Source organism: Suncus etruscus, chromosome 17 (assembly GCF_024139225.1).
Source record: "Suncus etruscus isolate mSunEtr1 chromosome 17, mSunEtr1.pri.cur, whole genome shotgun sequence".
Classification (NCBI taxonomy): domain Eukaryota; kingdom Metazoa; phylum Chordata; class Mammalia; order Eulipotyphla; family Soricidae; genus Suncus; species Suncus etruscus.
The window spans coordinates 68411681-68482824 of record NC_064864.1 but is presented as its reverse complement, the minus strand read 5'-3'; the positions used below and the strand labels follow the sequence as shown (position 1 = coordinate 68482824).

The 71144-nt window shown below is 47.8% G+C and overlaps 1 protein-coding gene across 1 annotated transcript; it reads left to right on the top strand.

Moving 5' to 3' along the window:
• The first annotated feature begins 12620 nt into the window (after nt 1-12620).
• Nucleotides 12621-62640, top strand: CPXM2 (carboxypeptidase X, M14 family member 2). The gene is made up of 14 exons (XM_049764439.1): nt 12621-12974; nt 21102-21203; nt 25733-25842; nt 33439-33578; nt 42201-42285; nt 42669-42819; nt 45379-45467; nt 49524-49647; nt 51259-51455; nt 52973-53152; nt 56208-56505; nt 57158-57297; nt 58258-58357; nt 61742-62640. The coding sequence occupies exons 1-14, from the start codon at nt 12668-12670 to the stop codon at nt 62026-62028; spliced, it is 2310 nt and encodes a 769-aa protein (XP_049620396.1). The 5' UTR covers nt 12621-12667; the 3' UTR covers nt 62029-62640.
• Nucleotides 62641-71144: the final 8504 nt, after the last annotated feature.

The window sequence follows — 71144 nt, the reverse complement described above, 5'->3', positions numbered from 1 at the left end:
GCCCACGGTTCTGAGGTGAAACGGCGGGTAAACAGCTCGCAGACAATCAGGCTCGTGGAAATATTTGCTTTATTCGGATGGACAAAACTGAAGTCCAAAGACTCCGATTCAGTTCCAGCCAGCAAAAAGCCTCTCGCCTTCCACAGACCCTTGCTCTTATAGTCCAGAGTCAGGTCCCACCCAATGGTGGGATCAGATACCAACCAATGGTGGAAGCAGAATCAGGTCCTACCCTAGGGTGGGGGCAGAATGCCAGGTCACACCCTAGGGTAGGGCACAATCACCTAATCAGATTAGGGTGAGCAACATAGTAATCCCCCAAAATATTTACATACACAACAATTCCCCCTTTTGTTTTTAGTAAACAAACTTAATTGTTTACAATTAAACTTATTGTCTACAATTATTAAAAGAAAAATTAGTCAATAATAAAAGAGTGGCTGTTTGCATAAGCGCATCACAGGAAAATGTAAAGAAAAACTTCTAACCTAAGCACAGGGTGTCTAAAACCAGAAACATGTATCAAGGAATCAACTACAAGCTCCTGAGAAGATAAATCTAAAACGTACATAGATCTTTCAAAGAGACACCAGAAAGGTTGTGTAGCAGGCAAGAAGAAGCACCTTTTCTTTATTTGTTGTTGTTGTAGGTGGTGGTGGTGGTGTTTTTGGGTCACACCTGGCAGTGCTCAGGAGTTACTCCTGACTCCACGTTCAGAAATTGCTCCTGGCAGATACCGGCATTTGAACCAATGACCTTCTGCATGAAAGGCCAACGCCTCGCCTCCATGCTATCTCTCCAGCTCCATTTTCATTCAAGTTCAGGTAGACCAGAAAGCCCATCTTTGAGGGCATTGAACTAGGCCTTTATTTCGGAAGAAGTGGCACATACACCCTCTGCACAGTGGGGAGCCACTGCAATGATGATCAATAGGTATCTGAACTTAGTCCAAGTTCTTAATCCGGTCTGAAGTCCATAAGATGTCTGAAATTGATGTCGACTATTTATAGATGGGAGCTTAAGTCACAAACCAAAACAAAATGTTTAAGGCAGAGACCCTCCCTGTGTAAATAAACAACTTGAGGGCCCATCCAAAATGGATGGAACCTTCTATAAACCTAGTATTTTGCCTATGATGCGCCCACGCAAAAAACCCTGAGAACAGACAAAAATATCATTTGGGAAATTATAGACAATAATATATAACTCACAAACCTAAAGTCAAGAAAGCAAAACCTTAATGTAATACAACATCGATTCCTAATATTAAAAACTAAAATAGAAAAACATTAATTACGATAGTCAAAAGAAGCGTAGTACCAAACATAACTTCAAAGGATTACAGTTATAGGAAAAACAACAGATGTAATTTCTACAGAGTTCAATACCAATCTGTAAATATGAGGGGTCTGGAACTCCAAAAAGACCGGCAGAAGACACTTGATGGGTCTGGAAAAGCCGGTTGAAGCCTTGTACAGGAGATAACATCAAGCTGAATGAAGAAGGAAGGCCAGTACAGTCATCCATGTGTTGGGGCATCCCCAAGCGTTACATCATTACATCATAAGTTGGTTGGGCTTCTGTATTTCCTTTGGGATCGGTGCAATCTTGGGGTAGCCATTGTAGAAACGGTCAACAATAGCATTTTGTATGTGGATGGAAAACCAGAAATTCAGATAGCACAGTTTAACTGGGATCCAGAGACTGTGGGTCTTGTCCATGGATCTTTTCTCTGGTGTTACATTGTGATACAAATCCCAGGTGGCTTCATTTCCAACAAGTTTGCAGCATATATGGTGTAAAACTCCAACAGTCATGGATTTCTTCTTCCCGCCGAGATCAGGAAGCTTGTAGTTGTGGGTGAAGGAGATGGGTTGCACATGTGAAATCCTGAAAATTAAAATGTTAAGGACTAGGAAGAGAGAAGGAAGGATAAGGAAGACTAATTTGGGGAAGATAAAGTTAGGAAAAAGGAAACTATATACAAAATATGTAGAACAGACAGACACTAAACAAGACATACACACACAGACTTCACAAAAAATATGGCCATAACACTCACTCATACTAAAAAATATTTGTTGGAAAGGATCCAAAATAGAGCAAAAGAAAAGAGAATTCAGCTGAATCAATTAAAAGCTCCTTAAAATGTAATAGCCGGCAATTGTTTAGATAAATCATTTCAAATTCACAAAAAAATTTTTTTTTTTATGGTTTTGCCTAGCAGATCTGAAAGAGAATTTCATGCATAATACAAACATGGACAACTCTACTATACGTGTATATCAGTATATATACAAAGTTATTGTATAACAGTAACTTTATGATAATCAATCATAGGCAAGAAGCACTGTGAAGAAAGTCCACCTAAAATTATCATTATGTAAGCGTCTTAAAACCTAAATTGAGGGAAATAAAGCAATGATGTTAAAATAAAAAGAGTGAAAGTCGTTAAATGAGTATACCTAGAAAGAAAAACAACATTAATATGATGAGAAATTTCTCTTTCAGGTGAACCTTGACTAAATTAATTTGTAAAATTTCATGATTAACTGAGACCTAGAGCAATAATGAAATTAAGACATAAATCCATCCTACAAGGAAACACATTGGGGATTCATGATTTTCAATCTATATTCATTGATCATGCCTGTGGAAAGAATCCTAGAGCATTAATAGCAACTGATAAGGAAGTAAAATGATTATCTGGTGTTTATTGTAGATCTCTAAGAAGTATAAAACAGGATGTATGCTGCTGTGGATTTCACCAATGTATTAGGGACTTTTTTGATCTTCTTGTCATCAAAATTTATCCAGTGTTGTTTTGCAGCAATTTTACAGTATGAAGTACAGTGTCCATAGTGAACTTTACCATAATGGTTTGACACCGATGATAAGTTGTATTTCTTAATCTTGCTTTTATTCTCTGAAGTGAATTCCTCTAAATTGAGGTCTTCTAAAGGAAAATCTACGTAAGTATGCAATTTTTTTATTTGTTTGCCATCAAAAGCAAAACGTTTCAAGTGTATTATAAGTACTGGTGGCAGTTTCCATAAGTACGTTTTCTTTGAAAAATCCCTTCTATTTTTGCAACTGTTGCACAGAACTTTGTTGTCATTTCTTAATTCTTCTTCTTTAAAAAATTCAGAGAGGCATTCCTGTAATGTACATTTATCTGTAGATGTAACAGCCAAAGACAAATGAACAAATGTCTCATAAACCTCAGACTTTTGGTGGCAAGTGAGACACTGGAGTATAGATTTGAATTGTCCTTGAAAGAGATCATAAATAATAGATTTATGAGCCTTTTGGTGTTCTGGACTAAATTGTTCATAATTTTCATTTCCCATGAGATGTGTAGTTTTGTCTGTCATTAGATTTACAGTAAGCAAGTCCTGATGTAATCCCTCTATTAGGAACATCAGTAGTTCGTGAGGATCCTGCTGATTGTGTCCAGCAAACTGGTCATTAAGTAAACCAATTGTTACTTTGAAGCTTTCAGGGTTAATATATCTATGAAATCCATTTCCCATGGTTTTGATGAGCCGACCAAATTCTTCGGCTAATTTACCTTCATGCCCCATCGGATTTTTCTTGTTAATATCCTTTTTATAATGATCTTTATAAAAATACTGAGTTAAGTCTGAAATATTATACAAGCATTGCAATATTGAGTTCATGTAGCAAGAGTTTCCTATATTTTGGAGCCCAGTTAAGACAGGTTCCTGTCTTTCCTTTTGCATCTCGGAGTGTAAGGGTTTATCACTACCATCAGTCTCACTCATTGTATGGTGTGTGACAGCTAAATCGTTCCCTGCCCCAGAGACCTTAGTAATATTACTGCTGTTAGTGTCTGAAGTATTCTGTTTTTTCTCTGAAGGGGAGTTTGTAGTCTGAACCTGATCATTTGTGCTAGCCCGATTTCTAACAAGACGTAATGGAACCCAAAATTTCTTGGGAGGGTCATCATTTATAGAAACATAGGCATAACCCCTTCCTCTTAGGAGAAGATAGCCAGCTATCCATTTTTCATCCTCCTTGATCCAAATAGGTTTATGGGTTGTTTCTTGTCTCTGAATATCTTCTTTAAAATGTCTTTCCGCTGCAGTGTAGCTTTCCCCTTGGGGTAAGTTAAAGTAATTTAGTGTGATAAGAGTCAAAGACAGCAAATCCGTTGGTGGTAAACCTCTTTTTCTATTTTTTTGTAATTGAGTTTTTAAGGTTCTGTGAGTCCTTTCTACAATGGCCTGTCCCCTACGATTGTAAGGAATTCCTCTGAGATGTCTTATCTGCCATTCCTTACAAAAAAATTCAAAAGTTTTGCTAACATAGGCTGGCCCATTATCAGTTTTTATAGAATATGGAATACCCATCACAGAGAAACATTGTAAAAGAAAACTACAAGCAGCCTTAGATTTTTGAGAAGACATGGGAATTGCCCACATAAACCGAGAATAAGTGTCCACCACAACATGAAGATAAGGTTTCCTTGGAAATAAATCTGTTTGAGTTATATCCATTTGCCAAAGTTCGTTAGACTGTAAGCCTCTTGGGTTTGCTCCTGCTATGTGAGTCTTTTTTGTTAACGGTGCACATACGTTGCAGTTTTCTACGATTTCTCTAGCTTGCCTCCATGGAATTTGGTAATTCACATGTAAACGGCGAGCATTTGTGTGTAGGGCTGAATGTTCCTCTACAGGTGATTTAAATATAGGCATTGCTAGCAAGTCAGCAGTTTTATTTCCTTGAGCCATAGGTCCTGGAAGACCTGAGTGGGCTCTAATATGTGTGATGAAGATGGGCTCAGTTCGTTTTTGAAGAAGCTGCTGTAATTGTTTAAGTAAGTCCTGTATGATCGGGTTATTAGCATTAAGGGATGCAGTGGCTATCACATGACATAAATTTACCACATACAAAGAATCAGAAACTATATTCATGGCTTCAGATACATTTTCTAATAGGTAAATTAACATTGCTAATTCAACTTTCTGTGCAGATTTATATTTGGTATCTATGGTCATATTAATGTTGTCTCCAGTTATTCCTCCTTTTCCATTTTGGGATCCATCAATGTAAAAAACCTTGGCATTGGGAATAGGGGAATCCCGAACAATTGAAGAAATAACAAACTGAGTTTTCTTTAAAAAGTCCCAAATTTTTCCTGCTGGATAATGGGAGGATATTTCTCCTGTGAAATCTGAGAGGGCCCTTTGTAGAGATTCATTAATTGGCAATATTGACTCAATTTCCTTTTTTGGTACTGGCAAAACTATTATATCTGGATCAAAACCTAGTAAAGATATAGATCTGAGTCTTGCCTTGATAATAATCTCTGAAATCAGTTGTAAGTAGGGGACAACTGAGCGAGGTTGTTTGTTATGTAAATACACCCATTCCAAAGGTCCTGACTGTTGCATCAAGGCCCCTGTGGGGGTTTCTATTGTAGGAAAGATTAACAGTAATACCTTTTCTCCTGGGATGAATCTTGAGAGAAACGATTTTTGTAATCTGCTCAAGAAGATGTCCAATTCATTTTTTGCAGCTGTTGTTAAATTTCTCGGGCTATCTAAAGCAGGATCACCCTCCAACGTTTTAAACAGATTAGATAACTCTGCATTTGGGATTCCTAGTGCAGGGCGGAGCCAATTTACGTCACCTAAAAGTCTCTGAAAATCATTAAGCGTTCTGAGGTTTTCTTTTTTTTTTTTTTTGTTTTTTTTTTTGTTTTTGGGCCACACCCGGTAACGCTCAGGGGTTACTCCTGGCTATGTGCTCAGAAGTCGCTCCTGGCTTGGGGGGCCATATGGGACACCGGGGGATCGAACCGCGGTCCGTCCAAGGCTAGCGCAGGCAAGGCAGGCACCTTACCTTTAGCGCCACCGCCCGGCCCAGGTTTTCTTTTTTGATAGAAAATTTTTGTGGACGTATAGACGTCCGGTCCAAAATAAAACCCAAATATTGATACGGTGGCATTATCTGTATTTTTTCTAAAGCTATTTTCAGTCCTGATGTTTGTAAACAGTCAGTAACATAAGAGTATAATTCCTGTAAATCTGTTTCGTTGTTCATTGTGAGCAAGATATCATCTGTATAATGAAATATCATGGCTTGAGGAAATTTTTCACGAGCAGGGCTCAAAACCTTATCTACAAAAAACTGACACATGGTTGGGGAATTCAGCATGCCTTGGGGGAGAACAGTCCATTGGAAACGTCTGCAGGGATGGGTATTATTGAGAGAAGGAACTGAGAATGCAAAACGTTTTTTATCATCTGGGTGGATAGGAATATGGTAGAAGCAGTCTTTCAGATCAATTATAATTAGTGGCCATTCCTTTGGAATAACTACAGGTGATGGTAAACCAGTCTGCAATTTGCCCATAGGTATCATGGATAAATTTATAGCTCTAAGATCCATCAAAAGTCTCCATTTACCGGATTTCTTTTTTATAGTGAATATAGGTGAATTCCATTGAGAAAAAGATGGTTCAATATGTCCTAAACTTAGCTGTTCCTCCACTAATTCTGTCAGCACCTTTAATTTATCAGTTTTAAGGGGCCACTGACCTGTCCAAATTGGTTCATCAGATTTCCATTTTATTTTTATTGGTGCTGGTGTTTTTACGGTAGTGGCCCCCACTAAAAATTTTGGGTTTTTAAATCAAAAGAAGGTTCGGGCTCTTCTGGAGCTAATGGGATGTGGAATTCTGCTTTCCACTGTTTGTGTAGGTCACGGCCCCACAGGGATGGTGAAAATGGGCCCACGTGAGGTCTGATTATTGCTTTTTGATTTTCTGGGCCGTAAAATAGTATAGTCCTCGTACTCAACAGACAGGAACTCAGGCCTCCTATTCCTTCTAGGGAATACGGGATTTCCTGAAGAGGCCAATTTTCTGGCCATTCTTTATCAGAAATTACGGTAACCTGAGCACCCGTATCTATCATTCCATCAAAGGGTTTGCCTTCCAAGTGAAGTTTGATCATTGGGTGTTCATCTTTACATTTAGTAACCAGAGCCACGATTGGGTTTTGAGCAGCACCCGGATCTGTGCTTCCAAAACCTCCAATTCTAGTCTTATCTGAAGTCCCAAATTTGACATAAGGCACTATTACTATCTGGGCAATCGCTTCTCCTTTTTTAAAGGTCCATGTAACTGGTACAGTAATAACTACAATGATTTCTCCCATGGAATCTGAGTCAATGACACCAGTGATTACTGATATACCCTTTATGTTGAGGGAACTTCTGCCAAGAATCAAACCCATGGTATCTGGGGGTGGCGGGCCTACAATGCCAGTTTCTAACATGTAAGGGCATGCTCCTGGGTAAATTGTAATGTCCTCTGGGCATAATATGTCTAATCCGGCACTCCCTGAAGTAGAGTGGATTAATTCCCTTATCGTGATGAATTTTCTTGGGCTGGGCTTGGAAGGATTATTGTCTGTGAACTTTGCCCCTGATTTGGAAGGGCCTGGGGGGAGGCCCTGTGGGCGTTTCCCTGCATCTTGTATGTGTGTTCTTGGGGAGCTGAATTTATAAGGAGACGACAATTTCTTTTGATATGTCCCTGTTTTCCACAATGGTAGCAGGTGATTTGCCTCCTGGGGACTGTGTTAAAACCTCTACTTAGGTTATTATTAATGAGGTTTCTGGATCTGCAATCTTTCGCCCAGTGGCGACCCCTTTTGCATTTTGGGCAAAGACCTGGTTTCCGGAAAGTGTTCTGTCCCCGAGGGGAGTAAGACATTGTTCCCTTGGTAACTGGGAAGGTTTGTACTGAGTCTGAGTGGGGTGGGGGTTGGGGTTCCACATAGACATTCCGGCAGGCATAAAGGTAATCATTCAGATCTGACTTTTCATTTAATGTATTCAATACTAATCTACAGGCTGAATTTGCATTATGATAGGCCACAGATTTTACTAGGAAGTTTCTAATCTCCTCATCTTCCACCTGTAACTTCAGAGCATCTTTAATCTTACCTACAAACTCTGCAAATGACTCATAAGGGCCTTGGGTAATTTTTAAAAAGTTTCCTCTACCAATGCTGTTAGAATCAATTTTTTCCCATGCTGACAATGCAATCTCCCTGATTAAATTTAAGATTTCCTTAGGTAAAGCTGCTTGTGTCTGAATATTTGCAAATTGATTTTCTGCCATCAATAATTCATACGATAGAGTAACACCTGCCACTTGCTTTTTCATACCATCCGGACTATATAATTTAGCTTTTACGCCTTCTGAATAGTACATTTCCCATTCAGTTCGCTGTTTAGACGACAGGCATATTTCAGCGATTCTTTTAAAATCATACAAAGTCCAAGATGAGTTATGACTCCAAAGTCTTAATAACTCCACACTGTATGGCGATTTTGGCCCATTTTCTTTACATGATCTTTTAAACCGATCTAATTCTTCCATCTGATAGGGTACATAGTTAGAAACATTTACCCCGTCTATAGGGGATAAGGCCTGATTAGCAAAATTACTCTGAATAGAGCTCTGAGACTGAGCATGTGGTTCATTTTTTGAATCTGCTCTGCTCTGCGATTCAATTTTGTGACTAGAAGGAGGCATACTTCGTGGAGTTAGCACTGGAGGTAGATCATTATCTGAGTCACTACTGTCAAGCAATTCACTAGAATCAGGCTTAACATTCTGAGTTGTTTTTCTTCCAGCAAAAATTTCTATATTGTTGATGGTGGGGCTGGATTCGTCAGCCTGCACCTTGGTCTGAGTTTTCGTCAGATAAATTTCCTTATTATCTATACTGGTTTTAGCCTCACCATTTCTACACTTTCTATTTCCTAAATAGAAATAACAGCAAATAACTATGCTCATAATAATAACGTTAGTCAACACAGAAATTCCACAAACTATGATGGCTAGAGACACTACACTTTTCATTTGAAATATAGACCACAACCATCCAACTGCAGTGATTGTCCTTAGATCAAAACCAATTAGTTTTAAACAAAATGGAATGATCCACTTGTATACTAGAGCACCAATGCGTAAGACTAAGGGTGGTAAAATCCACATGACTAACCACAGAAACCATTTGATGGTCAGCATAGGAAATTTCCAATGAAATATTTCACTTACAGTTCTGAGGGTCCAGGGTTCAGGTCCCTGTCCGGGCGTCATTATGTAGCAGGACAGCCCCTGAAGAGGTTGACTGATGGAAGGATGGAGAATGAGGCCCTTTTCTTCCAGCTCGGAGCACGTGTCTGCCACCCTGTCTAGCCCACGGTTCTGAGGTGAAACGGCGGGTAAACAGCTCGCAGACAATCAGGCTCGTGGAAATATTTGCTTTATTCGGATGGACAAAACTGAAGTCCAAAGACTCCGATTCAGTTCCAGCCAGCAAAAAGCCTCTCGCCTTCCACAGACCCTTGCTCTTATAGTCCAGAGTCAGGTCCCACCCAATGGTGGGATCAGATACCAACCAATGGTGGAAGCAGAATCAGGTCCTACCCTAGGGTGGGGGCAGAATGCCAGGTCACACCCTAGGGTAGGGCACAATCACCTAATCAGATTAGGGTGAGCAACATAGTAATCCCCCAAAATATTTACATACACAACAAGTTCCAAAGCCAAAATCCATGTCGGGGGCTCAGGTCATCATCCGAATGTCAGTCCACCATCAATAAAGTCTTTTTTCTTGTCCTTTTCTGATCAGTGGCTTCTATAAGTGTCTGCAAATCGAGCAATCGAAGTCCTTGGAAAAAAGGACTTTTTGCAGAAAAGTTGCAGTTCTAAGCCTTCAGCTCCCCTTCTTCACCCACCGCCTCTTCTGCCTCCAGGAGGGGTCGATGCCATTTTTAGATCAGACGCCACATGGCCCAATATTTTGGGTTCTCCAGTCTTACTCCAACTGAAAAGAGCCAAGAATAACCACAAGACCAGGAATCTCACCATCATCTGTGGTCTTCTTGGGTCCAAGGTTCAAATCCATGTTTGAGCACCAATTTGTTGTATTAAATATTAATTATAAGGTCCTGGGTGGTGCATGAAGTGGGTGGATGGATCTGGCCTAGTAGGTCTGTACGTTCAGGAAAAAGATGAGGAAACGACCCACAGTCAGTCAGTAAAAGTCAGGAGACATGAAGCTTTATTATAAGGCCCTAACCACCATGTGCATACCTTACATGACTTCTAAGCTAAGCAGTCTCTCTGCACCCAACCTGTCTCTCATTTTCCCAAGCTTTCTTCTCCCCTCCTCAACCCCTCAGGCAACCCCTTTGTTACCAACTATAGCGTCCTCCCAGATGTGGGCTTGTCTGACCATCAGGTAAGATAGACAGGAAGTTGGGGGGAGGAATAACAGTGTTTTTTATAGGGGCCTTGGGGTCTGCATCATTATTGTTGGGATAAAAACTTAGCTTTGTTAGCATTAAATGGAAACTTAACTTTGAGTTGACAAAATGGAGTCCTTTCTGCTCTAGGCTTCACAATACCAGAGACTCAGGATCCTGCGGGGTTGGGAGGAAGAGAACCCAGATAGGGTGTGGGAGAGGCAAAGAGAAAAGCCAGCTCAAAGTGTGGAAGCAATTTCTTCTGGAAAGTGTCTCGCAGGGGAGCTAGAGATGTAGTTCTCAGGGTGCTGAGCCTCCACTGGCTGGCCTGTGAATGCACCGTTTATTGCAGCATCTTCTTCTTCATACAAGGGACTGTCACCAATCCTAGGGAGCTGCCCAGGCCCTGCTGAGACATGGCTCATAGGCTGCAAATCCATAGGGCAGGGTGGGAAGAACAAACCATCTGAAGATTCCAGTTGAAATGGGTAATTACGTAGTCCTGAGGCTGAGGACATGATAAAGGATGTTGCCATTTAAACCTCTGTCGTCACCACAGAATCATGAGTGGGGGGAAATTCCCTCAGCTTTGTGATTCTAATCAGAGTTGCCATAACAACTTGCTTTCTCCTGCTGGGTCCATTGATCCTGTGACCGTATTTTTAGCCCTGATGATGTCTGTGTTTTTCCCCCCCTCTTTATAGAGCAGCTAATTTTTCAAGTTACCGATCTTTGGGGAAAAAAATTCCCCCATTTTCATGCTCTCAGTGAGTCAGAGTTTCAGGAATAATGACTGGGAAGAGCAGGTGTGAAAGTCCTCAATGAATATGTTCTAGAAGCATCCGTCTCTTGACAACATTCATCTCTGTGGAAAGCTCTTTGGTCCTGTACTCACTATTGTTTCCTGTCAAGCCAGTGGAACATAAATCTCCTCCTGGCGGCTCATAAATATTTGAAAAATGATTAGCTTTGGAAGGTGTTTGCGGATTATTTGACAAGTATAGATTTATGTTGTAGAACAGAAACGGGCTTAGGCGAAGCCAGAGTCTCAGGGATGCATCAATGGCGCCTTCCCCTTGCTTAATCAAAATGCACCTTGTTCCTGGCCAAGGCTCACCTGGGATTGACTTACAGAGCTGAAGTGGGATACTTGGGCATGAGGAAGGCTTTGGCCATGTCAGTGTGTTTCCCTTTTGGCCATTACCCATGGGGTGGGCAAGAAAGTTAGCCCTTCACCTGGAGCACTGAACGTCCTGGAGTCAAAGTCCTTTGTGAGATGCCAGTTCAATAAACACAGCAGAGGAAAAGAACAAGGTCCCAGGGACATTCTACCCAGGCCAGATAAGTCACAGTTTAAGAACTGGGCTGATAATGGTCTGGTTCTTTGCTGCCTGATCTCTTGGAGGAAGTAAGGGGATTTTATAGGTAGTTTCCAGAGAGGTTGGAGATTGTGCGAGGTGGGAGATAGCCTGTGTACCTCTGTGGGAGAACATCATCGTGGATGAGGACTTGATGGGGCTCCCAGGACGCTTCCTGTTCATCCCAGAACAGTCCTAGAACTTGGTCCGAAGCATCAGGAGAGCAGGGCTGGGCCAAGGCTCCCACAGGTGCTCTAAGCTGAGGAGAGACAGGCCAAGATTTCTTGGGGAGTTAAGAAGTGAGGCTCCTCCGCAGCAGGGAGTTAGGTTAAGAAAATGAGATCTGCTTTGACTTCATTTCCCTAAAATCCTGCTTTCGGGCTATGCCCTGCAAATCCTAGACTGTCAGTTTTGGGGAGTGGACATCCAGATGAAGACACCAGAAGCCACACAATGAGCTGTCAGGAGAGGGGACATCTGTGAAAAACCATTATTTTGGGGGAGGGATTGTCCGTGCAGGTGGGAACGGGTGGGGGCAAGGATAGACTGGCCCCCTTGGACTGGAGGGCCAAGGCAGGGTGGGCTATGCTGGGGCCTCTCTGATTGGATCGGACTTTGGACCAGCTTCTCTCACCTGGGGATGGAAGCTACCCAGGGGTGCAGATTCCTTTTGGCTAGAACATTCTTTAAGTTTCTGGGAAGTGGCGTCCCGAAGGGCAGGTTGGGGTGCTGGCGTGGCAGAGAGGGCCAAAGGGGCAGCAGGGATGAAGGGGACCCCCACACCTGATGGGGTGTCTCAGGGAGAGAGGAGAGAGGAAAGGCGGGGCGGTCCCCTTACGCCCGCCCTTGGCCCAGCCCAGCCCGGCCCAACCCAGCCGCCCCAGCCCGTCCCAGCCCCGCCGGCCCGGCTGGCACACTTTTGTCCGCCGGCGCCCCTGGTCCCAGTCCCTGCCCGCCGCCCTCCCGCGCTCCCGGCGTCCGGGACCCTGCCCAGGGCGCGGGGTGCAGCGGGCATGGCCCGCCCGGGGGCCGCCGCGCTGGCGCTGGCCCTGTCGCTCCTGGAGGTGACCCTTCTGGTGGCCGGAGCCCTGGACGCAGCCGTCGACGACCTCGACTGCTTGGTGCAGGAGACCTGGAGCCGCGAGCCCGACTACGCGCCCCTGGAACCCGAGCCCGAGACTTTGCAGCGGCCGCTGCCCGCGGGGCCGGGGGAAGTGGAGAGGCAGCCGCGCCCCCGGGAGCCCAGGCCGCCCAAGAAGACGTCTCCGCCCAAGAAAGCCCCCAGGAGGGAGAAGCTGGCCCCCGAGCCTCCTGCCGAGGGTGAGTGTGTGGAACTCTGCGTGGTACCTCCTGGCTGTGCGCCCCTCCCAGAGGTGGGGACCCCGGCCCCTGAGGAGGGTGAGAGCCCTTGCCTCTGCCCGCCCAGACTCTGCACTGCACCCTAATAAGCCTCAGGTGTTCCCTAGCTTGCAGTTCTGGAAGTTGCTCCAACTTTGAACCGTCCAGGACGCTTCTCTGCCCACTTCTGTCCGTCGGCTTTTCCTGGCAGGCGAGAATTTCCGAGCTGGCCTTGTGCACAGCTGGCAGGATTTGGCTGCTGGAGGGAAAACTCAGACACATCAGCACCTGCCTGGTGTCCCCTCTCAGCTCCCTCCCTACAGCTTCCTTAGGGCGCAAGGAGGTGCACAGAGCCTTGTGCCCAAGGAGAGGGTGTGGGTGAGAATGGGGAATGCTGGAAAGGCCCAGGGTGTGATGCCAGCTCTGAGGGAGGGCATAGCTGAGCTCTGTAGTCCTTCCCTCCCCATTGCTGCCAGTGAGTGCTGAGCACTGCGCAAGGAGTACGGAGGACTGTGTACAGAGCATCAACTCGGGGAAGCTCTCTCATCACCTTTCTCCACAATATGTGACCTGGGCTCCTTCTTCCATATCCACAGTGGTTTTTTGTTTGGTGTGCTGAGGTCTAATGTTTCAGGACCCGGGAGGGTGGTGGCTAGAATCTCGGGCTCTGGTAATCCTTGAGAAGTGGACAGGTGGCATCTCGAGCTCCTGTCTCAGTGCCATCACCTGGGTTTGGGGAAGTTGCCCAGGAAATCCAGTGTCCAGGCAGTGGGGCTGGTCAGGGATTCCAGACACAGAGCTCAGAGTGCCCCCATTCCTCTGCAGCCCCTTTGCCTATGGGTAGGAGCTGTGAGGGGGGCCGAGGGGATGGGGTGACCTATGGGATGACTTGGGATTCTGAACACAACCAGCAGAATTCTTGTACTGCGAGGTGTGAAGGGCTGTGAGCAGGCCGCGTTCCTCGCAGGCCAGGACAGGGACCCACAGCTGTCTGCTGCTCTCATGACCATTTCCCCTCCATGGTCAGGAGCTGCTGAAGGTCAGCTATCCACTGGGGGATAGGTCTGTTTCAGCCTCTCTCCAGAGCCTGAAAAGTTATGTATTGTTCAACTCAAAGCCTTTTTGGGCTCAAGCAAATTTGTGTGTGGTCAGCCAAAAGCTTGGTGTCCTGGGGGAGGGCAGGGTGGGCAGGGGACACGGTCACTGTTTCCTGGGGGAACTATAGGGGATCAGGTGGTCTGAATATGCCCCTCCCAGCCACCTTGGTTGGTCTGCAGTGGGGAGGGCCATGCTGCTCGGTACACTCAATGTCACTGTGAGTCCTCAACTTCCCCATCATTACCTGTTTGTGCAGTCTTCAGAGAGCTGCTGGGCTCTGGCTGCTGGGGAGCTGCTGGGGTTTGGGGAGAGCAAGACCTGCCGGTGGACTCAGAAAGTTGGAGGGACTTATTTTGTGAAGCATCCACTGGTGTGCTCCCCTTACTGAAGCCAGGTCCTTGGAGTCCACAGTTTTGAGGACCCCAGGGGAGTGAATCTTAGGTGGGTTTGTAGAGTACCTCAAACTACGGCAAGCCAAGAGAGACATTTAGCGTAAGTAATCAACCCTTTCTCCTCCTCCCTGCTCTTTTTCCTCCTCCTCCTCCTCCTCTTCTCCCATCTTTTTCTCCTTCTCTTCCTTCTTTATCAGTGGAACCTTCCACCCTCCACACTTACCCCCGCAAGACTAAGTTCAGAATGGCCCCCAATTGGGGGGTGACAATGATAGTTCTGAGCTGTAAACTCTCCTAAGAGAAAATGACCCTTTCTTACTCTTGATTGATAGCTGGATGGTTGGGCTGGCTGATGCAATGGAAGCAGCCCTGCCCTGGGTCCTACCAGGCTGTCCACTGCCTTGACTGGAGAGTCTGTTGATTTAGAGGGCCTAGATAGTGTTTCCCCTGGTGCCTCACTGAATGCTCACAGAGGTGCCCTTTCCCATTGTTCCATGGGAGGAGGCAGCTGGATAAGACCACAGTCTTTACAGGTCCTATATTTTTTTTGTTCTCCACAGATGTGCAAATCTCATGTGTCCCAGTTGCACAGGGTTCTGAGTATTACTGCAGACATCATATAATACTGATCTTCTTGGTTAAAAGTAAAAGTGTTACTTGTCGGGCCCGGAGAGATAGCACAGCAGCGTTTGCCTTGCAAGCAGCCGATCCATGACCAAAGGTGGTTGGTTCGAATCCTGGTGTCCCATATGGTCCCCCGTGCCTGCCAGGAGCTATTTCTGAGCAGATAGCCAGGAGTAACCCCTGAGCACCGCCGGGTGTGGGCCCCCCCCCCCCAAAAAAAAGTGTTACTTGTCAACAATTTGCCAGTTCTAGAGCCTAGTGGCTATGTTCTAGGTCCTGGGAAAGTGCTGATGGGCTGCGCCCTTGGTGTTCTGGAGCCAATAAGCAGCTTGTTTCCTGAGAAAGAGCCAATGATTTGCATATGTGTTGGGAATGTGTTGACGGGTCACATCTGGAGACTGGCTTGTCCAAGGTGTAGATGGTGGAGATGGCTCTAGGCTTCAGCACCTCTGCAAAGCTCTGATTTTGCTGATTTTGGACATGAAACTTGCTGAGGCAGAGGCATGATTCCTGTGAGTGGGTATAGGTACCACCCTTGAAACAAAGCTTCAAGGAGTAAAACATTTATGGAAAACTCCAGGAGAAATTCCCCTACATTGGACATATTGTATGTCAACTTCTGAAAGAGGCAGTGAGGTTGGAATGCAGCGAGCACTGCTGTAGAAAGCACTGCTATGGGGTGCTGCTATGAGGGTGCTGCTATAAGGAGTGCTGCTTTGGGGGAATCACTGTGAGGTCTATTGTCCAGATACTGCTGTGCTGCAGAAAATTTTCACCTGCCCTTGCCCTACTGCTCCTACGCTGAACTTGGCATAGGGATACTTGGGCCGAGTGTGGGGGATGGTACCCCTGCTTCTGACCCACAAGCACTTTATCCTGATTGTCAGAGAAGCTGAATATCTTGCCAGATGTTGTCTGTGGTTGAGAACACTGCCACATAAAATGTCACTGCTGGGAAGTGATGTGGATACAGTACTAGGGAGCAGGGTCAGAGAAGTTCAGGGGTCAAAGTTGCCTTGCATGCAGCTGGCCCCACTTTGCAAGAGCACTGACTTTTGTGACCCCGAGACCCTGGTGTTGCGAGACTGGAACACCCCCGAATCCTTGGGCCCTGTAGTCAACATGCCAACCCTAAACTTTATCCAGAGGTAAAAAAAAGATATCAACTTCCAACTAGAGGACAGATCCTATATACTTTTCTAGTTCTTACTGTGTTAGTGTGTGGCTGAATGTATGTGTCAGTGTGTAAATGAATGTGAGTGTATGTCCATATATGAATGGTGTGAATATGTATTTAATACATGTATCCATGTGTATGTGAATGTACATGAATGGTGTACATGTGTGTATATGTGCAATTCTCGAGATCCAAGCTTATCACATGTCCATGGGGCAACTCCCACTGCCATAAGTTCCTAAAACTCTTTTCAAGGTGAGGTGGCCGTTAGATACTGTGCCCTCTCTCCTGTGGGCCACACAGTTGACCTTAGCACTGGTAGGTGAGCAGATTTGTTCTTTTCTTCAGAGTAGGGAAGACATTTATCTTCATACCTATCACCAGGCTGCCCTGAGCCACAGTCCCGGGGTGTGGCACCACATAGGTGGCCAGAGTCATGCCTTTTGGGGGGTGGTGGAGAGGGTCTACTCTATACCCCTGTGCCCCAAACTGACAAGTTTGCATTTTCTTCTGTGTTGTGCCTCAGCTTGGGGAGATAGTAAGTTGTTATTTGAGCAGCTTTAGCTGAGGACAAAGCCCTTTCTGTAGTGAGCCTGCAAGCCAGTTGCTAGAAAGATCTTTCTTTCCAGCTTTGTTTTCTCTCTCTTCAGGGAACCATGCAGAGTTTGGCCTTTTAAGGGAAATGCCTGATCTTGGGCAGAGCTGAGGCATGAGGAGTGTGGAAGGGCTTGGTCAATATTTTTATGCATGCTGTAAAAACCAGCCATGGCACCCACCGAAGCACACAGGGGATCTCAGTGCCGCCCTTCAGCAAATGGCAAGCTCCATCTGAAGAGACACTGCCCAGAGCTCACACCCAGGCTGTGCTAGAGAAAAAGCAGGTTTTACGAGTATGCACGGTAGCTTCCTTAGACACCATCTATCCCAAAGTGCTTCCCAGATTTGTCTTTGTTGGTCTGACCCCTGCCTGTGTCCTGGTTCCCAAAACTAGGGTTTGTACATGAAAAATGATGGTGAAGTAAGGACCCCATTCAGGGATCTGGGTGTTTGTACCTAGGTGGGGCTGCAGCCATTTTCTGGGAACCAAGTCCCTAAAATCTAAACATCGGGTCTCCTCTGGATGTCCCTGAGGGGCAGGGAGCCTCAACTTTCAGATTTGACAATTCCAGCAAGGTCCCTGGCCTCCTTGAGCTCTCCAGGCCTTGCTCCATCTCTGTGCTCCAGGTTAGTAAAATGCAACAAATCTTCATGGCCAGGGAAATTGCTTGGCTCTTCACTGCTTGGCAGCCATGTGCCTCCCAGATCTGGGTGTTGCCAAGCTTGTTTAAAGGCACAGTGCTGATCTGTTGTTGATTTAAGACTTCAATGCCATAGAATTTTCTGGAACCATCCATCAACCATTTACTGAAATAGGCCAGGGATTCAGAAAACTTGGGAATGAGGATTTGTGAGTCTGATGGAGCTTGGGGGTCAGATTCTGCTGGTTGCTAGTGGGTGTAGATTTTGGGTGCTAGCATCAGACCCACGGGCTATGTAGGGAAGGCCCTGGTGCATGATGGGAGGGACACATGTGCTTCTGCCCATCTGCCTGTGTTGTCATGGGCTGCAAATCATGCCAAACAATGCCATATGGCATTTTCTGGCCTGAGAGAGTTAGAGGCCCCTTCTGAGTCAGGCCCAGCAGCACTGCCCAGTCTTGTTTCCTTACTTCTTTGTCTCCCCTCCAACCCATACTGCCTCCCATGGTGGGTATGCCTTTCTATTGGAGTTTCAGGTAGTGTCTTATGAAAGACCATGGAATCCCACCAGACTTCTGAGGAAGGAAAGTACTAGCAGCCCTTCAGGTTACATGCGGGGATATTAAGGTGCAGTGAAGTCATATGTCTGTGGACTTGTTCTGTACTTGTGCAAAATGGATGACAGCCCTATGATCAGACGTGAGGTTGGCTCTTCCTGCCCTTAGATGTAGGTCTGGAGAGAAGAATGGTGGTTCAATAATGTGCCTGTCTTTTGGGGAGCTCAGATTAGGGTCCTCTTAAATTATTGTTTTATTTGTTGAAAAAATACTTTTTTTTTTTGTCAACTGGGCTGAAACGTGTTTCTAGGTCTCTGTTTGAGTGCTTTATGAGTACTTCCAGGTTCTCCCTAGCAAACTGGTGTTTTGATGGTGTTTGATGCAAAGCATCAAAAACAGTTTTGCCAATAAAGATCCAGAGTAAAAGGTGAATTTTGGGAAGAACTCTGAGAGATATTTCTTGCAGAGTCAGATAGTTGTTTCGGCCTTGCCTGTGAGGACCTCTTTTAGCAGGAAATAGCTGGATCTAGGGCAACACCATTTCTTCGTTTCTTCTGAGCAACTCAGAAAGGATGCTAAAAGAACCACCTTGCAGAGCAACACCCTTTAACCCCCAACCTGCAGGTGTGGAAAGGTTGATGCCCATTTGTCTCCCTGTTGCTTGTGATTGCTGGCCAGAGGACACCTGGGAAGGACAGGTGCCAGCCCACTGGTTCAGGTAGGTGAGGGTTCAATTCTAGAGAACAGCTTTTAGAATCCTCAGGAAAAGCTGAATCAAGGTAATTTTGGCAAGCAGCAGCCTGTTTTGATTCAAGGCTCTAACTTCCATAGAAACACAAGAACTGACAATAGATGAAACAAGACCAAATTAAACCAGAAAATGTTTTTGCCCCAAAGCCAAGAGATTAGAACAGTCTGTCCTCAGTTTACCTTCACCTCACCCTTCCTTTATTCAGGCTTATGGATAGGTTGAAGCTGCAGCAGATGTTTGCCCTGTGATATTTTCACCCATGGGTGCACAGTTCCACCTTTCTCCCCAGTTCTGTCCTTTTAAACCAGCTTATGGTGGTGTAGACAAGATGGAGGCTTTGAGGAATAAGGCACCATCTTCCAGCCTATGATGTCTTCAAATAAAACTGATTCTCTAACTGTCAAAAACAAATTCGCAAATACATCAGGGCTCCTTGGCTACTACTGACAGGTGCAGGCCACTGTGCCCTGTACTTCAGGGCCCCTGCTAAGGCCCCGGCTTCTGTGGCTTAGGTGGACTCAAAGAAAAGTATAGATGTCCGAGCAGATACAGTGAGATGGGAAGGGGTGAGAATGGTTGAGTCTAATTGTTCTTGATTTTGGTTCCATCCTCTGTGGAAAGGACTTGGCAAGTGGCACTGGTGCCCTCTTGGGCAGTCTAAAGCAGGCACCATGCCATGTACCACTCAGCCAGCCCCCAGGAATCATTGCCCCACTCTCCCCCACAGCCCCCATTCCTGTTGCACCAGGATCTTTACAAGCTTGGAACCAATGGGAATGGGGCTGAGCCTCCACCCTCGGGACCTTACTTGATGCCATCCATGTGCTCTGGAGTGTGTCACACGTCTGTTTAGATTTTTCTCATTCAGAGTCCAGGTTTCTGTAGATGTTTCTGGAAGCTGATGTGAGTGTCCTGTGCCCACCAGGCTGCATTTCTGCAGAGCTCCCAATAACTTGCTTTTTCCTACTTTCACAAGAGGTAGGCAGGATGTCTAGAGTCCTGGAGGTATTTGCAGATACAGGAGTGGGAGTCTGGATACAGAGGGTCCTTTGAGGGGAGAGGAGTCATCGGCAGAGCCCTCATGTCTCTGGAGGAGGGAGAGCCGCTACTGTGGGCACATGTGTGCGGGGGGTGGGGGGGGGGCAGAGAAATAGTTTCCGTGCGAGAAATGTTCTGCTTCTCCCCATCCACCAGAAGAGAACATGTGGCCACACTGGTGGGGAGCCTGCTGCTTTGAAGGAATCCACTTCTGTCACGCAGCCCAGACGGAGCTGTCTGACCAGCTCCTCTCACACCATATGTTAGCTTTTCCTGAGGGTGAGGGGGTCCTGGGTGGAGAGGGGGGCAGAGTCAGAGAGGGCTGCAGTGTCCCGCCCTCTGAGCCTGTGTGCCCATGTGCGAAAGGCCTTGCATGGTGGGCAGTATGGACATTTGGGGTGAGCAAAGAGTGGTGTGCCATGGTGGGGCTGTCATCACCCTCCTGACTAAGGAGGGCTGCGAGCTTGGGTGGGAGGGCCTCACCCCTACGTGCTTAACCAGAAAGTTTGTGTTTTTCCCTTAAGTTCTGCTTCATTTTCGTCATCTCCTCACCTCCTCATTTCTGGTGCCTCTTTGTGTCACTGCTGGGGTGGAGCTAAGCAAGGTGGTGGTAACTCAGGGGTTCACTTGGCAGTAGAACAAGGAGAGACTGGGGTGGGGCTGCAGGGAGGTGGACTGGGGGATGCCTGCCTGCTGTCTTTGCTTCTTCCTCAGGGGTCTCCTGAGGACTCAGAACCCCGTGGGAGCACATGTGCCCTACAGCTGGTGGCCAAGGCTCCCCAGGACTGAGGGGATGAGATGGGTGTGACAAGGGCTCTGGAGGAGGATCAGCACATGCTGAGTTGGGGTGGAGGGAGGTGAGCTGTGAGGGAACCGAGAGCGGCCTTGGCTCCATGAAGAGCCCCCACATTTGGGGGGAATGTACTCTTTCATCTTGCCAGAGCAGACCAGTAGGGGTGAGGAGCCAGCACAAGTCTGTCATGAGTTTTGCCTCATACGCTGCTCACAGTAGCAGGCATCCCCTCACCTCCACATCCTGGGGTATATGGTGACTTTGTTAGGAGATGTAGGGTGATGATCACCTTGGTGGCAGTAAAGCCATAAAGACATTTTTCTCTCTTCTCTCTCCTTTCTTCTTTTCTCTCTCTTCTCTTACTACTCTTTTTCTTTCTCTCTTATTCCTCTTTCTCCTCTCCTCTCTTCTCTTTCTCTCTTCACTCCTTTCTCTCCCTAGGTAGAATTAGCAGCAGAAAAGGTGTGAGATCCAAGAGCTCCGAGAAGATGACCGTTGAAGCTGCCAGTGTTCTCATGGCCCATGAGGCGGACATCAAGGAAAGTGAGTGGAGCCTCTCACCCCATCCTGTTGCCCCAGGAGGACATGGCTGTGATCAGCTCCTGACCCAGCCCCTGCATCTGAAGCTGTAGCCTGGCTGCCTGCAGTGACTCACTGCCGCTCCCATCATGTGGCAACATGCAGCCAGGCACTCACTTCTGCTTCCACCTCACTAACTCTCTGCCTGGCTCTGGCTTCTGCTCCTATTCACCAAAATGGTCATTCATCTTCAGGACAGTGAGGTTCGGCCATACTGTCCCAACATTCTGTCACCTCCAGTCTTGTCTGAATGTCTCCGAGTGCTTGATGGCCACCCTACTCATTCCTGCTTACTTCCCAAAGACAACATTTCCTTTCCTGGGGGAGTCTTCAGAGCTGCCTGCAGCCTTGGTATAATTTCTGGTCTCCCAGCCAGGCCTGAGGACAGGGCAGTGGACAAATATTTTGCTCACTGTGTGCAGCAGGCCCCAACTTCTTACCTGTGAAACATGGTTTCTCTCACTGCCTCCAGGCTATCAGTCTTCTGTGCATTATCCGGGCTTTCTCTATCACCATCCCACCAGGAACTGTGCCTGAGACCTTGACTGACCTTACTCCAAACTGTATACAGAGAGCATACGGCCCCTTGAGGGGCCCTGGATATTTCAAGAAGCCCACAGGTGAAACTGGGGTTGTTTCTAACCAGGATCTCCAGCAATGGATTGATCCTACAGAGGACAGGACTTCCACTGGAACCAGCAGCTTCACTTGGCCAATGCAAAGAATCATCTCTCTCAGGGGGCTCTAGTCTGGTCACCTCAGGACATGGGCTTGGGCCCTTCCAGGTGCCTCTGGGGCTCCTGCTCTTAGGGGTATTGAAACTCCACTGTAGATGGTTCTTGAACATGGGCTTCTTGTCTTCTTATGAAAGGGGCTACAAGTGCTGTCCTACACACACAAACACACATACATACCCCAACATATACAGAACTTATGTATCCATATACTCATACACACATATGCACACACACACACACACACACAAGCACACATTGGGCTCCATCTTCGACTCCATCTGGCCTAGAGGTGCTTCACTATCTTGTTAATGCCTTTCTATTATTTTTTTGAGGAAGAAGCTGACCTTTTCCACATTGAATTTCTGATTCTGCAACGCTTAGGCAGTCTTTATCGGGCATCGAATGTCTTCTGAAATGCAAATTCTATTTACAAAGAAACCACTGGAGGACACTTAATATATTTTCTGCCCTTCTAAATATGCTCTGGTATAAATTCAGATGGGAAGCTTCTCCTCTGGTCAAAGGAAAAGAACTTGACATTAATGGGGGGAAACTGCATTAGTTTTGCCTCCACCTGGACACCCTCTTTTCCTTTGTCTTTGTTTGTGGATTTATAAGGACGCTACTGACTTGGCACAAAGTGCTGAAATTCCTTCCTCAGACTTGTTCAGCTCCAATACATCTTGTTAATTCTGAAGTGCTTGGAAACACATTTTTAAATGCTTTGTCCATATATATATATACATATTCATATATATATATATACATACATACACCCCCCACATATTATAGAACTAGAATTAGGAGTTGTTAAAATTTTATGAGGCATTCTTGGAGAGATTTCCCCCCAACCCAGATCCATTTCTCTTCTTGAGTCTTATGAGCATATATGGCCACACACAGTGGCACGCTCACACTTGCTCATAGGTTCTGCATCTAGGAATACACCCTTATGCTCCATCACACACTGTCAACTGAGCCTGCTTTTCTGACATACATACAAGTCCTTATCACAGCAGACCACTCCAACCACCCTTTGGCCTTGGGTTTAAGCTCTTCAGGACTGGTGGGTCCCTGATCTTTCCTGCAGTCCTTCACTGTTCTCACTCCTAAGTGCTCAGGACCTGGGAAAGTTCTTAGCTTTGCTTTTCTGTTCAGAAGAACTTAATAAATAAAGGACAATCTTGGGTAGAGAGGCAGCTATGGAAAATATGGGTGGGCAGGAGGAGTGCATGGAAATAGGGGGTGTCAGGCCTGGTCTTGGGAAGGGGTTATGAACAAGGCCACAGTGGTGCAGGCAGGCTCCCCTCTATTCAGTTCCTCCAGGTCAAAGCTGGTTGCTTGCTGGTGATGTGGCTGGAAAAAGGGGGGCCTAGTGGTGGTTGTAGAATAGACAGCCCCCCTTTGAATTCAAGTAGCTGTTTCTAGTTCACTAGGATCTAAAGTGGTGAGCAACCAATGTTGGAAAACTGGGAGTTAAACATGAAGAACAGAATAAAGCAACTTTAGAACATTAGCTCCATAGCTAGCCTTAGCCAGAATCTTGGAGCCTGTCTGTCTGGTGTGTGTATTGTGTGTGGCTTGTGACTAGAACAAAATTCCTTGCTTGTGGGTAGATCAGATAGACAGTCTTTGCCGATTACAGCTTATCCTGTTGTGTCAGCTTTTGTTCTTTTGGAATTTTGATCAGAGCTAAATTAATTCCACATATCTGTTGATCTGATTTACAATGTTGTCTTCAATTCCATCAATCTCTCTATTGATTAGTATGAAAATCTCCCAATAAATCAATCATTGGTAGGTTGATTCTCAGATTCTGGTTCTTCTGGGATACTTTTAATCCAAGTGTGCAAATGTGTGAGTTTTTTTTTGTTTGTTTGTTTATTGAATAGATATCCAGCCACCCTGCCAAGCTTTTTTTTCATGATACTTATGACTAATTCTAATAGAATTATTCATGGACTTCTTTTGGGGTACAGACCCATCATATACAATAAAAGGACAATTTTAGAAATACTTTCCTCCCTCCCTTTCCTTCTCTGCTTGATGGTGCTGTGCTTTCTGTGGCGACCTGGTGATCCGCACACACTTGGGTTCTTATGGCTGTGGTTTTCATTGGGGATCAGACACTTGGATCTGTGGTGTTTGTGCACATGTGGTTGCACACATGGTTTGGGTCAGCTGCTGGCTGGCCTTGTGCCGAGGTGTCAAGGATCACGGTCTGGCACTGCCCAGCTGGAAGATTCTGGACTGAATTTGTGGCCTGGTGTGAAAGGCAGGCACTTTGCCCTGTTTACTGTCAGGGTGAGTACCTGATTTTTTCCTCTAATTGTCCTCTTGAGCAGCTTTTGCCAAGGTGTTGTGGATAGATAATGTGCTGTTATTTTCAGGAACTTATCATTCACAAAATAACTGAACCACGGTTGATTTATTCACTTTCCTGCTGATGGATACTTGGATTGTTCTCAGTTTGGGGCTGTGAGGAAAAGCTTCACTGCCAGGGCTTCCCTGTGCTTAGGCCCCAGGGGATACATTGTGATCCACTGGATAGCAGTCTGGTTGGCTGGATATCAATTTGATTGGCTGGTTATCAGTCTGGTGGCTGGATATCAGTTTGGTTGGCTAGATATCAGGAATAGAAGGGCTGGGCATGACTATTGATTTAGGAGATCTTTTGGAGAGCTTCACAAGTTAGTGGGACTATTTACCATCCCATAGGTAGGGTTGTTTGGCTTCAGCACCTGCATTTGGTAACATCTGTTTTCATTGAATTCTGTGAGTGACTGTGTCCTGGGGACCCTGTGGTCTCCTTTTGCATTTCATGGCAGACTAAAGACAAAAGCTTTTTCCTATTAGGACAGAATTTTCTTGTAAATACCTATTTAGGTTGTACATTGCTATCTGTTTTTTTTTTTTAATATTGAATTAAAGATCTGGGATTTGCAAGTTATTGAAAGATGAGTCTTAGGCATATTTTTTTTACTTGTTTTTGGGACACATCTAGAAATGCCCAGGTAATACTGCAGGGCTCCGCACTCAGGAACCCCTCCTGGTGCTTATGGAAACTTATGGGATGCTGGAGACTGAACTGGGGTCAGCCTTGAGCAAGGCAAGCTGCCTCCCTGTATACTATTGGCTCTGACATCCAGAATACACTCTTTTGACACCAATTCTACCACTAATGTCAACTTCCATCCACCCGTGTTTCTATGTTGCCACCTGCTCTGCATCTGCCATCTTGCCAGACATTTCGAAGTCTACTAGTTGCTTAGATCTCATGTTTAAGCATAGTTTCAAGCTCATGTTTTTAGCATTATTGAGTCTGACTTTGGCTAGACAGTCTTTCAGCAGCCTCTTGATAGGGCAGAAAGCATGGTGCTCTCTGAGGACTTTTGAGCTCAAAAGACAAACATACAAGAAATGAGGGAGAGGAGGGGAAGTGGAGACTGGAGAAGCCTCTTGATGTGGGCAGCCAGGGATGGTGCTGGGGGCAGCAGGGTCTGTACTCACCCTCTGCATGGCAGGAGCTCCTGTGCCTGCACCTGAGAGCTAACTTCTGGCTGACTCATGGCTAATGACTAACTTCTGGCTAACTCCTGGCTAACAACTAACTTCTTGCTAACTCCTGACAAGCTCATGGCTAACTCCTACCTATCTCAGGCACAGACATGAACCAGAGCTCAGGCCTGAGGTGCATGGAGCATTTGTAAATTTTGGAAAGTGAGTGGCTCGTTTCTCCTGACATCTGTCCTACAGGTTGCCCACCGCTGGGTCTAGAAACCTTAAAAATCACAGACTTTCAGCTCCACGCATCGACTGCAAAGCGCTATGGGTTGGGCGCACATCGCGGGAGACTCAACATCCAGGTACAGCCTGGTGGTGGTGATGGTGGTGGTGGGGAAACTGCTCTGCTGTAGGAAGGTAGGGCTTGGTGTATTTTTCTCAGGCAGCTGTGGGGAGATGGCTTTAGGGCACAGGAGCCCACCAACACTCAGTGAGGTGACATTTTGTAGACTCAGTGCACGATCCAAGAGCCCAAATCCCACTGAACGAATGGCCCTAGAAGTCTGTCCATGGAGGTGGCTCCAGAGTTCAGGAGTTCACGCTCTCTGTTTTGGGGTACTGCTTACTCGATTCCATTACACCCATAACACCGTAGCATCTTCACTCCGGTCACCCCTTCTCTCACCTGCTGACTCTGTGTTTAGTTGATGAGAAGCCCAGTGATTCTGGTGGCACCAGGCTTTGCTCTCTAGCACATAAACAGTGCTGACTTGATTGCTGCCATGTCTAGCATGTGACTGTTTACTGTGCAGTTTTTAGGTCATAGGTACAGCTTAACAGATATTTTGGAATGTTTTGGCTACAGCCTCATTTCCCTCCAAATGCCCCCATGAACTTTTAGCCCTGTGAGACTTTGCAGGCTTTGAGCTTTTACTGGATCCCCATTGCCATGTTGGAGCAGAAACCTTGACTCCTCTGCAGTTCCTTGGAGCGGCTCCTCCAGTCCTCCACACCCTCTCATCCCTGATGGCTCTGGGAAGGACATAGTCCAGGCACTGCAGGGGCAGTTCAGTTTTGGGGAGTGGCCCATGGGCTTCATCTTCTTATGTGGACTCATTGACAAGGGGAAGGCAGGCTCTCTGGCATCTCTTGATCAGGGCACTAATCCCAGTCTTGAGGGCCCCAACCTGCTCAAGGTCTGATACTCTCTCCCTAGGGGTTAGATTTCAACCCTGGAACCTCAGGTTTAAACCTTCCTTCAGTGGTACTAGGACTTAGAAATGATAAAAGTCTTTTCTTTCCTTCCTTCCTTCCTTCCTTCCTTCCTTCCTTCCTTCCTTCCTTCCTTCCTTCCTTCCTTCCTTCCTTCCTTCCTTCCTTCCTTTCCCTTCCTTCTTCCTTCCTTCCTTCCTTCATTCCTTCCTTCCTTTCCTTCCTTCCTTCCTTCCTTCCTTCCTTCCTTCCTTTCTTTCTTTCTTTCTTCTCTTCTTTCTTTCTCTCCTTTCTTTCTTTCTTTCATTCTTTTCTTTCCTTCTTTCTTTCTTTCCTTCTTTCTCTTTCTTCCTTCCTTCCTTCCTTCCTTCCTTCCTTCCTTCCTTCCTTCCTTCCTTCCTTCCTTCCTTTCTCTTCCTTCCTTCCTTCCCTTCCCTTCCTTCCTTCCTTCCTTCCTTCCTTCCTTCCTTCCTTCCTTCCTTCCTTCCTTCCTTCCTTCCTTCCTTCCTTCCTTCCTTTCTTCTTTTTCTTTCTTCTTTTTCTTTCTCTCTTTCTCTTTCTTTCTTTTTCTCTCTTTCTCTTTCTTTCTCTCTCTCTTTCTTTCTTTTTTTTTTTTTTTTTGTGGTTTTTGGGTCACACCCGGCATTGCTCAGGGGTTTTTCCTGGCTCCGTGCTCAGAAATTGCTCCTAGCATGCACGGGGGACCATATGGGACGCCGGGATTCGAACCGATGACCTTCTGCATGAAAGGTAAATGCCTTACCTCCATGCTATCTCTCCGGCCCCTCTTTCTCTCTTTCTTTCTTTTTCTCTTTTTCTCTCTTTCTTTCTTTTTCTCTCTCTCTTTCTTTCTTTCTTCTTTCTTTCTTCTTTCTTTTTCTTTCTTTCTTTTTCTTCTTTCTTTCTTCTTTCTTTCTTTCTTTCTTTTCTTTCTTTCTTTTTTCTTCTTTCTTTCTTCTTCTCTTTCTTTTTTCTTTCTTTCTTTCTCTCTCTCTCTTTCTTTCTTTCTTTCTTTCTCTCTCTCTTTCTTTCTTTTTTCTTCTTTCTTTCTTTCTCTTTCTTTCTTTCTTTCTTTCTTCTTCTTTCTTTCTTTTTCTTTCTTCCTTTCTTTGTTGTTTGTTTCTTTCTTTTTCTCTTTCTTTATTTTTCTCTTTCTTTCATTCTTTCTTTCTTTCTCTCTCTTTCTTTCTTCTATCTATTCTTTTTCTTTCTTTCTTTCTCTCTCTCTCTTTCTTTCTTTCCTTCTTTTTTCTTTCCTTCTTTCTTTCTTCCTTTCCTTCATTCTCTTTCTTTCTTTTCTTTCTTCTTTTTTTCTTTTCTTTCTTTTTTCTTTCTTTCCTTCTCTCTTTCTTTTTTTGTTTCCTTCCTTCTCTCTTTCTTTCTTTTCTTTCTTTCTTTCTTCTCTTTCTCTCTCTTTCTCTCTCTTTCTTCTTTCTCTTTCTTTCCTCTTTCTTTCTCTCTTTCTTTCTTCTTCTTTCTTTCTTTCTTCTTTCTTTCTTTCTTCTTCTTTCTTTCTTTCTTTTCTTTCTCTTTCTTTCTTCTTCTTTCTTTCTTTCTTTTTCTCTTTCTTTTTCTTTCTTTCTTTTCTTCTTCTTTCTTTCTTTCTTTCTTTCTTTCTTCTTCTTTCTTTCTTTCTTCTTCTTTCTTTCTTTCTTTCTTTCTTTCTTTCTTTCTTTTCTTTCTTTCCTCTCCTTTCTTTCCATTCTTCCTTCTTTCTTTTTCTTCCTTCCTTTTCTTTTTCTTTCTTTTCTCTTTCTCTTTCTGTTTCTTTCCTTTCTTCCTTTTTCCCTTTTTGCCTAATTTCCTCCTTTTCCTTCCCTTCCTCCTTTATTCTTTCTCTTTCTCCTCCCTCCCTCTCTCCTTTCCTCCCTCCCTCTCTCCTTCCCTCCCTCCTTCCCTTTCTTTCTTCCCTTCCTTTTTTCTCTTTTCCTTTCTGTTCCTTTCCTTTATTCCTTCCTTTTTACCTCACTTTCTTCTTTTCTTCCCTTCCTCCTTCATTCTTTCTTCTTTCTCTTCCTCCTTTCCTTCCTTCCTTCCCTCTCTCCCTCTCCCTCCCTCTCTCCTTCTCTTTCTCCCCCTCCCTCCCCTTCATCCTTCCCTCCCTCCCTCCTTTCCCCTCCCTCCCTCCCTCCCTCCTTTCTCCCCCTCCCTCACCTTCCCTTCCTCCCCCTCCCTCTCTCCCTTCCCCCTCCCCATCCCTCCCTCTCTCCCATCACTTTACTATTAGCATTCACTGAGGAGTCCCACATTCTCATTTCATTATGATATTGGTAAAAGAGTCTCCAAGAATTTGAAATCCCGAATGTTTGTCCCAAATGTTTGTCTTGTATGCTTGTTCCATCCATTCTGGAAGGTTCTCCTGGAGTCCTGTACTATCCTGAGGCTGTGTTTTCATTCTGAAACTGACACTAGCTTCTTTTGCTCCTGGGTCAGTCACAGCCAACTGGGAAGTGAATCTTGTGGGTGACCTAGAGAACATGGGTAGTGACCACTTCAGTCACCCCACTTTCCTTTGTCTTTTGTGGGTTTGAGAAGCTGGGCCTGGTTAAGGGCTGTCTCCTCACGTATCACAGGACATCTCTTGTCCTCATAATTCGCTGAGGAAGCCAAGATACTTTTCACAGATGGTGCACTGTGCTGTGGAGTCATGGAAGACAGTGAGTGGGTGCCTGGGTGAGGTGTGGCCCTACTGCTGGTGGGGAAGACCCTAGCATCTGCCTTGATGAGAAGGGCTGAGACCTCCTTAGCTCTGGGCTTAGAGCAGGCTTGCACCTGTGAGCAGAAGCAGGGACCTGTGGGCTTGCTTAGAACTCAGCTGCCCATAAAAAAAAAGATAATAGCATGGTCACAGATAAACAGGGTGCAGCCAGCCTCGATGTGGGGCCCTCATGGCTGATGTCCAAGGGAGCCTATCATGTCCTCTGCGGGAAATGCCTCCTCCTTGGGGAAGTCCATGTGGCTCCTCTTGATTTTTCTTCTCTTCAGAGAACCCTGAGCCCCTGCTCCCCCATTAGATTTCCCATGGAGGTGACTATGGCATGGGGGACCCCACACTCATGTCCTGATCATCTCTGCACCTGCAGTGAGGAGCAGCCTGGGGCAGCAATGCCCGGGGTGCCAGACAAGGTCGTGAGGAGACATGGGTCAGTTCCAGAGCAGTGAGCCCACCTTTATCCCCAGTGTTTACATGGGGCACTCCCACTCATCAGAGGGACTCATTTCTGTCCCCTCGGTCCCTGATGGACCTAGTGTTCACCTGGCCAAAATGTGGCAAGTATACTTAATCCTGCTAGGATGGATGGGGCCCAAGAAACATACTTTTTTGAGGTGTCACCAGGCATGGCCCACTGATACTCGGCCCGACGGTTGTCTGAAGTGAGTCTTCTTACCTGGAGCCCCAAATATCCTCCAGATCAGCCTTCAGTCTGCTTCTCACTGCACCAAAGCACTGTAACCCAAGTCCTTTAGAGGGGACTTGTGATGGGTCCTGTGATAGGGCCTTGTATTGGGCTCTATGACTCTGATGGGGCCCTATGGCATGACTCTGTAACATGTCACTATGATGGGGCTAGATGACATGATCCTTACGATGGGGCTCTATGACATGACTCTATGACATGTCTCTGATGGGGCTCAATGACATGAGTCTTAAAATGGGATCTCTAGTGTGGCTCCATGATGGGGCTAAATGATGGGACCATGAAACGAGGGCTTTAACCTGGGGCTCTAAAACTGGGTCCTTTGCTTAGAATTCTCTCACATGATCTCTACCCTAGGGGTGTTCTTTGTGGCAGGGGAGGGCAGCAAGAAGAAGAAACAGAAGTTGGTAGGTTTGTTAGGGTCTAGAAATTGAAGGACGAGGCCACACAAATTGGAGTAAAGTTTAAACTTTATTCAGCTTGCCAACAGCTCCTAACTGACCGGTCAGGGTTCTCTCCCATGAGGGATGAAAGAACCCCACCCAAAGTTGCAAATGGGATTATATAGGATAGGATATAGGGAGGTTCTAACTTTCTGATGATCCTTAAAATAATTGGCTCTTGTCATGGTACCTTTCTACCGCTCCCTTGTCCTTCCCTAATAGGCTATTTGGTAGTCTGAGGCAAGGTCTATGGAAATAGGCTTCTGAAGTGCCAGTATGTAGCTCACACCATGTGGTCCTTACAAAATGGTGTTTCTCCTTGCTCAGAACCTAAGAAGCCTGCCACATGGCTTTTACAAAATGGCGCCCCTCCTTATTCAGAATTCAGGTCCCAACAGGTTTTATTTCAAAAGTCACCAATGATATCTATATTCTTCCTGATAAAGGGATTTGGCTGTCTGTGGCTTCAAGAAAACAGTCTGGGAGACAGTGTTTACTTGCCAAAATGCAGGAATTTTGAATTGCTAGTTATTTTCTTGGAAAAAATGGGCTGAATATTTTAAGTCCTGACTCTCTTAGGCTTTCCCACAATGTGGGTACTGTGCCACCATGCTTATTCTTAACAGGCTGGTACCATAAACTCATAGGGGTTATGGCCCAGGAGGAGAGCAGTCAACCATAGCAAAGGGGACTCAAGAATAGCAAGAAATCTTCACCTGTGAACCCCAGATGTTAGAGGCCACAGGACTTGGAGGAGAGGGGTCCTGTGATCTACTGTGCTGTTAAATTTCATGGAAACCACATTCCAACTTCTCCTCATTCTGCTCTGGGCAACTCCGGGTTGTGACTAGGATGATGACATCAGAGGGGGCTCAGGGTCATGGTGCCCGATGTGAGGACCTTCTGCCCTGCCTTTATTTCTCAGTACCCCACAGAGGCTCTGTGGGCTCCCTATCATGCCTTTTTACTCATGTCTCTAGTCTGGCTTGAGCACCCCAACTACTCATGTGCTGGCAGGGCCTGGAGAGGCTGAGGGGTGTCAGTACCCCAGTATCTCCAGTGGTGGAGTGGGAGGGACCCTATGAGGTGGCTTCCCCACCAGGGCGGCCTATGGGGCATGTGGGGGCACTTTAGCATCAGGCACCACATGCCACTGAGGACCAGAAACTTTCACCTATCCTTGATGATTCTAGAAGGCAGAACCTCGGAGCCCTTGGAGGTCAGTAAACAATGCAGGCACCCCAGATGCTGTCAGACCCTGAGGTTGGTGGAGAGTGGGGGCTGAGGGAGGGAGCTGGATGAAGATTCTCATTCCTGCCCAGTGCTTGTGGGGCACTCCCAAGTGGGCTGAAAGGGAAAGCTGAGAGGGGAGCAGATTAAACTAGCCATGACACAAGGCCGAGGTGAGCTGAGGGGTGGTGACTGGTGTCCTGAAGCTGCAGATTTGCTGAGATGGGGAGAGCCTTGGGCCCCTTTATCATTGTGCCAATCCCCACACTGCATTGGTATTTGTGTACTACTTATGGGGAACCAGAACTAATGGGCAAAGAGTCTCAGGAAGCTTCATTTGGGGATTCTATGTTGGTAAAAAGTGGACAATTTCAGAGATGAAACATCAGTTCAACTCCAAGACTAGAGCCGACAACAAACAGTACCCACCAAGCCAGATAGCTCACAGGGTCATAAGTTCGGGGTCTCCCTGACAAGCCTGTGGGTCCATTCACCTCCTACTCAGCTCTCCCTTTGCCTGGGGTGCTTCATAGCCCAGTGCCTCAGTTGGAAGTGGCTGTGTTGTCCTCAGATGCTTCCATCTTCCTGAAATAGCACCTGCCACAGGACGCTCTCCTGAGATTTTTCCGGGCTGCTTCCACCTTTGCTGGCACCTGGTGCATGTGGGCCGCTGCGTGGGAGAGAGATGGAAGAGCTCATTAAATTCTATCTCCTGCACTCGGGGAGCTGAGGTGGAGTCCACAGAATTTGCCGGCTTGTTAGTGAGCATCTCCCTTTTGTGTCGGAACCAGTTTAGGGCATGGATTTCCTCCCTTTATCTCCTTCCTTGTCATCTTCTTTCTCTCTCTGATTTTTGGGCCACACCAGGCAGTGCTCAGGGGTCACTCTTGGCTCTGTGCTCAGAGGTCATTTTTGACAGTGCTCGGAGGACCCTATGGGATGCTAGGGATTGAACCCATGTTGGCAGTTTGCAAGGCTAGGACCCTTCTGCTGTGCTATCACTCCGCCCACTTATGGTTTCTGAGTCACACCCAGTGGTGCTCTGTAGATTAAAAATATAAATATAAAGTCATATGTTGGGTGAGTTCTCCCCAGCACGGTGCCGCTAGCCCCTTTGGCCAGGTCTGATGACGCAGGGTAACAGCAAAAAATAATTCACAAGCAGTCAGTTAAAGTTTCATCGGAGTCAGCTTGCTTTTATTCCATGGCCCTGCCCGCCATGTGCTCAATTTTGCCAAGCTCCCTCTATGTTGCCTATCCAATCTGTCTTTTGCTCCTTATTTTCTTGCCTCCCTCAGCCAGACTTTGTTTTTTCTTTATCTAAACAGCCCACCCTTCCCAGGTGTGGGTGGGTCTGATCATTCAGGTGGGATTAACATCTCAAAAGAAAGCTTAGGTAAAAGGACCTTGGGGAAAGGTTGCAGTATACAGCACTTATTTCTGGCTCTGTGCTCAGGAATGAGTTCTGTACTTAGGGGACCCTATGGGATGTCAGGAATCAAATCCAGGTCAGTTGCATGCAAGGGCAGCACCCTCTCCGCTGTACTATAGCTCTGGAGCCCTTGTCATCTTCTCTCCCACCTCTCTTGCTCCCGATGTCATCAACAATTGCGCTCACCATCTCTTCCTGTCCTCTCTTGTCTTGTCTCTGCAGGCGGGGATCCATGAGAATGATCTATATGATGGGGCATGGTGCGCCGGCAGGAAGGATTTGCACCAGTGGCTGGAAGTGGATGCCAGACGATTGACACGGTTCACGGGGGTCATCACGCAAGGGCGAAACTCATTGTGGCTGTGAGTGTGGCCAGCCTGCCATTTTGTGGGTTTGGACTCTGAGGCCCCAGGGAGACAGCAGAGACAGGCAGGCAGTCATCCAGGCTCCTCTGTAGTGTAGATGGGGGCATCTCCAGCCTTCCTTCTCTTGTCATCAGAATCCCTCCCCCAGTGGCTGCCATGTTGGCCCCCACTTCTGTCCTTCCAGGACAAACAGGAAGCCGCTGGAGAGATGATAGTTTCTAAGACCCTTTCACCCTTAAGGACAGTGGGAAAGAGGGTGTTTTGAGAAGATCCCTTCCTGGTTCCAGAAGAAAGCAGTTTTCTTGGGCTCATTGACAGGAAATCCATTGCCCACTTCACTTGTTTGGTTTTCCAGGGGACTAAAGTGTGGTTCTTGGAAGGCAAAATAATTTCTGAAAGGAAAACAGTATGTACACCTTCAACTGGGTTTTGCACTCCTGTGTGACTCCTCACAAAATCCTTCTGGAGTCTCTGGGTACACCTTGACTTATCATTTCTGAGAGTACCTTGACTTCTTGTCATTTCTAGGGCAGCACTGCCTCACTTGCTTAGGCCCCATGCTTTTAGTGCATGACCTTTCTCAGCTTCTGACCTCAGGACATCTGGTCTAGAAGCTTCTCTGTTCCTTGAAAACAGGCAGCTGGCCCTGCCCCTGAGCCTTTGCATGTTCCTCCCCCATCTAAAAGCTCTATTCCTGCAGCTTTACCCCCTACCCCCTACAACCCTTCTCAGGGCCCATCTTCCCATGATCTCATCATGGTGGTTGTCACTTGGGGCCTATCAGCATCACCAACTCTGGGCAGCTGAGTCCTCTCTGGCCACAGGACTGCACTGCCTCTACCAGCCCAGAACCCATGAAGGACTTGGGGGCCAAATGGGGGCATCATGTGCCTGAATCCTCTGGGTCTCCTGAGTTCCTTCACTGTTCCTCCTGGTTCCACCCAGACCTGAGCACATGACTCCAGACCTTTCTGTGCCTCCCTCTGTCTCATAGGGTCAGCCTGGTCCCAACCCAGGTCCATCACTGGGGGCATCGAGCATCTGTAGAATAGGTAGGATGGGGCAGCCTTTGTGCAGATGAGAGAAGCGCTGCTAACTTAGACCCTCCTGCCTTTGCTGATCACCCCTTTCATCTTTCTTCTCTCACCTTTCCTGGGAGTGCTCAGGCCCTCTGCTACTGAGCAATTACACAGATCAGCCAGGAGGGGACGCTGCTGGGGTGGTGTGAGGGGAGGAAGCCAGGTGAGGGGGGCAGGTGAAGGAAGGGAGCTAGGTGAGGGGGCAAAAGTGGGGAGTATACCAGTATACTTGAATGGGGGTCAAGTGAGGTGAGGGTACCCAGGTGTCTTCTCACACCACCACCCCGCCTCAGTTTCCTGTCAGTTCACAGAGGAGCTGCCTGCTCTCTCAACCTGCCTTTAGAAAGCGACAGAATATTCTAGACTTCTGGCACATTCTGAATGGTTCATGGCCGATGTAATTACTAAAGTGTTCCTGCCCCACCCTGACCCTCCCTGCCCATGCTCGCTCCCTGCCCTGCAGTGCCCCCTGCCCCAGCAAAGGCCCTAGACGAGCCTTCTGCTACTGGGTAGACACCGCCTGAAGTCAAAGCCACATGGATGAAGCCAACAGGCCTCCTTCCATCTGGGTACTGAATACTCATCAGTAGCCCTTTGGACTCCCCTGTGTCCCCAAACTGGGCACTCCACTGAGGTAGAGGTGTGGATTCAGCAGTAGATTCAAACCTCGCTGTGCCAGGGCTGGCAGGAGGCTAGAGCTCCCCTCTCTTGATCTGGGATTTCTAGAAGCCCCTCTCCCCACTTTCCTCTGGGCTTCACAGGCAGACCGTTCTTTCAGATCCAGGGCTGCAGGTTAGAAGTTCTCCACGCTGGGACTTCTCCACCACAAACTTGCCTCCCTCGCCCCAGATTTATTGGACTTGGCCCCTGGAGTGGCATTTCTTCCGCCCCCACTTTCCTGTCGACATTTTTCATGGGAGGTCATGGAAAATGGGAGCTGCTGCTTGGGGGTTTATGACTTTCCCTGCCCCACCTTCCCTGACAGCCCTGGCTGCCAACCCAAAGAGGAAAATCGAATAAATCAATGGGCCGGGGGTTCACTGCGTTCAGTGTCTGTGCCGAGAATGTGGCAGAACCCATGAACTCTGGTTTTTCAGCTTGAGGAGGAGAGAGGGAGGGAGAGGGAGGGGTGAGAGACAGAGAGAAAGAAAAAAGGCTGGGATAGAGAGGAGAGTGGGCTGGAGAGCGAGTCAGGGAAAGCAGAGGGATCAAAGCAGCATTAGCTGCTTGTGGGGCAAATGCCCAAACCACAGCTCTGTCTACTAGCCTGAGACTTAGACTGGACTCAGCCTAGACTCTAGGAATCCCTGGCCCTAGAGTGACCCCACAGTGAGTCTGTGGTGTTGGGTCACATGGCAGGTGGGTCAGGGAACTCCATCTTATCCCTGAATTCCCGCCCCTGTCCCTGTTCCATCCTCATCCCTCTTGGACCTATGCTGGTGCTGGTGGGAGGCTTTTGCATGATGGAGTCCAACTTTTTTGGAGGAGGAGTCATACCCAGCAGTGCTCAGGGGCTACTCCCAACTCTGTGCTGTATGGGGGACCATGCAAACTCGGGGCCTCCTGTAACATAGCATAGTTTCTGTCTACTGAGCTCTCTCTCTCTCTCTCTCTCTCTCTCTCTCTCTCTCTCTCTCTCCCCTCCCCCTCTCCCTCTTCTCCCTGGCCCACATGATCAAATCTTTTAGTTTTTTGTTTTTTTGGGTCACACCTGGCAGCGCTCAGGGGTTACTCCTGGCTCTATGCTCAGAAATCGCTCCTGGCAGGCTCAGGGGACCATATGGAATGCCTTGATTCGAACCATCGACCTTCTGCATGCAAGGCAAATGCCTTGCCTCCATGCTATCTCTCCTGCCCCCTTTTTTTGGTTTGTTTTCTGGGCATGCCTGGTGGTGCTCAGGATTTATTCCTGGTTCTGTGCTCCTGTGCTTGAGGTCATTTCTGGTGGGACTTGGGCATCATGGGTAAATTCCAGGTCCACCCTGTGCAAGGCAGGCAACTTAACCATGGTCCTTCCTCCCCATTCCAATAACCATTCTATTTTTCTTTTTCTTTTCTTTTCTTTTTTTTTTTAAATTTGGGTCATACCCACTGTGATCAGGGCTTACTCCTGGCACTATACTCAGGGATCATTTCTGGCTGGCTCAGAGGACTATATGTGGTGTCAGGGATAGAACCCGGGTCAGTCATGTGCAAGGCCAGTCTTCTACCTGTTGTAAATCCCTCAGGTCTCACAAGAGCCATTTTTTAATCCCAGTGGAGACAATGTGTGGGTCCAGAAGGGAAACGCTTTCCCCTTTTTAATCCTTGTCCCAGAAACTTTTGGATCTGGAATTTCTGGGACCTGTCCAGCAATCTGAGCAGAAATTTCCAATCCATGTTTGGTTGTTTCTGCTTAAACCAAGGAAACTTTCTGATGAGGGGAGGAGGTGCAGCCTGTGCTGGCAGGTGACAGTGCCTTGTGGCACAGCCCGCTTGCCAAGGGCCACTCAGGCCTGGAGATGACAAAGCAGGATTGGTTGAGGCCAAGTACTGAACTGTGTTGAGTCAACGTCAGTAAGAAGTATATTGGGTATAAACTCGGGATTGTTTTTTTTTGTTTGTTTGTTTTTGAGCAACACCCTGTGGGGTTCAGGGGTTACTTTCTGGTTTTGCACTCAGGAATCATTCCTGGCAGGTTTGGGGTACCATATGGGATGCTGGGGATTAAACCCAGGTCAGTTGCACACAAGGCAAACTCCTTCCTACTGTGATATCATTCCAGTCCCTTTTGTACTTTTTTTTTTTTTGGTTTGGGGTCCACACTTGGAGGTGCTCAGGGGTTACTCCTGGGTCTGTGCTTAGGAATTACTCCTGGTGGTGCTCAGGAGCATATATGGGATGCTGGGGATCAAACCCAGTCAGCCACATGCAAGGAAAAAGCCCTCCCTGATGTGCTATCACTTCAGCCCTTCAGTTGTTAATTTATATATATATATATATATATATATATATATATATATATATATATATATATATTTGTAGTCTTTATATATAAATATAAATATAAAATAAAATATAAATTTAAAAAATAAAATATAAATATAATAACTATAGATTATTCCGTATATAAATATGTATTTTTTGGGCCACACCCATTTGACGCTCAGGGGTTGCTCCTGGCTATGCGCTCAGAAGTCGCTCCTGGCTTGGGGGACCATATGGGACGCCAGGGGATCGAACTGCGGTCCGTTCTAGGCTAGCGCAGGCAAGGCAGGCACCTTACCTCTAGTGCCACCGCCCGGCCCCATATAAATATGTATTAATATACCTACATATTAAACCTGATAACTATATTAACATATTTTATTAATATATCTATATATTAATATAGAAATGTAAAATAAAATATAAGATGCATATATAAAAATTATATATAGAGAGAGACTTTGGGCCACACTTTGCAATGCTCAGGGCTGTCCCCTGGCTCTGTGCTCAAGGGACCATATGTGGTTCCAGGGATTTGAACTAGGAAGTTTCTCCTCCATATATGTTGTATATATACATACTTTTGGGGCCACATCCAGAAATGTTTAGGAGTTACTCCTGGCTCTGCATTTAGAAATCACTGCTGGTAATGCTTAAAGGACCATATGAGATGCCAGGCATCAACCCAAGTCGGCTGCATGCAAGGCAAATGCTATACTCACTGTATTGCTCTGGCCCCCAAAACCCTTTATATTTTACCCTCCAAGACCCTCTTGGGGAAAAAAAAAAGTGGAAACTTTCCTACCAGCTTCAGCCCAACATCAGGGAGTAGAGTCGATTTTTCTAAGCTGTTTTTAGTTTGTTTTGTTTTTGAGTCACACTCAGCAGTGTTCAGGGATTACTTCTGTGCTCAGGAATCACTCCTGGTTGTGCTTGGGGACCTATGAATGTGTTGAGATTGAACCCAGGCTGGCTACTTGCAAGGCTCTACCATCTGTTCTATAATTCTGGCCCCTCTGAGCATTTTTAAGTGTCAGAAATCTTTGCTGCCCCTTGAGAAGATGCTATTTTTCTTTTTCCTTTTTTTTTTTTTGTGGTTTTTGGGTCACACCCGGCAGTGCTCAGGGGTTACTCCTGGCTCCATGCTCAGAAATTGCTCCTGGCAGGCACGGGGGACCATATGGGACGCCGGGATTCGAACCGATGACCTTCTGCATGAAAGGCAAACGCCTTACCTCCATGCTATCTCTCCGGCCCCTTTCTTTTTCCTTTTGAACAATCTTGTGACAGTCCATTTTCCTTTCAAGTCCATCTGGAAAGTTGCCCTGGCCGACCAAGGATCCTATTCTTATCACCCCTCAGTTTTCGGATGGTTTTCCTCAAGGAAAGGTTCGGTTTTTTTGTAGCCCCTGCACTGCTCTAAAAGCCACTTTAAGTTCTGCTGTTGGCTTGTTTGCCCTTGATGTGACCTTGGACTAGAGAAGAACATATTTCCCAGTTATGAAGAATTCCATCATCATCATCATCATCATCATCATCATCATCATCCCTATTCCTTTTTCTCCTGCCAACTCTTCCTTGCTGGATCTTTTCTCTTTCTGGCTTAAAACTGAAAAGCCAACTTATCCTCATCTGCTCTGCCCTGTGCAACCCCTACCCCAATCTCAGCTCTAAAGCCACCTGTGCAGAGACCTCTGTCTCCCTATCTGAGATCAAGGACCTCCCTGCTCACAGCTTTAAACTCCAAGTTTCTCCTCTTTTTTGGGGGTGGGGTTGGGGGACACACCTGGTGGCACTCAGGAATCACTCCTGGCAGGCTTGGGATCAAACCTGGGTTGGCTGCATGCAAGGCAAACACCCACCCAGCTGTGATATCGCTCCAGCCTCATACCTTAGCTTTCTTGATCTCAAAGCCTGAGATTGGAATCAAAACAACACCTTGCAGTGTACAAGTAACTGTCTGTTGCCCTGTCTGTTAGTCACTGCTGTAATGTGGGTGATGGCCCAAGTCATCTGTGCAGGAGCCTGCATGCCAGCTCAGCACATTGAGGGTCAGCACATGTTTCTCCATTCACTTGTCCTCTTACTATGCAGCCAGCCACTGAATGCCACAATGGGAATTCCAAATGCTGGTGTGTCTGTTGTAAAGAAAACATTGCTTCCGGAAGCCAAGAAAATGAAATGTTAATGCACCCAAAGAAAGTGAATGTCAACTTAGATTTTCCCTGAAAAAAAAATCCCTCAAAAATGAGGATGATGTGGGGCCCGGAAAGATAGCACAGCGGCGTTTGCCTTGCAAGCAGTCGATCCAGGACCAAAGGTGGTTGGTTCGAATCTCGGTGTCCCATATGGTCCCCCGTGCCTGCTAGGAGTAACCCCTGAACACCACCAGGTGTGACCCAAAAACCAAAAAAAAAAAAAAAATGAGGATGAAGTAAAGCCATAGTAAGACACAAAAAAGGTGGGAGTTATTGATTGCCTAGAGACCCGCTATGAAAGAAATAGCAAAGGGAATTCCTCAAGCAGAAAGAAAAATCCTATATGGAAATGCAAAAATAAATAAAGGCTACTAAAAGGGCCAGAGGTAACTATAAATATTAACTGTATCAGGACTGTTGAGATAGAACAGTGGGTAAAGTGCTTGCCTTGCATACCATTGACCCAGATTCAATCCCCAGCATTCCATATGGTGTCCCTGATCCTGTAGAACAAGGAGAAAGCTGTGAACACAGCTGGGTGTGACACCCCAACATAAAACAATAAATAGTAATTGTGTCAAAATATCTCTGAGCTCAGAAATCAGTTCTAGTAGGGATCTGGGAACTTATGAAGTGCTAGGGATCAAAACCAAGTCGGCTGTGTGCAAGGCAAGCACCCTCTCTCTCTCCAGCCCCGTCGTTCAGAGTTGTATGTATGGACAGTTGTCAATATTTCTTTATGGTGATTAGGTCAAGAAAAGTCTGAATGTCTCACCAGACTGAATTCCACAGTATTTATAAAGGCTAATTTCAGGAAGATGAAATTATGTTAGTGGCGAGTTGGCCACCAACATAACCAATCGCTCAGTATGACTCACTACATACATAAAACTAAAAATCTCAAAGGAATCACAAGATTCTCCGACAGACTCAGAAGAGGCTGTTGGATTGGAGAAGAATCTGTGATGATTTGTGTTGGAAAGAGCTAAAGAATTGGAAGAGAGAAAGAGAGAGAGAGAGAGAGAGAGAGAGAGAAAGAGAGAAAGAGAGAGAGAACACAGACTTTGCACATGCTAACTTCTATCTTCCATCAATAGATCTCGTGGCCCCTGAACAGAGCTAGGGCACCCCCAAATGTAAGAAAACAAGAAACTTCTCTTTATATTGGAATAAAGAATATCTTTCTTAATCTGAAGAAAATTATGATAAAATTATAGATGAAAAGAGTCTATCTGGGCCACTTATAGGGTGGGCCCCTCCAAGATACACACCACAGAGGTTTCTGGGCTCCTGCAGGGACCTCTCAACTTTGTCCTGTGTCAGTTGAAGAAGTAAAAGTTTCTGTGAGGCTGGTGGGAAGAACATGGGAGCCATTGCTTTCACAGTGTAAGAGATGAGCATGAGAGAACCTTCAAGACTTGGTTTGCTCTTTGGTAGTTCATTCCAGCTCACAGATCTCACCATGGGTCTTTGGGGGAGATTTTAACCAAGCAGGTGGGTAGGGAAAGGAGGGAAGGAGGCTCAAGGTGAAGCATTATTACCTATATAAGTAATAATTTTCCTACCAAGTGAATCTCACATGAGCCTGAGTGATTAGAAGCAGCTGCTCTTTCTACACAAACTCACCCAAGTGTCATCCCAGCAGCACCTGGTTGGAATCCATCTGAGGTCTGGGTTCGAGGACATTCTCCCAAGCCAAGAATTCCATGCACCTCGGTGGTGGAATGTTCTGAGATGTATAACTCACTCCTTCATTCTGACAGCCTAACAATCATGAAGGACTTTCCAATGTTGCTTAATAGTTTGATAAAAATAGGTTGAAATAAAGGCCCAAGCAGGAAGCGATGAGTCTCCTGGGAGGGTTTTGCTCCATGTTTCTAGTTTTCTCCATGCCGGTCCTATGGGCACACTACTGGGGGTTTCTCAGCTGGTTCTGTTCAGGGGGATGAAGATGTGCCTGGCTGAAATGCAGTGGCCATTATAGTGACTGATGAGAAGGAGGTAGCAGTATTGAAAGAAAATGGGTATTTCTCAGAGCCCCAAGCTGTTCTTCAGGGGTTGGGGGAGCCTCTGTTCCTCTGTCCAATTTGGGATTCTAGCTGGTGGCCTGGTGCTGCCTCTGAGCTGCCTTGATGCATCTGTCTGTGATCAAACATGCTCCCCTGTGTCTCTCCCTACTTGTGCAGCCCCTGTCCTTGGGGTGCAGGATGCTGGAGCAGAGCTGGCTCCTGGCACCTCCATTTGGTGGGTTCTGAAGTTGCCCATGGTGGAAGGTTGGGGGCCAGGTAGGACAGTGCCCTGGTGGGCACCTCTGCTACCTGCTCCTTCGTGGCCCCTGCTGAAGCTTGTGACCCCAATGACATCTCTTCCCCCAGGAGTGACTGGGTCACCTCCTACAAGGTCCTGGTGAGCAATGACAGCCACACTTGGGTGCCTGTTAGGAACAGCTCTGGGGACATGGTGAGCGCCACTTCTGGTCTCTTGCTGTGCCAGCGGCCAGGTTCTGCATGTGGGATGCCCATGGTGGGGTCCCCATGTGGGGTGCATGTGGTAAGGGTCTGCATGTAGGGTGTCTGTGGTGGGGTCCCCATGTGGGGTGCCCCTGCATCCTTGAAATGTTTCCTGTTGGGGTTCTGGGCCTGGTGACCTACTAGCAATGCTCAGTCCAAAGATACTGGGCTGCTGTGGGCCACATTGGCCTGACTATGCTGTGCTCTGTCCCGGACTGGCAATGGGGCTCAGTAGGGCCATGAGATGCCCAGATAGGCCATGGAGGGACTCCATGTATGTCAGGCCATGTTCTTCCCAACTCTGACAGGGAGTGCTTTCTTCCCTGCACCCAGATATTTGAGGGGAACAGCGAGAAGGAGATCCCTGTTCTCAACGAGCTGCCTGTGCCCATGGTGGCCCGGTACCTCCGTGTCAACCCACAGTCGTGGTTCGAGCATGGGAGCATCTGTCTGAGGCTTGAGGTGCTGGGCTGCCCCTTGCCAGGTGAGTTGCCTACAAGACGGAATGGGCATGAGGGCGGGTGCTGGGGGCAGCAGAGTCGACCTTTGCTCATGAGAAAACAGAAACTAGGTCTAGGGTAGAATATTGGGGAAACCTATGTAAACCCAGAGGGAAATTGGTTGGGGGTGTCCCGTGATCCTTCTTGAAAGCCTGAGAAAGCTGGGGTACTCAGGAGGGCTCAGGGGCCTCCTGGAAGACTGGAGCATCGCCCTGTTTCTGGGCTGCTTGAGAGGTTCCTGATAAAACCTTATCCCTTCAAAGTATGTGGAGCTGTGACTTACATTAGAATACATGGAGTAGTGACCCATGTTTGAATACATTGAGCGGTGACCTATGATTGGATACATGGAACAATGATTCATGTTTGACTATGTGGAGCAGTGGCCCATGTTTGACTATGTGGAGCAGTGGCCCGTGTTTGAATATATGCAGTAATGACCCATGTTTATTCACTGACCCTGCAGGCTGTGAAAAATGTTTCATGTGTGTCTGGGATTCTGCTCTGGTCTGGTACCTATATCCTTGGGCACGTTGGTTTGTGTCCAGGAAGAAAGAATGCAGCCCAACAGTGCTCTTTTGTACTGAGTTCTGAGGTTTGTTTCAGTCCTTTCAAAGACCCTTGAAGGCCTGACTTGTGTTCCTGGACAAAGGAGGCACCTGGGGCTAAGGGATGTTGAATTGCTCTTAGAAAATAGCAAGTGGGCAGATTGAGTACAAAAGGCTCCAGCTTTGCTTGACTTTGCTGGGAACATGCTGGTTTGCAATTGCAAGGGTTTTGCTTAGTCCCCAGGAACTAAAGGAGAGTCCTTGCAATGGAACAGGGTAGGGGGCATTTCACACACACCCCAATTGCTTGTGCTACTTTTCCGGAACACAATATCACTCTCATTCTATCCTTTTGGCCTCTCCTGCCAGAAGTTTGTGCCTAAAAAACCATGGCTCTGGGGAAGGTGAAAGCCCATCTGTAGAGTTGGGGGTTGGACTTGGAGTCCCCTTCTCCAGGCAGGTGCTGCTCACCACACATAGTCCCACAGGCTGGGGTCTGGCAGATGGCTTCGGAGCCACACTTACGTACTGAGCATCTAGACTGAGCTTGGTACTAGCACTTGGTACATCTTAAGCTTTTTTTTTTTTTTTTTAGTTTTTGGGGCATACCCGGCAGTGCTCAGGGGTTACTCCTGGCTGTCTGCTCAGAAATAGCTCCTGGCAGGCACGGGGGACCATATGGGACACCGGGATTCGAACCAACCACCTTTGGTCCTGGATCGGCTGCTTGCAAGGCAAACGCTGCTGTGCTATCGCTCCGGGCCCACATCTTAAGCTTTTGACCATTTTAGCCCAGCTGGAATGTGGGTTAGTGGTGATGAAGACCAATAGGACTAGAGCTTGAAATGGGCTCGACTGTACTGTCTCCACTGGCCAGGACTGGCCAACCAGGGCCCAAGGGTCCTCATCAATGAACCTTGAGGTTTGCTTTGGCCCTCAGAGTCAGTCAGAACTAAGAATGCACTCAGCAGCCTCTATTAGGGAGCATTTGTCACACTCCAAACTACAAGATCAGGCCAGTCTCTTTTAGCTTTTCCTAACCCCAGAGAGTTCTGCTTTTCAGGAGGGAAAAGATGGAGCATCATTTCAAAAGGCTTTGCTGTTCTCTACCATCTGGATCAGTAAGGGTGACCATGGAGTATTGTATTCTGACTGGCTGAGGCTGTCATATTGGACTCTGGACTCAGGGCTTGAGGTCTGTGTAGGAGGGAAAGAGGTGGACACTAGATAGCAGAGAGATTCTGTTAGGTAGGATGAAGTGCCTGAATGCTGGCTAATTTCTTCACCCTTTCCACCACATTTTTTTTTTTTTTTTTTTTTTTTTTTTTGGTTTTTGGGCCACACCCGTTTGACGCTCAGGGGTTACTCCTGGCTATGTGCTCAGAAATCGCCCCTGGCTTGGGGGGACCATATGGGACGCCGGGGGATCGAACCGCGGTCCTTCCTTGGCTAGCGCTTGCAAGGCAGACACCTTACCTTCAGCGCCACCTACCCGGCCCCTCCACCACATTTTCAGACTCTCCATTCATAGTATTATGATATCCACCATCCATCCATCTATCATCCATCCATCCATTCATCCATCACTTCCTCTCTACATCCAACCACCCATACACCAATATACCATCCATCCTTCTATCCATCCACTTAGTGTTAATAGTTTGCAAGACACACTGATCATACAATCTCATACTGACACTGAATCAATGAAGGTAGTGGTGCTCTTTTCCCTGCTAGGGGTATAAAACTAAGTGGGAGACAAGACCAGGGACTTCTCCAGAGTCTCATCACACAGAAGAAGGGTCACTTGAACTCAGGTGTGCTGGCATATGAGTCCTGCTCCCTAGCACAGATGCCATGGAAAGTTGCCCCACCCTGGCCTTCATGAGTTCATGAATCTGGCACTTAGAATATCCCACATCAATCAGGCACCTTAACTGAGATGCCATTTGAGTCTTAGACCTGGCATAATTTCAGACTCGTTTCTGTGCCCAGATCCCAACAACTATTATCACCGGCGGAATGAAATGACAACCACAGACGACCTGGACTTCAAGCACCACAACTACAAGGAAATGCGCCAGGTAAGTAAGACACAACCTGGGCTAGGAGCCATTTGGCCATACCTAGGAGCACAGGGGCTGGCTGGTTATGTTTCTGTCCTCTGGCCATCAGAGTAATGAGTTGATGGGCCTATCTTGGGAGTGCCGGGGCTGAGGTCACAGGGCCAGTGGACAAGGGCTTGTTGAGACTTGGCTCCCTGATCACGACTAAAGTAGAATCTGAATCCCCTTTCTGTTTTCCTGCTAATTCCTGAGCATCACTGCACCTCTGAGCCCCTGACCTGACCCAGGGATCCCAGTCACTGCAGAGTCAATGGGTCATGGGAACTCGGACACAGCAGCTGCATTTATTTTCCTACATCAGCAGTGCTCTGCGTTGTTCTGGGCACCAGGAGTGGGGACATCCATCATCCCCAAGTGATGGGGAGATCCAATAGGACACTGCTACTCTCTACTTTGCTCTGACTTTACCTCTCCATCTTGCTTTATATTAGAGTCTAGAGGGGAGACTTGAAGAGGTTCCTGTCTGTGCTCTGCTAAGGAAAGAAGCATCTTTAGAAAGACGCTCCTGTGCCTGGTGGGATAGCCCAGGACTCCGTCCGTACCTTGGTGTAGCTGAAGGAAAAAGACCTGCCCAGACAAGATTTCCCCAGAATTAATAATAGATGCTGAGTTCCACTCTATGATTCCCACCTCTACATATGGGGTGCGGGAGGAGTGGGGAGCCATATCTATAAGCATTGCTTTTTTTTTGTTTATTTTTTGGGCCACACCCGGCAGCACTCAGGGCTTCTTCCCGACTCTGTGCTCAGGATCACTCCTAGCAGCTTGGGGGACCCTATAGGATGCCAGGGATTGAACCTGGGTTGACCACGTGCAAGGCAAACAAACACCCTCCTGCTGTGTTACCACTCTGGCCCCAATAAATATCCGCTTATTCGCTCATGGCCTCTTCTGTGGGAGCCTCTCCAACATGTACCCCAGCATTAGGCTGGAACCAGCAGGCATGTGTTGATGAAAGGCGATGAATCTGAAATGATGAAACTGAGGAATGTCATCAGAGATGTGTTTCCCGAAAAAGAATCCCCAAGGCCAGTTTAGGGCAATGCAAATGGAGGGGTCACATATTGGTCATGCAGTACCAAGGCAGGAACCTGCCTGAGGTTAAGGAAGTTAAGTTGAGCCAAGAGAGCTGTGCCTGTCCTGGCACTTTGCCTGCCTGCTCTGTGTCAGAGTTGAACCTGATACACACTATTGCACCTTCCAGGTGCCCCTGGCACAGGCCTCTGTCTCACTCTGTAGAACTCAGGACACTGCTTTGGACTCAAAGTCCCTGGCTTGTCTGCTGCTCCATCTCTCCTGCCCACTGTTCCCTTCTGTTCCACAGCGTGGAGCTGTCAGCTCAGCTCAAGGGCATCCTGGGACTTCCTGAGCTTAGAAATGAGGTGGATGTGGGGTGGTGACTGTCAGAGGTGGTCAGTGGGGTGACTTGGTCCTAGACTTCAGGTTACTGGTATCTGTGGTGGCTCTGGGGAAGAGAACTGGGGGTCCTCCTAGCTACAGGGCACTAAGGAGTGCTAAGGGGTGATAAGGAGCACTAGGAGGCTCTACTGGGAAGTGCCCAGGTTCCTTGGGTGGCAGCGATCATGGTCACTTCACGAGACTGAGAAGGTTCTTTGGATGGTAAATACTTACCTTTGGGGGACACTGTGTCCCCCTCAAAGTCTGCAGCAGGGGCAGCCCAACTCTTTAGTGGGGAGGGAGTCCTCCTGGTCTCTCTCTCTCCTCCTCCCTTCCTCTCCCTCAACTTTTCTTCTCCCTTCCTCCTCCTGCCCTCTTCCTCCTCCTCCTCCTCCACATATACGCTCTCCTACTGTTCTATCTCCCTCCTCCTCCTCTCCCTCACATCTCCCCTTCCTTTTCTTCTCCTCCTTCCCTACCATCTCCCCATCTCCCTGTCTCTCCTCCTCATCCTCTCCTTCCTCTACCATTTCCCCATCCTCCCTGTCTCTCTTTCTTTGAGTACTCTCCATCCTCCCTCTGACAGTCCTTTACCCTTGCACTATTCAAAGACAAATACATAGAGCTGGTGGAGAATTTTCCCAACTCTCCTCCTTTAATATATTTTTAAATTATGCAAAAAGTATTATGGCAACTTTCACAGCAGTCCAGAAGTCTGAGTTTAATCCTATCCCTCTAGAATGGGAGGTTTTTACATGCCCCCCCCCCCTTGCTTTCTGGCATTTGAATTGCTCCATTCCCCACCTTCAGCCAGATCTCTCAGTCGCAGGGACTTTGCACTGATTTCTCCAGCAGCTGTTTGCTGGTGGCTTGTTCCCCACTTTCCTGTTTGTCCCCATCATTGTAACTACAGACTGCAGAGTGGTCCCACAAATGGGCACCTCTGGTTTTTTGCCTATGTCATCCTGGGTGGCCAGACACAGCCCGATGAGTGAGTGTATGCTTGGCTGGCCGACACAGTCATACTGATGACACCACACGTATAGAAAGGCTGCTTCTTTGGCTGGGGCCAAAACAGGCAAACACACACAAAAAAGAAATGCTCTTTCTTATAAACTGTTTGATAACAGCTTAGTAGAGCCACTAGCTTGGCTGTGTCCTTCAGGAGACAAGACAGAGTGAGTGGAACCAGGTCTCTCTCACCTCTGATGGATAGTGGATTCATCTATGTCCGGGTCTTACAAAGCTCTGAACCCATGCTGGGACCATCTCTTGACCCTGAAGCACTTTTTTCTCTTTGTGGGTCAAGGGGAAGAGTTTTGGCCACACTTGCCACTGCTCAGGGCTTACTCCTGGTTCTGTGCTCAGGAATCTCTCCTGGCAGGTTCAGGAGGACCATATTAGGGATCTGGGATGAAACCAGGTTAACTGCATGCAAGGCAAGTGCCCTTCCCTCTGCAATACACTCCAGCCCTAGATATTTTTCTTTTCTTTTCTTTTTTGTTTTGGTCACATCTGGCGGCACTCAGGAGTTACTCCTGGCTGTGTGCTCAGAAGTTGCTCCTGGCAGGGTAGGGGGACCATATGGGATGCCAGGAATCGAACCAGAGTCTGTCCAGGGTTGGCTTCATGCAAAGCAAATGCCCTACAGCTGTGCTATCCCTCCAGCCCCTAGATATTTTTCTTGACTCTTCCCCATCCATTATATAAATCCTCAAGAATAAGCTTTTATCTTGAGGTTGATCTTTGGAGCCATACCTCATCAGGAGATCTTGGACTCTGGGTGCCACCAACTGTTTCTGCTTCCTTGGCTCCCACGTGGCTCCTCTGTAGGTCTCACATGACTCCCATCAGGTCTTATCTGGCTTTTACTTGACTCCCCGTGGCTTTGTGGCCCGTGTCCTCCCAGTGAAGAGTTGTCCCCACAGGGTGGCTTCCCACTCATTTCTCTTCTGCCCAAATAACCCTCTAGGCTCCCTTCTAATGAAAAATGAACTGGGTGACCAGTCCTGCCCAGAAGGTGCAGCCAATGTCCCCTGTGTAAAGGTGCCAAGATAAGTCACAAAATGGCACACCCAGTGCCTGGGAAGTGGAGAAGGTCACTGAGTAGAGAGATATCAGCAGGGAGCACTTTCCTGAGGAGGGCAAAGTCACAATCTGTCTTGGAGAAGGGACAAGAGGTGATACCCACAGCCAGAGGAGGTACTAACACAGAGAAAGAAGGTTATAACCATACCAGGGGAGGTGATACCACAGTGGTTGGACATGATAACCACATCAGGGGAGGTGCTACCACAGAGGAACAATGGAAGTGATAACCACACCAGGGGAAGTGATACCACAAAGGAAGGAGGTGATAACCACCACAGAGGAGGTGAGATCACAGAGGAAACCACAATCAGGGGAAGTGATGTCACAGTGAGAAAAGCCCTAACCAGAGAAAGGGATGAGAACCGGGACAAATGCCACAACAGAGGAGGTAATAGGCACATGAGGGTGTCAAGGGAGCGTGGTGTGTAGAGAGTTAGAGTTGGGGAGCATCGGTGGCTGCCTTCCTTGAACTCTGGCCCCCTCACCCCAACGCTTCCAGCTCAGTGCTCTCTGTTCTATTTCCAGCTGATGAAGTTGGTGAATGAAATGTGCCCCAATATCACCAGGATCTACAACATCGGCAAGAGCCAGCAAGGCCTGAAGCTGTATGCTGTGGAGATCTCCGACCACCCTGGGGAGCACGAAGTAGGTGGGTGCTCCGCCTGTAGAAGTGGACAGAGTGCAGGCACAGAGATCGTTCCCCAAACCTCAGGCTACCCTTGAGCTACTTGCCGCTGCCTTTGTCCTTAGATTCAGGAGAGAGGAGCTGGAGAAGCACAAAGACAGACCTGGTCTGGGAGAACATTCTGGACTCCCTGCCCTTGATGACTCACCTGTGAGATGTCTGTTTAGTTCTGCATGTCAGCGTTCATTTCAGGCATGGCTTTAGCCTTTTACAGAAGGCTCAGTCCATCCCTCTGAGTGGCAGGAGCATGGCTGTGAGTGGTGAGAGTGGTCACCCCCAGAGCAATTCAGGAAACTGTACTGTGGGGAAGCTGAGCCTTGAGGATGAGAACAGCCCCTTAAAAAACATGCAGGGCTAGAGCAAGAGCACAGCATGAAGAGCATTTGTGAAATCATCGGTTGTGTGTTCCATAATCCCCAGAGAGGGAGACGGATTCCCATGCGACCAATCTGGGAAGGACAAGATGCAGATCCAGCAACTATTCTGACACAAGAATTAATAAACACATGGTTGGGAAGGAATAGCAGGCCAGAAACACACTGCAAACTTTTCACTCACAAGCCAGTTGCTCCACTGTGTGGAACAATGAGCAGCTTCCCTCCAGCCCTTCAAAGCAGCCTTTGGGAAAAACAAAGTCCACCCCCAAGGGGAGGGGAAAAAGCAAGATGAGGAGGCAATGGGAAATATCTTTTTAACATGTAAACCAAAGAGAGACTTCTAATTAGAAAGCACTATGAGGACCAATACAAAGGCCTCTTATGACAGGCATTTGCTTTCCATGCGAATGATCCAGGTTCCATCCCTGGCATCCCATATGATTCCCCAGAGACTGCCAGGAGCGATTTCTGAGCATAGAGCCAGGGGTAACTCTTGAGCTCTAACGGGTGTTTCCAAAAACAAAGAAGCGGGACTAGGGTGGTGACCCCTGGCTACTTCATCTATCTTTGCCCTACTGGGTGCCATGTGAAGCCCCTTCCATTTTTACTCCTTTTGGTGTTTGGACCTCTCTGGGAGATGTGCAGTGCTTACTCCTGGCTCTGTGCTCATCTCTAGCAGGGCTCAGAGACCCTAGTGGTCCCATGAGTCAAGCTCAGCATCTTCCTTTTGTATTTGGTTTTGTTTTGGGGCCAAATCCAGCGGTGCTCAGGGGTTTCTCAGGAATCACTTCTGGCAGGATTGTGGTTCCTATGGGATATCGGGGATCAAACCCGGGTGGGCTGCGCGCAAGGCAAGTGCCCTCTCGGCTGTGCTATCATTCTGGACCCAGCTCAGCATCTTTAAAGACAAGTCTATGCCTCTCCCAAGGGCTGGTGCATCCCTAAGTTTGAACTCTCCACACTGTGCTTTAGATAAATTCAGGATAAACCCATTACCCCGTGGCAGGTCCACATTTAGCCTTTCCTGGTTTGTTTTCTTATTCGCCGTATATTGTTTGGGAATGAAAATCTATGTGCCCAGATCGAGCTAAAAGAGCCGGTCGCTAGTGCCTAGAGGCCTCCCAGTGTGGTGCACCTGGGGCTTAGAGGTGCGGAGCAAACTCCAAGTGGGGCAAAGCTCGGTTGCTGGTGTCTGCAGGTGAGCCCGAGTTCCATTACATCGCGGGGGCGCACGGCAATGAGGTGCTGGGCCGGGAGCTGCTGCTACTGCTGCTTCAGTTCCTGTGCCAGGAGTACCTGGCGGGAAACGAGCGCATCATCCGCCTCGTGGAGGACACCCGCATCCACCTGCTTCCCTCGCTCAACCCTGACGGCTATGAGAAGGCCTACGAGGCGGTGAGTCCAGCCCTGGACCCTGGACCTGCCCCAGTCCCGTCCATGCCACCTTCATGAAGGCTGAGCCCCGCCCACAACCCCAGTGTCACCTCAGCACCACCCTAAACATGCCCAGCTCAATCCACAGGGGTAAGCCCCACCTCAACTCTGCCATGGGACACGCACCCCACCCCACCCCACCCAGGAGGAATGAAGCTCCTCCCCGAACCCCTGGACCCGCTCACAAAAGGGTAGACCATGCCCACAAACCTGTCCTGTGCACCCCACCCACAATGTGGTAAGCCCCTTCCTGGACCCACCCTTGCCTCTTCCCCCAGCTCCAACCCTGGGGTGCCTCTGTTTGTAGCCCTGATGGTTCCTCTCCTTCCCAGGACCCCTCCTTCAAAGGGTGTACTCTGAGAGAGAGCACAGCAGGGAAGGCACTTGCCTTGCATGCTGCTGACTTGGATTCAATCCCTGGCGCATTGGGTTCCCCAAGCCCAACTAGCAGCGACTCCTGAGCACAGAGCCAGGAGTAAAGCTTGCGCACCACCGGGTGTGGCTCCAAAACAAAACAAGACAAAACATAACGGTGCAAGTGGCAATTGTTGCCTATTCGGTGAGAATAGTTGGGTGACATTGTGAGCACTTAAGGCACCGGCTAACCTGAGTTTGTCTCTAATCCTCTCCTCAGTCCCTGGAGCAGAGCTGTTCTTTTTTATTTTTTTGGTTTTTGGGCCACACCCGGCGGTGCTCAGGGGTTACTCCTGGCTGTCTGCTCAGAAATAGCTCCTGGCAGGCACGGGGGACCATATGGGACACCGGGATTCGAACCAACCACCTTTGGTCCTGGATCAGCTGCTTGCAAGGCAAACGCCACTGTGCTATCTCTCCGGGCCCAGCAGAGCTGTTCTTGACCATTGTTTATTTTTCATGTTTTAATCATGATGGGCCATTAGCATAAGGACTGGTTCCATGGAGAATGTGCTGTGTTGAGGATAATTAATCAGCTTGTCATTGTCTGTCCCTCATCTGTATCTGTGGCTGTAATGGGAAGCATTTTGGGGGTGCATTCTCAGGGCAGGATTCTGCCCCATACAATGACTGGTTTGATAGGCCTCCAGTGTCAGTATGGGAGCCCACGTGGTGGGCGGCCGGCAGGGACAGGGTACAGGCATGTGGCTCAGATGCATCGCCTGCAGGGTGGAGAATCTCAGAAAGTGGGGAGCACTAAGGGGTCCAGTAGTTTTTGAGCCTCTGCAGAACAGGAATATGACTCAACCCCTCTCATTGGGAGGGATCTGCCCAGGTCCCCAAATTCCCCCACCCCACCTCAGACAGGAATAAACAGTGTTTTTGCCTCTTCGTGACTGCATCCCTGGGGGGCATAGTGGTATGGGGACATATGCCAGAGATGGGGGGGCAGAGGATGGAGATAGAGTGAGGTGGAGTGAAGCTGGCTTGGGTGCATCATCTCGAGTGCGCATGGATACGTTTCTTGGCTCTCTGGGCTCCTCACGTTCCCCACCATCTTCCAGGGCTCAGAGCTGGGGGGCTGGTCTCTGGGGCGCTGGACACATGATGGTATCGACATCAACAACAACTTCCCAGACCTCAACACGCTGCTGTGGGAGGCGGAGGCGCGCCGGGGTCTCCCCAGGAAGATGCCCAATCACCACATCGCCATCCCTGAGTGGTTCCTGTCAGAGAATGCCACGGTGAGTCTCAGAGTGTCCCCTTGGCGCCCACATTACGCCTTCTCCAGCCAAGTGTCGGGGGGCTTGTTCCAGAAAAGATACTTCAGCCCAGATCCTCTGGAAATCCACCCCAGGCCAGGATCTCTCTCTTTGGTCTGACTTGGCACTTCAAGGCTGTTTGCAATAGCTAATGCTGGGGCTGGAGCCATAACACAGTGGGGAGGACACTTGCTTTGCAGACAGCCATTGTGGATTCAATCCCTAGCATGCCATAGGGCCCTCTGACCCATATTACTAGGATTGATCTCTGAGCACTGAGCCCAGAGTCACTGAGCCCTGAGCACTGCCAGGTGTGCACCTGTATTCCAAAGGAAGCTATTTGTTTTTTTCTGGAGTTAAGAGGATCGAGAAAATGAATGAAAGCTTCACAATACATTGAGAAAACTTAGGGGCTAGGTTGATGTAAGCAAGCAGGGCATTTCCGTTGCATGTGATCAACTTGAGTTCAATCCCCAGCACCCTCTATAATTTCCTGAGCTCCACCAAGAGAGATCGTGTAGTGTAGAGCTAGGAGTAGGCCCTGAGTATAGCTGAGTGTGGCCCAGTCCCACAAAAAAGAGAGAGAGAGAGAGAGAGAGAGAGAAAGAAAGAAAGAAAGAAAGAAAAAAAAGAAAATTTAAACCAAAAAATATCATACTTTTCAAAATAGTGAGTCAAAAAAAATCATACTGGCAACTGAAAAAATAGAACTAACTGCTAGTGGGAGCAATACATGTCAAAATGAGTAAAAGGCCTCAACACAGATTTTTTGGCATGTGTGTTCCTTGGTTTATGTCATGAAGAAGAAAAAGAAACCTGAAAATTAACTCAAATAGCAAAAGAGCAACCAGAAGGTACCCTCCAAATAAAGAGACCTTGATTTTTGTTTGTTTGTTTTTGGACCACACCTGACAGTGTTCAAGGATTACTACTGACTCTGTGCTCAGAAATTACTCCTGACTCAGGGGACCATATAGAATCCTGGGGATCCAACCTGGGTCAGTCCCATGCAAGGCAAAAGCATTCCCCACGGTACTAATGCCCCAGCTTCAAGATATCTTGATTTTTAAAACATGAGTAGAAATTAGGGCAGTGCTAGAATACAAAGAAAACAAGTGATTTTCATAGAGAAAGAAGCAGTTGATAATATCTAAGCATCATGTGCCATAAATCGTTCCAGTGAAACTTTGACCAGTCTGAAGCATGGTGAGAAGGCTTTAGTCAGCAAGTCCATGATGAGTTAATTGTGGCTGTATTCAAATTAGAAAGTCTTCTCTCGAGAGATTCTGGAATCCAGAAGAGAAGCTAAAATCTGAGAGCAGCCTATTTGCCCTGGAATATGAGCTCTCAAAACTATAAGGAAGAGCAAGAAAAGCAGAAGCCTCATTTGAGACAGAGATGCCAGGTATGGAAGATCATGAGAAGATGCGGAGGTCTCTGGACATGAGAGGTGTTGGCTCAGGGAAGGATATCTGATTCTTAATGCCAGACAAAAGGAAGGAATTTGTGTACAAAATGCAAAAGGGGGCCTGGAGCTGGGGAGGGGGGCGGAAGAAAAAGAAAGCTGCTGGGTGGAAGTTCACACGGCCCCCAGTGACCTTGAAGATGGGGCATTATAGGTGGAGCGTTTGCATTTCCTACTTTTGCTGGCACAAGCAAGCCCAAGTCTGCTGAGCCGTGCAAAGCGGGTGCTGCTCATTAGAGCAGAAACTAAGGATGCCCGGGAGACAGGCCTCGCTGCAGGAAGGAGGCATGCTGCTCATCGTGGGCAGAGACTGAAGGCTGCAGGACAGTCATTGGCAACAGCACAGTGGCTCAGAAGCCTGAGAGAGGGAGACAGAGGAGAGAAATAGAAGAGAGGAGAAAGAGAAAAGTGGAGAGAGGAAGAGAAAAGAAAGGAGAGAGGGAGACGGGTGACAGAGAAGAGAGGAGAGAGAAGAAAGGGAATGGGGAGGGGAGAGAATGGGCCTTGGGGATTGGTGAGAGGCAGAGAATGGATCAGGGCAGGAATGTGATGAATCAGAAATTGGTCATAATATGGGGCTCCTGGGGGTTTAGTTTATCCAAACATCCCAGGGTAACCAGAGAGATAGTACAGCAGGGAAGGATATTGCCTTGCACTCGGCAAACTCAGGTTCAATACCCAGTTCTGATCATTATCCCCTGAGCCTTTCAGGAGTGATCTCTGAGCTCAAAGCCAGGACTAAGCCCTGAGTCCCTTTCCCACCACCACCCCAAAAATAAAACATGTGAGCTGCTGAGGCAGCATGATCAGTCAATCCAGGATCCTAGGAGTATTGAAAAACCCAACTCCAAGCCCACGGAACTCTAGGCATCTGGATATTCCTGAGCCAGATATCTGCCCTGCTGCTGCTGCTCAGTCACTTCCATGGCATCTCTTTTCTCTTTCCTCTGATTAGCACATTACCTTGAAATCATCTCTCAAGGGTCTGGGGACTTAGACTAGCCCCTGAACTCATAGCTCATCTTTCCCCATAGTGAGCTCAGGGTCTGCTTTTAGCTTCTCCCCTTGTTGATTTTCTTTCCTACTCTTTAAACTTCGTTAAAGTTAAAAAAAATTTGTTGATGGGCCCAGAGAGATAGCACAGCGGTGTTTGCCTTGCAAGCAGCCGATCCAGGACCAAAGGTGGTTGGTTCGCATCCCGGTGTCCCATATGGTCCCCCGTGCCTGCCAGGAGCTATTTCTGAGCAGATAGCCAGGAGTAACCCCTGAGCACCGCCGGGTGTGACCCAAACAAAACAAAACAAAACAAAATTTGTTGACCTGGGTTGAAGCAATAGTACAACCAGGGTGGGCATTGGCCTTGCATGTGGCTGATCCAGGTTCAATCCCTGGCACCGCAGATGCTGTTCTTTCTCTTTGCTTCTCCTGGTTGCCCACAAAGTCCACTTCCCTCAGGATGAACCTCCACTCCACGGATCATGGGGGTCTCCCCTGAGGTTAGCTCCAGAGACGGTGTCACCCCTTGCCCTGGTTCTGGGTGTCAAAGGTATATCCCAGCCTAATTCTTCGCAGGTGGCTGTGGAGACCCGTGCGGTCATCGCCTGGTTGGAGAAGATACCCTTTGTGCTGGGTGGCAACCTGCAGGGGGGCGAGCTGGTGGTAGCATACCCCTATGACATGGCGCAGTCGGCCCAGAAACCACAGGAGCAGAGCCCCACACCCGACGACCCCGTATTTCGATGGCTGTCCTATGCATATGCCTCCACACACCGCCAGATGAGTGACGCCCGGCGGCGGGTGTGCCACACCGAGGACTTCCAGAAGGAGGATGGCACCATCAATGGGGCCTCCTGGCACACGGTAGCTGGAAGTGAGTCTCTGCTAGCACCTCTCCCCGAAAGACCTCCTGCTAACTTGCATCAGGGGCATGAGTCTGGCCTAGTATGTGTTCTCTGCGGGTTCCCCCATCCCTGTCATTCAGCAGTCTTAGATGTCTAAACTTTGTGTTTGTGTGTGTGTGGGGGAAGGGTGGGTATGAACCACACCCCACAGTGCTCAGGGCTGCCTCCTGGCGCTGAGTTTAAGGATCACCCCTGCTGGTGCTTGGAGTGCTCCTGTGGTTCCTGGGATTGAAATATACTTGGCTGCCTGCCCTTAAGGTGAGTGCCTTCCCTCCTGCTCTATCTCTGGCTTTGCTCCCTGTTTATAAATTAGGTCACTGGGGGTATGGGAGGCCCCTGCATCTCTACTCCTTTCAACATCCACGCTCAGCTTCTGAGCTGTTTGGGTTGAGAGAGTCGAGACAGGTAAACACTGATGGAAAATAACAGGTCCCAAAGCATGGGCCAGAGGTTGGCGGTGTGTGTGTGTGTGTGTGTGTGTGTGTGTGTGTGTGTGTGTGTGTGTGTGTGTGTGTGTGCTATTCCCAGGGGAGCAAGGTCCCCAAGGCAGGCAGTGACACTGAACCTAGGTATGGGATGCCACACGGCCCCTCCTGCAGTCCTGGGCTCCTCCCCCGGCAGGCCTCAATGACTTCAGCTACCTCCACACAAACTGCTTCGAGCTGTCCATCTACGTGGGCTGCGACAAGTTCCCACATGCCAGCCAGCTGCCTGATGAGTGGGAGAACAACCGGGAGTCTCTCATCGTCTTCATGGAGCAGGTAGGGAGGGTTCTAGAAGCCATATAGCCACCCAGTGCTCAGGCCCTGAGCATGCCCTGTGTCCATACCTGCAGTGTAGGTGGGAGGGACATCGTCTGCCTGCCCCTGATTGGATCCCCTTGAAGGGGACCCAGTTCATTGCACTTACTGGGTGGGGAGAAAGACTTTGCTGGGGTGCTCAGAGGCTGCTCTGCAGAGAGGGGGTGATAACAAGCCCCGGTCTCTTGCATAAGTCTGCTGGGCTGTAGGAGGGAAAGTATTTGGAGGGATGGTCAGCGTTGGGAGAGCAAAATGGACTGGCTTGTGGGTTGATTCCAGGTTGGCACCTTTCTTTGGCTGCTGGCAGACAGGTGGTCTTTCCTCGGTGTCCACAATTTTCCCTGCTCTGATGACACCAGTCTGATAGAATTGAGTTTTGTCTAAAAGATGGAATGTGGCATCAGATAAGAGATGGGGAAAAAGAGGCACCAGTTTTAGCCACTGACCATGGCCCATCAATGGAAGGGGCCTGTGAGCCAAGTGTATTTTGTAGAAACCTGGACTCTTTTGCAGGTTAGTCAACATAGCCTAGGAAATGGTTAACTCACATGCTTGGAGGGCCAAGAATGGAGCTAAGTGGTCAGAGCTCTAAGTTAAATATCTGGTATAATTAAACAAAACCAAATCCCACCACACTGACTCCAGAGACTTTCTTCTCCCCTGTTTTCTGGCAACCACTCTCCTCACCCCGCGAAATTTGGCTTTCACTGGCTTTTTTTCTTTAATAATCCTATTTTTATACTTCTGGAATATCTTCACTCAGGTAGATTTTCTGGTGCCTGGGCCAGAAGTTTAGATTAAAATCCAGACAGAGTCAGGCCAGCTTTGAGCCTGGGTACTGAAGGTGTGGATGGTCCTTGAGAAGTATGAGGTCTGGGCAGTGGGTGGGCACCCTGACTGACTCTCCCCTGTCCTCCGCAGGCCCATCGAGGCATCAAAGGCCTGGTTCGGGACTTAGCCGGAAAAGGCATCGCAGGTGCTGTGATCTCTGTGGAAGGGGTCAACCATGATGTCCGGACAGGTATCTATGCAAACACAAGCTGTCTAGCAGTAGGGCCAGCATTCCTGCGCTGCCTCACTTGGAATCAGACCATGATCAAAGGGCCTGAAAGTTAGTCCTGAGGTTATGGTGCTTGCCTTGCATGCAGCTAACCTGAGTTTAATCCCTGGCACCACATATGCACCCCATCACTTCCAAACCCCCAAGGAATAATTCCAACAGGAATAAACTCAGAGCACAGCTGAGAATGGCCCAAAAACCAAACACATGAAAAGATCATGAAGTGAGTTTCCAGAAACTTCTCCCATGATGACCTCTTCCTTCCAGCTTCCCAATGAAGTTGGTAGAGCTTGTGGCCAGGGTCCACACACAGGTGTCTTCAGAAAGCAAGTATTTGGGATCTGGGCATGTAATTCCAGGGTAAAGTACCTGCCTGATCCTAGTGCTCTGGGGGCCCAGTCTTGCCAGATGGAACCTTGTGGCTCCTGAGCATCACGAGGTGTCCTGTCACCATTTTCTCCCTAGTCTGGGCACAGGAAGTCTGGATCCCAGACATTAAAGTATACTTCTCCAGGATGTCCTAGAGACATCAGTTCCCTGACCTTCCTTGTACCTGCCACCTCCTCCTGAGAGTCTTCCTCTTCTACTTAGGTCAGGAGATTTAGGGTTTCCCTATCCATGCCTCTCAGGACCCCCTTCCCTTCTCCGTAGCCTTGACAGAATCTACAAAGGCCTTTTCCTCGAGGAAGGGGCTGCCTCATTCCACTCACTGAGATCCCACCTCTGGTGACCATCACTCAGGTCACTTGGTACAGAAGCTGCTGCCTAGCCTGCCTTGGGCTGTGCCTGACCTGGGAGGTGCCCAGGACATGAGCAAGTCAACCCTGTGCACTCAGCCTGCTACCCCATCTCTTCCCTTCCATGGTCCTGGCCAGGGATGCTTTCCTGCCTCCCTTCACTGAAATTCCTCCTTCACACTGAGATGTGCATTGTGAGCTGAACCTTCAGGCTCTTCTCACTGAGGACTGTAAGGTCCAGCCCTGCCAGGGGCTTGTACCCTGGACCTCACCAGGTGGTCCCACAAATACAGCCATGAATGAGCTGGGCACATTCTTTGGAACTGAGCAGCTGCTCAGTAGAAACCTGTGTAGAAACACAGGTTAGGATTGTGGGAGACGCTGACCAGAAGCTCTGCTCTGCTGAGGAGTTTGGAGCACAGGCATCTGCCCTATTTCTCACCACCCCCCCCAGGTCTCTGTCACCAGGTCCCCTGTGCCACCTCTGCTCTACCACACTGGGCTTTTGTCTGAGCCTCTGTGAGCTGACAGGCCTAAGGTCAGAGTCCCCAGAGGACTCAGTCCAAGAAAACGACACAGCTGCGATGTAGCTTGGAGGCAGTTCTACAAGGCCCATCTCTGTCTTCCTAGCCCAAGCTCTCAACACTACTTGGCCACCAGGAGTGGCTATTAGTGTGACCTGGGTGGTCTTGTCTGTGTATCTGCTGTTTCTGCTGTCCTCCCCGCCAGGCGACCCAGGGGGGCAGGAACCAGGCTCACAGGCCTCTGAGCTCCAGGAAGTGGGTGAGCCCAGTGATGCCCGGTGGGCAGGTATGGCAGAGAGAGAACAGTAGGCTGAGGGACCCGCTGGGGAAGGCCTGGCATGAGGTTGGAGCAGGGATGGTGCACTGAGTGCAGATAGAGGATCTGCTGTTTCAGGACAGGGAGTTTTCCCGTTACAGTGTTCATGTCCTATGAACAGGACAGACTCCCCACAGTCATGATGGTTCCTCTGACATGGCTCTTGGCTGGTGGTTTTATCATTTATGTATTTGTGTTCACACTTTGAGTTCTGAAATACAAAATCAGTGCATCAGGGCTGGAGAGGTAGGACAGCAGGTGGAGCGCTTGCTTGCATGCAGCCAATCTGGGTTTGATCCTGGCACTACATGGAGAGTTCCAGGAGCACAGCCAGGAGTGATCCTTGAGCACTCTGAGAGCCACAAGGAAGCCCTGAGCACTGACTGCCAGGAGTGATCCTTGAACACAGCCCCAAACAAAGTGCTAACAACCCTCCACCCATTTTAAAACTTTAATTATTACAATTTAGATGAGCTGTCTCCTAGGGCACCAGGACCAGATAAAGGAGTCAACCAGGGCACAGAGGATGGAGGGGCACAGGGCTAGGAGGGGGCCCTCTGGTTTGGGGTACCTCGAGGTTCTGTGCAGACATGTTCAAGTCAACCAACATGAATTTCTCCTCTGTTCCCTTGTCACCCCCATAGAGGTTCTGGGGGTCCTCTTGGGAGGTTGAGGTTCCCCCATGAGGAGGGGTCCCCTTTGGAGGTCCCCAGCAGGTGTGACTGCTCCAGGCTGTGACCCCGCTCAGGGCTGAGATAGGGACGTCAGTTGGCTGCCGACAGATGCAGTTTTTCTTGGTGACTCACCCTAAGGGATCCCAGTGCTGTACCCCCCACATCATCTTTCATAAGACAGGGGGCCTTGATCCAAACACTGACTGAGTGTCTCTAGGGCTCCAGTCCCAAGCACTTCCTTCACCATGCTCAGACCCTCATAGTCCTACCTGGGAGCCTGAGCAGTGCTGAGGTGGCCCCATTCCCAATGTCTTCTATATTTCAAGCCTGGCTGAGGGCTGTTGAAGTGTGGAGGGGGGGTACACAGGGTTTTTGAAGACATTTTGTGGTGGCACCAGTCTTCTGGGGGCTGGGGCTCAGGAATCGGGGTGCATGCCAGTCCCAGTGACAGGAACCCACTGTTAATTTCCCCAACTCTGCCCACCCAAGTCAGATTCCAAAGAGGAAACATTTGGGTTTCCAAACATGGCGTGGGTTGCCCAGATGGGGTTCAGTCATGGTCTGGGGGTCTGGGTTCCAATGTGCCAGCAGTGGTCTGCCTCAGCACAGCATTTCTACAAACCTCCACTTTCAGAGCTCACGCATTGTTCTAGACCTCCCAAGGAAGACTGAGTGATGTTAGGGATCCAACTGGATCAGCCACATGCAAGATAAGCACTTTTAATTTGTTTAGCTCTGGGGCCACACCCGATGATGCTCACAGATTATTTGACTCTGCACTCGGGAAATTCTTCTGGTAGTGCCTGGGAGATCCTATGGGATGCTGGGGATCAAACCTGGGGCAGCTGCGTGCAAGGCAAATGCCCCACTTGCTTTGATATTATCCCTTCAGCCCCAAGAAAGGCATTTTAATTTTCGTTTAATTTTCTGTCTTCTCTCTCCTCTCCCATTTAATTCTCTCTCCTCTCCCTACCCTCTCTTTCCTCTCTCCCTCTGCATCTCCCTCTCTCTCTCTCTCTGCCTCTCCCTACCCCCCATCTCTCCCTCCCTCCCTCCCTCTCTCTATCTCCCCTCTCTCCTCTCTCCTCCCTCAGCCGTTGACGGGGATTACTGGCGTCTCCTGAACCCCGGAGAATACGTGGTCACAGCCAGGGCTGAAGGCTTCACTTCCTCCACCAAGAACTGCCCAGTGGGCTTTGACATGGGTGCCACGCGCTGCGACTTCACGCTCGCCAAGACAAACCTGGCCCGGATCCGCGAGATCATGGAACGTTTCGGAAAGCTGCCGCTCAGTCCGCCAGCCCCACCTCAGCCAAGGCTCCTCCAGCTGCGGGGAAGGAGGCGGCGCAGGCGCCAGCGTGTTAGCCACCCACACGCCTGAGATGGGACCCTTGCCCCTGAGGGGCCTACTGGCCTGTGCAGGAGGCCGTCACCCCAATCTCCTGATTGCCGGAGGCTGGGAGAGTGTTTAGCTTATGAGGCTGGTTCTCTCATTTCTTTCCTTGGTTCCCTTCTAGTTGCACAGTGCAGATGGACAAGAAAGGCAGACAGAGAAAAGGCTGAGCAGGGTGAGGAGTCAGCCTGTTTGTCTGTGCCCAGGCTGGTCTTCCTCCTGCTGCACAGAAAGGGTCTCCTGTTCCTTCTACCCCATCCAGACCTGCTCCTGGTTCGTCTGAGTATCCCCAACCCCCTGCTCTGGGGCTTCCCCAGCCACTGGGTTTTCTGAGAGGGCACCTCGCACCTTGCACTCAGTAACAGGGAGCAGGACTCAGGGTTGCGGGTCCTCAAGAGCCTGCATGCAGGCTGGATCCAGAGACACAACCCAGCTCCTTGCTGGTCAGTAGCCAGGGGATTCCTTGGACGAGGGAGTGGGAGGTGCCAGTCCTTTGAGGGCCCTTGCTTTTTCAGGCTTAGTCCATCCATCCATTGCCATAAGCCCTTGGCAGGCAGCTGGCCATGCTGGGGATCCACCCAGCATGTGTGGCAAGGCCAGAGCTTCTAGCTTAGACTCACATTCCTGGGGTGTGGACAGTCACTTTCAGAGCATGACCAGGAGCAGGAATTAAGTGACCACTCGAGAAATGCTTGCAGATTCTGCTTTTTATTCCTGACATGGCCTCATGGGCCCGGAAAGGGAGAGAGAGAAATAAAACAAATGGGAAGAGCCTGGGGCTGTGTGATTCTCCTGATTCTCCTGGGGCACCATACCCTGCCCTACTAAACTGCCAACCTCCTGGGGTCCTGCTAAGGGAGGGGTCCTCTACACCCTGCTCCACATAGCTGCAGGGAGGTGGAGACTATTATTCCATGTTCCAGGTGGGAAAACCAAGGCTTTGAACCTGCAGTTGTAAATAACCAGACAACTGACTTGGGCTTTGTCAAAAGTAGCAGCTATAATGAAAGTGATTGTCTTGCTCTAGTCCTGGAACACTGAGAGGTGGAGGACACATGTTGGAGATGCAGAGTCTGGGAGCTGGAGCAGGTCTCCCGGACTTCAAGAGGCAGCTTGTAGACTTCCTGTCCTGTGCTGCCCCTCTGACTTACACTCTTGCCTAAGACTTCTTGTCTAAATCTATTCCCTCACTTCCTGTCCACTGCCACCTTGGACCTCTTGCCCCAAAACCCTCATTGTCAGGCTCCAGATGAACAAGGGGACACAGAAGATGACATGTCCTTTGGGTCTTTTCCTCTTGAGAAGTCCAAAGACCCCAGGACATTGGGATTGGTACTGGGCCTTCTGCTGAGGCATAATAGAAAGCACATCTGAGGTACAGAGCAGTCAAGACAGGAATCGGGGTATGTCTCTGTTTGGGGGTGGGCCGGGTAGTGGGGGATGAGACTTAAGGCAGGGGGTGGGCAGGCCTGAGCTAGATATGGTGGCTGCTTTGGAATATGTGGACAATGCCCAATACCAATCTCATCTTGGTCAGTTTTTTCTCACCATCTCTAAAGTGGGGAGAGTGAACCCTGCCTCTAAGCTTGTTGGGGGGGCCCAGTCATCAAGGTTGACATATTTGGGACCTTTGGAACTTTCGACATCAGAGAGATGTAGAAATGAACACAGGCTATTTTCAGGGAAATTTCAAAGCACGTTAGAAAACATTCTGGCATTTTCTCCACAGTGGATCCAGTGGATTCGTTTTTCTCAACCCCAGAAAACTCAAAGCTGTTGTCAGTACAGTGTGTGTTGTTGACCACAGCAGCACTGCTCAGAGCTTCCCCTGTTCCCACAGGGTGACTGGCTTAGTGAAGGGCGGAGGACCCAGCATTGGGGAAGGTCCCAATATGAGAGGAAGCACAGCTACAACAGACCAGCTTGGAGAACAGCAGGCTTCGTGCAAACACTTCCTCACAAACACCTCACACTGATTGAGCTTGTCAGAAGGACGTAGAATAGGCAGAGCCAGAGAGGCAGAAAATAGATTTGTGATTGCCTAGGGCCAAGGGATGAGGAGATGGTGGGGAAGGGAGAGAGAGAGAGCTGGTAAACGATTTGGGTGTGATGAAAATGTTCCAAAATCAATTGTGATGATGGTTACTCTATTCTAAAAATAAAAAGCAAACCAACCAAACAAAAAACCCAATCCCCTTCTCCCCCAAAAAACCCATTAATTATCTTCTTTGAATGAGTAAACTGTGTGGTTGAGATAATATCTCAGTAGAGCTGGTTTTGAGAGAAAAAAAAAAGGATTAAATAGATATACTGAACAGCAGAGCTCTAGGTTAGACCTTGGTGACACAACCAAATTTCACAATTCTGTCTTGATAGAGGCAAGATGGTCCTACTGGAAGAATATGTAACTATGGCTGCTAATCCCTAATTATACAATGAACCACAGAGCTATGCCCAGTGAAAAGACTCAGAATGTCTGAAGGTATCTGAAAAAAAGGCAGAGCCAGTTCTCTTCCTAAGTCTGCCCCTTATCAGCTTATTCATGTTCTGGAATAAAGGAGCACTTTCCTTGAGACTATTTCCACCCATCCCTATGGATAAAAAATGGGATGCAAGGGACCAAACCTGACCAGTCCCAAGCAGTTTTAAAGGGGCATGGAAAGAGAAAACAAGCAGGAAATACATCCCGAGTGGGTGGGATCCCAGTATAAATAACCAATGATGTTTCAGTTTTTGTACCTTTGTAACTAGACTGATGAACACGCATTAGAAACAGACTAGCCAGAGGCCATATTTTTCACCATCCTGTTAGTCTCTGGACAAGTCAGGTGTCCGGGGCAGAGCCTTGCAGGTCACCTTCATCTTTGGGCTGTGCAAGATGTTATAATGGTGGTTATTTGGGGGCCCATCTCATCAAGTCTAGCCTAGTGACATTCTGTTCACTTATTGCCTCACGGAAACTTCCTTATGTTTCTGTTGAAGTAGTACTAAGATATTATTCAGAGTCAGAGATTCATGGTTCTTTTCAAATGGGTTCACAAGCATTTTTCAATAAAGCAATTTGCACCTCTGTTTCAATTTCCAACAAATAGACACCCCCCAAAAAAAAGTTCTATTGGAAACCCAAAGCTCTTCATGAGCCTGAATAAATTTTGAGGTTTGAGGTGTATGGAGACGACCAACTCAAAGCCCTCGAGAACTGTGATTTGAAGGGTGTCACTACTGTTGCTTTGAACAACAGAATCATGTCCATAGCTGTTTATTTTTCATTGTTACTTCTAGAATAGACCCAATCACTTAGACCAATGATGATTTCATTTGAGTAAATAAAAGGGGTCTCTTTCACCCATAATACTGGGATGGCGGGTTGAGAACTTCTGCTGCTGGATTTATGTGGCAACTCTGGATTTCCCTTGGAAAAAATCTCCAAAAGTAGGAAAAATTGTTTCATGTTTCTGAATATAGCCCAAGATATTAAAAAAAAACAAGAAGAAAAGAGTTATGAATTTTAACTTCTGCATTAGCCGTCAATACTGTTGTCTCATCAGTGATCCAGGCCCCCAATATTTAGCCATTAATTAATAAATTGATTATTAGTCTAAGAGATTCAATTTGTACAAGGACTTAGGAATTATATTCAACCTGACACAGGGTAAAACTCTTGAAATATGGGCAGTCAGCATTTAATTCAGTCTAGTGGAACACAAACACACCCGTTTTGGACCATTATTAACTCATGGGTGCTTACTTGACGAGCTTTTAAAAGTAAATAAATTTTAGTAAGAGTATACGTGGCAGAAAGCAATGTAAGGTGTATCATGACTTATGTAAGCAAGCAGGACTAAATGATGTGAGTCACGGCATTTTTCATTCAGTCAAAATGATCTAGTGAGTCCCCAAGAGTTGCCTTGACTGTGAATTCCTAAAGGGCATCTCAGTGGGCGGCATAAACACTGTTAAAGGAATCTGAGTTTAATGACCTTTTCAGTAGTTGAGGAAATCATTCTTCTGAGTTTCATGGTCCCTGTGGATGTGATCAGAACTCTGCACCATTAAGATTTGGCCGTTTGATGGATAATACCCTCTGGAGACAGAAGTGTGTCAAATGCAGAGGAAATGGCCATCTCCCCCTGCCCTCCTCTCTCTCTCTCTCTCTGTCTCTCTGTCTCTCTGTCTCTCTCTGTCTCTCTCTGTCTCTTTCTCTCTCTCTCTCTCTCTCTCTCTCTCTCACACACACACACACACACACACACACACACACACAGTTTTGAGGTTGGTAAAGAGCTAAAGGCTTCCATTCTATCACCCCAGTGGCTGGTCACACCCCCGGGGCTGACAGACAGAAACTCTGTTCTCTGGGGATAGACATTCTCAGAACCTGGATACAGGCTAACTCTTGGGACCTGGGGATAGACTGACTCTCAGGGTCTGGGTATAACCTAACTCTCAGACTCTGATTCATAGGCTCCCATTTCTTCCCTTCTATGTTCCTCTACACTTCGCACATGAGCGAGACCAGTGGTATCTGTTTTTCTCTCTTTGCTCAGCATGACGCCTTCCTGTTCCATGCAAAAGGCTGAGTCATGTTCTATCACACTACAGGTCCGTCAGCCAATCCTCTCTTTCTGGGCACTTGGACTGTTTGCAGATCTTGGCTGTGCGGAACAGGAGCATAGGACACAAGTGTTCAGATGCCTTTTTGAATCAATGCCTTTTGCTGTTGGGTAGATGGCAAAAGTGGTATCACTGGGTGATTTGGAAGCTCAATTCTTTCATCGTTGAGCTTTTTCCATAATATCTCCAGAGAGGAAGAGCCAGATGACATTTCCCTTGTCAGGGCATCCCCCCACTAGTGAATGGCAGTTCCATTTTCACCACCTCTCTGCCAGCACTGTGTTTTTCCACTTGTGGATGTGTGTTCAACTTGCTGATTCATCGTCATTCTTATTTGCATTTCCCTTATTCCAAGTGATGAAGAGTTCTTCCCACCACGCTAGTAGCATCTGTGACTAGGGCTTTGTGGCCTTCATCACAATCCTTTATCCTAACTGATATCAAGCGGAAGGAAATCCAGGTCGCTTGGATGCTAAAGTTAGTATCTTCAACCCAGAAGCAACTACTCAACTCAGGAACATTTTTGCATATATATATATATATATATATATATATATATATATATATATATATATATACATATACACATATATATACACATATACATATATATATATATTTCTAATTTTATCTGCCTGAGAACTTTAGAAACCCAAAGCCAAAATGCTAAATGATGACAAAAAAGAATATGCATGTTGCCAGGGTGGTTTCATTCCTGTTTTGACACACGGCATTATGCACACAGAGAACCTGCAATTTCCAAAGCTGTTGACGCTGTCTCATGGTTCCTCCTAGCTTGCTGCTGGATCTAGGCCTAGTCTAGCAACTCACCTGGCCCCCTGCATCTCACTATGCTTGTACATCTGGGGCCCATTTCTTGCAAGATATGTCTTTCCAGAGGAACCCGAATGAGTGTGATTTTCAACACCTAGTTCAAACACTGCTTCACCCCCTTCCAGCTAGTACATCAGTCAAAAGTGTCACAATATATTTCCTCTATTTCCCAGGAAATTAATTTTCTGGTGTCCTGGGTCTTCATCAAGGATGGCACTCTTCAAGAAATGTGATATATTTAGTGGTGTGCTCAGATTACCTTTGACCTTAGAACTTAGGGAGAAACTGCAAAATCAAGGTGGGAAGGAAGAAAAGAAAAAAAGTAAGTAATGGATAATGTCACATGCCAGGTTCTGGTGGGGAGTTGCTGAGTTCAAGTCTAAGGGCTCTAATGCTCAGTTAATGCTTCAAAGGCTCAAGTTCTTTCTTGGCCTCTGGTGTCTCTAAGCCAGTCCTTCTCACCCTTTATCACCATAGATCTGAAGTCAAAGCTTTGAGTGTCCAGGCCTCAGAATTGAAGAGCTGGCCCGCTCTAACCTTACCTATCCCATATTCAGGCCACATTTCTTGGACCAAATATACAAGTTTTAGCCAAAATATTAATGGAATGCTAGTGGGTCAGAGCAATCATACAGCAGCAGGAAGGGTGTTTGCCTTGCATATGGACAAACCAATTCAATCCCATATGATCCTCTGAGCACTGCCAGGAGTGATTCCTGAGTGTAGAGCCAGGATTCAGCCCTGAGCATCACAGGGTAAGGCCCCAAACCAAACCAAAAATGTGGGATGCTGATACCATGATTTAAAAGTGTGTCTTGGAACCAGCGAGATAGCATGGAGGTAAGGAGTTTGCCTTCCATGCAGAACCATTCAGTGGTTCGAATCCCAGCATCCCATATGGTCCCCTGTGCCTGCCAGGGGAGACCCCTGAGCGCTGCTGGGTATGACCCTCCAAAAAACAAACAAACAAAAGAAAAAACAAAAAATAAATTAAAAGTGTGTCTTGAGACAGGACTCTCTTCCTTCAAAGACCAGTAAAAAGTGCTACTTCTTGTTTGGATTAGTGGGAAGGAAACATAAGCGTGATCTGCCCAGAAGCAAGGTTGGTGTCACTTTTTCATCCATTGCTCTACTTTTGGTGGAAATACATAATGTTTGAAGGGAGGCACCAGAAATGGCTTACATGATGTATCAGGGATCATGACATCTGCAGGGCAGCAGACTTATCTTTCAGAGCAGACTTGCTAATTAAGGTTGCTTTGGCTCTTTACAGCTCAGGCATCAAGTAATGATTCCGCAGAAGCTGCAAATACCCCTGTGAAACCTGACAGTGCCATAGAGGGAAGGAAAAGGGGTACCCCACACTTGCCTGATGTGTTTTCCTGGGGACGCGTCAATCTCCCGGAAAATGAAGGGGATCAGCTTACACATACAAGCTCCTCGCTTCCAGTCATCCCACTCAGCACAAATGCCAGAGGCTGATTTACATTCTTGTTCCTGACACGCTTTCTGAATCTGACATTTATTAGGGGATGGAAAAATACTGGGAGGTGACGAACACTTGGGAGGCTTTTTGGAGGTGCCCTGGAAACTCAGGGTGCCTGGAAGACAAGAGAGGAGTGTGTAGCCAGGTCATAAAGTGGCTTCTCCAACTCCCCTTTTCACCACAAGACAGAGCCCTCATTTCTCTTCCTGGTGTTTCACCAACTCAGAGTTTATGAGGGATATACTATCTTCCTCTTCTCCAGCCAAGACTCAAGCCATGGAAGTAATGGAGGAGTGAGGGACAGGGATATAGTCCAGTGGGTAGGCACTTGCCTCCCAATTTTGATTGACCCAGGTTTGATCCCTGGCATCCCACATAGCCCCCTGACCCCACCAAAAGTGATTCCTGAGTATAGAATCAGGACTAAAAGTCAAGCTTCACTGGATATCGCCCCAAAACAAAACCAAGAATTAAGTGAAGGGTGGACAGGCAACAAAGAGTGAACAAAGGGAATAAAAAATTATTATATCACCCAGAAATGCAGCCATAGCAGCTCCTGATTATAAGCTACTCTAAGAAGCACCCTGCGATTTCCTTTTCCTATGATGTCTAGACCTTTGTAAACTAGGATTGTCAACAGAGAAATAAAAGGACTATAATTGGCCCAGAAAAAAGTTGGTTGAAGGAATGGCTCTTCTGTCCACAACCCAGGGCCAGCCTTCAGGGAGCTCCCCTGAGTTAGGGTCCCAGTGAGCATGGCCAGAGACTTGAGAACCCCACAATGTTCACCCAACTCTTGTCTTCTCACTTTCAGTCTTGTGGCCCTCATCCCTTCTTCAGTGTGAAGTAGATTATGTCTAGCTAGAACCCCAGTAGACTAGGGTCTGGGCCAGGACTCTCCTTACATTTCTCCACCCCCTTAAAAACCACCCAGAGGGGCAGAGGAATATGGGTATTTCAGGGGGCTACTTGTCAGTCAGTTTGTCTGAGAGCCTAAAGCTCCGAGAGTGGAAATGTGCTCTTTCTTTGAAGGGCTGGTTTTAGGACTAGCAGTCCTTGACTACCAAAAGATAAAGTGTATCATGTTTATAAAGTGCTTGGTTCTTTGGAAGTGCTTCTGAGCAACTCTGATACTTTTCTAAGAAATTTGCATCTACAGGAAATTCATTCATGGTGACAGGGCTGCACGAAAGGCTGGGGGCTATCAGAGCCAAGAGGCTCAGAAGTAACCCTCACCCCTTTCGTTCCTGTTCACTTGTATTTTTCCCTTTGAGTATTCCTTCCTGTCTGAGGGATCTGCTCCCATTCATCCTTCTCACCCACCAGTACCTGCATCTGCTTTTTTTGTTTGTTTGTTTTTTTGGGCCACACCCATTTAATGCTCAGGGATTACTCCTGGCTAAGTGCTCAGAAATCGCCGCTGGCTTGGGGGGACCATATGGGACACCGTGGGATAGAACCGCGGTCCTTCCTTGGCTAGCGCTTGCAAGGCAGACACCTTACCTCTAGTGCCACCTCACCGGCCCCGCATCCGCTTCTTTTTGGGTACTTGCCTTTGGTGATTTTTTTTAAAGTATTGGGGCCTCACCTGATAGTGTTCAGGGCTGACTCCTGGCCTTGTACTAGGGGATCACTGGTGGGACTCAGAGGGATTTCAGGGATTGAACCCAGGCCAGATGTATACAGGGTGAGCACCTTACTTGATGTTCTCTCCTCCAGCTTCTGATATGCATTTAATCTTAGTTACATACATATATTATATATGTATATATGTATATGAATTCACTTATGTATATATATTAATTCACTTATGTATATGTATATGAATTCATTTATGGTTCTGAAGCAAGTGAGCTGGGGTCCCCTCCTACTCATACCTGGTGGCGTGCTGGTTCCACAGGTTCTTGGGAGTCAGGTGGTGCTAGAGATGGAACTTTAGGTCTCAGGCAACCAAGGTTCTCTTTCGCCAGGCCCTTCACTCTGATTCTTATGTGCACATGGTTCTGGTGGTTGACTCTAAAATAATTGGGGTTCATTTGCCTTAGAAGGTCACTTCTGAGTAGAGATTCTGTGTGAACTTGAAAAGACAAAGCCAGAGGCTGAAACCTGTTTTAAGAGATTAACTGCTGGGCCCGGAGAGATAGCACAGCGGTGTTTGCTTGCAAGCAGC

Excerpts from the sequence above, each read along its gene's own strand:
- CPXM2 (XM_049764439.1), top strand. The coding sequence starts at position 12,668 with ATGGCCCGCCCGGGGGCCGCCGCGCTGGCGCTGGCCCTGTCGCTCCTG. Across the intron at positions 21,204-25,732 it reads TGAGGCGGACATCAAGGAAA|GTTGCCCACCGCTGGGTCTA; the intron begins GTGAGTGGAGCC and ends TCTGTCCTACAG. Across the intron at positions 45,468-49,523 it reads ACTACAAGGAAATGCGCCAG|CTGATGAAGTTGGTGAATGA; the intron begins GTAAGTAAGACA and ends TTCTATTTCCAG.